Source organism: Cryptomeria japonica, chromosome 11, assembly GCF_030272615.1.
Source record: "Cryptomeria japonica chromosome 11, Sugi_1.0, whole genome shotgun sequence".
Classification (NCBI taxonomy): Eukaryota; Viridiplantae; Streptophyta; class Pinopsida; order Cupressales; family Cupressaceae; genus Cryptomeria; species Cryptomeria japonica.
The window spans coordinates 493,519,127-493,591,215 of record NC_081415.1 but is presented as its reverse complement, the minus strand read 5'-3'; the positions used below and the strand labels follow the sequence as shown (position 1 = coordinate 493,591,215).

Sequence of the window (72,089 nt, the reverse complement as noted above, 5' to 3'; positions counted from 1 at the left end):
AACATAAAATCCCACACACTCAAGTAAATCATAAAATAATATCGATATCAAAACAAGACTTATCACTGGCAACATGGTGATAAGATATTTGTCTATATGACAAACCTGATGGGATAAAAATAAAGACTAGATAATTGTCCCTAGGTTAGGACAATGGATAGGGCTAGTTACATTCTCAGCCTTGTACTATCTCCTCTACCACCATTGAGATTTAAAGGCAAGCTCAGACTTGTGGGACCAAGTGGAGTCGATGCTTGAAACCTACAACCTACGCAAAACATTTTGCATACAAACATCTCCCTCTCTCTCTCTCTCTCTATATATATATATATATATATATATATATATATATATATATATATATATAGAGAGAGAGAGAGAGAGAGAGAGAGAGAGAGAGAGAGAGAGAGAGAGAGTCCCATCTAATGAAAGGAAATCATGATGTTGTATGAAGCTCACATATGAGTAATACGAAATCATTCCTTTCATCCTAATCCCTAAGCAAACAATACAATAAAGATCTATTCTACACGTAAAATCCATAAGCATCAATAGTCAATCATCAAATACAAATAATAACATCCGATCATAGACTAACATCTCATAAAGCATCATAATAAATCACTAATATATAATTCAAGTCATAAGTATATCATCAATAACATCAATATGTCCATCTCAAATAAAGTATAAAAGTAATCATGCCCCGAAACATATAAATATCATAAAATAGTCTAATGACATGGATCACATGAATGTATCCACACACACACACACACCCCAACGAAATAAACCACACATAATGAGTCAAACATGGTCTAAAAATAATAAGCATCTAAAGAAAAGCATGGAGGGATACTACATTATTCCTACCATCATAAATGGCCTCCCTGTCAAATTGCCATGATCTTCCCAACAACACATGATAAGCACTCATAGGTATTACATCACATGACACTTCATCCTTATAGGAGCCAATCTGAAAATTAATCATACATTGCTAATTCACTATTATCTCACGTTCTTTTTCTAGCCAAGAAAATTTGTATGGACTAAGGTGTTTACACCTTTTCAAACCTAGGTTTTCTATCACCTCATTCGAAAATAGGTTATTAGTACTACCACTATCTACTATAACCTTGCAACACTTACCTCTAACCTTGCACATAGATAAAAAAAAACTCCTTTGAGATGATTCCTCCTCGACCACCTTTGGATTCAACAACACTCTCCCCATCATGAGAGATTTAGCTTCTTTGGCGTCTTCACCTTTTGGTGATGCATCACCCCGCTCATCCTCTTGTGCCAAGTGGTTTATTGTTGCCTTCTTGCATTTGAGGATACTCTTAAGAATGATGGCCAAATGCTCCACACTAGAAACACTTATCAAGGAACCCTCTATTGCTGCTAACTTGTCCTCTTTTTGAAAAATCTTTTTATTTTGTACTTTGGCCCACTTCCTTACTCGATTTGGGCTTGTATTCTTCTTAAATCTTTTTTCCCTTGTTGTTGCTTGCTTGCCCTTTCTTTGTTGTAAGTCTTCTACAAATTTTGGAATTATTTATTTGTCTCCTCATCAATTTCTCCTTATCTTTCAATGTGTATTGATATGCCTCTTCCATCGAGGTAATCTTCAACATGTTCATATGATTTGGAATATTATATAGTAAAGCATTTACATACCTAGTTGTCTTTTCCCTATTAATTTCATGCCTCCCAGATCAAATGACCATTTTTTAGAACTCCTTCATGTAATCTTTTACATTCATGTGTTTCTATTTTAGATTTTGAAACCTCTTGAATGATTCCATTTCATAATATTTGGGAATGAATTTGTTCTTCAACTTGGTCATCATTTGATTCCACCTCATAATTCTAGGGTCTCCGTTCACTACTTGCTCTCTTTGCAATTATTTTAACCATAACACAATATGCCCTTTCAATTTTGTCTGGGATAACTTTACCCTCTGTGGGTCTTTGATTTCTTCCATTTCAAAATACTCTTCCATCTCTCCTATCCAATCAGTCAACTCTTCCAGATTGAACATTCCAAAAAAATTTGGTACATTGATCTTGCTGCTCTCTGTGATTATCAAGAAAGCCCTAAAAATATATTCTTCTCTAATATCCTTTGGCTATTCATCTTCTCTTTCTTTCTCTTCTTTATCACTTTCCTCATCACTCATGAGATCTTCAACAATTAAAATATTTCTTCTCAACCCAACAACTAAATTCCTCATTTTATTTCTCCTCTCCACTCTAAATTGACCAAACCTTTCTTTCAATATGGGGTTTCTTCTCCTTGGAGCAATCTTAAAAGAAATTCTAAGTGATACTAATGAAGTTTTTTAGCAATTGGCTTGTACAATCCTCTTGTTCCTCTTTGCTCTCTGCACCTATAAGACTCCTCCACACCTACAACAATCTCACAAATCTCTAGAATGTTGTGAATCTTGCTCAACAATCCAATCACACTTCTCAATAAATCTCCTAGTAATTTTCCTTACTCTGATACCAGTTAGGGCAAGTCAATTTTTCCAAGTCTTATTAGCAACGAGCTTGTATAATCCTCTTGTTCCTCTTCACTCTTTGTACCTATAGGAAGCTTTACACTTGCAATAGTCCCATGAACCTTTGGAATGTTATGACTCTTGCTCAACAATCCAATCACACTTCTCAATCACTCTCCTAGTAATTTTCCTTGCTTTGATACCAATTATTGCAGGCCAATTTTACCAAGTCTTATTAGATTGGGAAAAAATGCAACAAAATGAGAATCTAAGTTCAATTCAATCTTAGTCACATAAACACAATTTTATATTGAACAATTTTACAAGTGCTCAGTTAAATTTTTTGTAACAAATAAAAATACACATACTCTATCAATAATATAAAATATCAATTCTTTCGACATGGTCATACTTATGTATTCATCTTCTTACAAATTAAACGCCCCTCATTCACTTCTAGTCTTCCTCCGATCATTTCCTATGCAATACATTTATTGCTCTCTATCCTCAAATTCCCTTTACTTCACTATGGCACAACTGCACATAATTAAAAATTATCTTTTTCTTGAGATACACCCTATTCCAATGCCTACACAATGCTCTTCTAGTCTCATGCAGTCACAAATGTTGTTCTTTATCTTGGGCATACTATTTTGTTTTAATTTCCACACCTCATTCTCCTCTTTTTCCTACACTTCCAACTTATCTTCCCTTTTTCAATCTCTACATTATTGTTCTCTCATTTTTGGCATTGATTTTGTTTGACATACCCTTCCAATTCTATGCCCCATCACTTTCCCTAAAAACTATGCATCTCCACAAGGTTTTTGCGCTCTTTTCCACTCATACATAGTAAATAAACTTAGAAATTTATTAATTTTATTTATAATCTTCCAATTGCTCCTCATATTTTCCTCATAGCCTTTGCAAACCTAATTTTGAAATAAATTAAATAATATTCCATTTGTGTGATTATGTCAATTGATAGAGTTTTGCGTTCAACAGGTGAAAATTTTAAAGTTGTCCATTTCACACAAAAATTGGTGCTTTGCCCTTAATCCTAGAAAATACATATGGTTATGAGTAGTTGGCTTGTTGCTACCCTAACCCCTAATTAAGTCATATTATCATTGTTACATTTATATTTAGTTGGTTAGGTCAGCCTCAGGTCTATAAAGTCATATTTAGGTCGTTCAAGGTGATATACTAGGCATAAATAGGGTATATATAGGAGGTAGTGAGTCTTATTTTATCATCATATTGTGAAGTGTGTTCTCATTAGAGATATTTGGATGCTTGCCCCCTTGATGTGGCTTATTATTTTTTGATATTATATATCATTATTAGCATAATTCCTATTTTATTCCTCATTTTTGCAAGTTATTTCATTACAAGTAGTATTAGAGCATGATCTTGACACCATGAAGGCAATGCACTCTTCTTCAAAATTGGAGGTCATGTTGGAAATCAAATATCTTTAAAATTTGTGTGAATTATTTTATGATTTTTAAGGGTTTTTGAAGAATGTATTGAAGCATATTCAATCCAAATTTTAGACAAATTGAAGTATAATTAAGCGAGTTATTGCCAAATTAGGGTTTTTGCCTAATATTTTGTAAACACCATATCTCATAGATTAGAGAAAATTCATTCCTAAATTTTAAAGTGTTTTTGAGGAGGTTATTGAAGATTATACACTCCAAGTTTCAGAGACATTGGGGTAGAAATAAGGGGTTTATTATAAAATTAGTGTTTCTAATAATTTTACTCTCAAGGCTACAAATCTAGATATTTTTATAAAGATTTTTCTTATTAAGTGTTACTGTGACCCTTGGAAGGTTACAATAAAAGTTTCAAATAATTTAAATTTCATTTGTGTGATTTATTGTAAAATTATTATTTTCTACCATGATAGGGCCTTCTATAAGGGGCAAAAAGATTTTTTCCACTTCAGGAAAAACTTCTAATAAGGATGAGGGAACAACTAAGGATATCATCCCTAATGAATAAATAATAAAGGTTAAGGATTAAATATCATCAATGAAGGTGAATATATATCGACTACAAGGAGATATGTAGAATTTGGGAGCACATTTATCTAGCATAAAGAGCATGTTAACTTCCTATATGAATGGGTCAAGAAAGAATGCCTCAAACAACCAATGTGAATCATGCAAGTCAGTGAATTTGATTCAAATTCTAATACTTATTTGAGAACTAGGAACTAGATACCAAAAGTAGATATGCACAAGTTATAGGAGTTGAGTAAATACAACACCATAGGAGCCTGAAGATCTTCTGGAAGCCGAATAACCTATTACAAGGAGAAGCAATGAAGCAAAATTTGAAGAACATACAAAACATAGAGATTATGCTCAAAAAGAGAGAGCTCAATATTCACAAAAATATGTAATGTGATTCTTACAATGAAAAGAAAGAACTCAACCTTTAATAGGTCAAGAAAACCTAAAAAGGGAAAACCTAGGTTTGCACACAATAATTAATTAAAACAATTAATTATATGCACGTAAAGTTAGCTTAAGTGTAAAAGAGATAAAGGGAACTTAAATAATTAAACAAAGAATGTTTAATTAATCAAGTAAATACCCGAATACTCTAACACCCCCCCTTAAGCTAGACTTAGGGAGAAGCTAAAACCTAGAACAACTACTGAAAGCAATAAAGATGGGTCCCGGCAACAAGGCCTGATCAGGTACCCAAATACAATGAAATCTCTATGAACTGGAGAAATAGAGAAAACCACGTGGGAACAAAACTCTACTCCAAAAAGAGATGGAAAAAGAATATCACTGAAGCATGAAGAACATGCAAACTCTGTCGAAGAATAACTGCTGATCTGAAGAACATCCACTGAACTAGAACATGACCAGGTAGAGAAGACTGTAATCTGCATGAGTGCCCTCAAATGACACTACTCGAATCAAGAGGCAAACAAGGCAAAACAACTGAAATCAAAGATACAGATGGCATAAAAAACCAAAGCCTGAAGAGTTGATCAATCGAACCATGGAAGCATTAGAACCAACAGGATAAACCTCCCCATAATGCGGAAGTGGGAGAGGGACAGGAACACTGAAAAGGACAGCCAAAAACAACTGCATGACGAAGAACCAAGAACATCAAAGGTGCTGAGACACATCATCATGAGGCGAATGTCATGGAAGGAACACTCACTTGACAAAGGAAGATGGCAAACAAAGGCAAACATCAACCCCCTCATGGCACTTGATCAACAGTGCATGTACAACAAGACACAAAATATGCAGGATTCCAAGTAAACAATGCATGATGGCACTTTATCTCAGTGCGTTTGCATAATTACAAGCCACAATGATAAGAAGACTGGAAATAGAAACGAGAATCAACACAGAGATACCCTACTCAGAAAAGAGATCCCAGGACCTGAAACAACCACGATATCCACCAGAGTGCTGAAAACCAAAAAACTGAATAAAATATGCATGGAGCAGAAGCTAGAAAAAAAACTCATATTTCTGGAAAGTACACAGAACACGCTTTCCGAAAATATAAATTTTTCGAAAAACGGAGGTCGGATGCTCATTCTACGTCTCCCGGAGTGCAAAAAAGAGACCTCACTTTGACTGTAAAAAAACATAGTCAAACAGAAAAATTGAATAAATTACCAACACCATGAGGTCGGCGTTGGAACCAGCTTTTTGACGCCTATTCGTTCGCCAAAATCCGACTCCGTATGCCCAAGATAGGGCCAAAAAACCAAACCCCCCCTTAAAAGGCCCAAAAAAGGGGTCTGGTGGCACTGTTGGTGGTCCGGTGGCTAGGGAGCGGAGCTCCGGTGGCCTACCGGTGGCGGTCGGCGGCGGGCGCAGGGTTGAGCGCGGGCGGGGAGACCGGCGGCGGTGACCAAAAGGGAAGCGGAGCTCCGGTGGCCTACCGGTGGCGGCCGGTGGCGGGCGCACAGGGAGGCGGCGGCCGGAAGGAAAGCGACGGCCAGTGGGCGCAGGGTTGAGCGCGGGCAGGGAGACTGGCGGCGGCGACCAGAAGGGAAGCGGCGGCCGGCAGCAGGCGCACAGAGAGTTGGCGACTGGAAGGGAAGCGACGACCGAGCAGCGCGGCCGGGACGATTCCAGCGGCGGGAAGACCAACGGCAGTGGGAGTGGAAGCTGAGGCCGGCAGGGGCTGGGGTCCGGTGACTGGCAGGCGCGGGGCCCAAGGAGTCGTACTGACACCTGCAGGGGTCCCACGGTACCCTGCGTATCGTAGGAACCCCCAAAATTGTATTTTTTTTTTTGCCAAATTTTTTTTTTTCTTAAAAAGAAACAAACGCCCCCCCTTTTTTTTCACTTTTTTTTTTTGAAATTTGTTTTCTCGATCTGTGTGCCAGGGCCGTACGCCCTGGATCAGAGAAAAAAATTGCTCCCAGAGACTCAGGAACCAAAATAGGTCAAATTTTATATGACCATAGGGGTTTTCGGGCCTTCTGAGCACGATGGTGAGGTCCGTTTAGGCCCAAAGTGCTCAGAAAAAGGCTCAAACCTTAGGTATATAAAAAATTCCTGAAACCCCAGATCTGCTTCCAAAGCCAAAAATCTCAAAACAAGAACAGGTAGCTGCAGATCTGATGCTATGATACCATATAGGAGTTGAGTAAATACAACAGCACAGGAGCCTGAAGATATTCTGCAAGCCGAATAACCTGTTACAAGGAGAAGCAATGAAGCAAAATCTGAAGAACATACAAAACACAGAGAATATGCTCAAAAAGAGAGAGCTCAATATTCACAAAAATATGTAATGTGATTCTTACAATGAAAAGAAAGAACTCAACCTTTAATAGGTCAAGAAACCCTAAAAAGGGAAAACCTAGGTTTGCACATAATAATTAATTAAAACAATTAATTATATGCACCTAAAGTTAGCTTAAGTGTAAAAGAGATAAAGGGAACTTAAATAATTAAACAAAGAATGTTTAATTAATCAAGTAAATACCCGAATACTCTAACACAAGTTTGATGTCAATGATCTACTAACATGGATAAATCAAATTGAGATTTTTTTGGATGTGCATGAAATATCAAGTTGACAAAAGGTGACTATGGCATCCTTATGTCTAGGTCTAGATAAATTCATTTGGTATCAATGGCTATGTACTCAATGATAGAAAAAAGGTATCATAGTCTCATGGTCAATTTTTACATAGGAGCTACAAGCATAGTATAGCAATAGTATGACCAACAAATTCTTCAACCAACTAGCTAGCCTTCAACAATTGGGATAGAAATGATTACATTAAAAAAATTTAGAATCTATCTAGGAGAGCGAATACAATTATAGAGAACTTGAATGACTTATTTTTGGGAGGTTTTAAAGACCACATTCAACATGAGGTACACATGTTTAATCCTACCTCTACAAATGAGTCTTTTGTCTTTGCACACGGGTTGGAATAAAATATTTAATTTATAGAAAGAAAAGGGTTAGTGGGATAAGAGATAAAGGGCTATCGACTCCTCATCATCATTCCACTAGATTAACACCACAAAAAAATGAGGAGAAGAGAGAAAAAGGTTTATGTTTTAATTATGGTAGAAAATACAGTTGAGGACATAAATGCAATGAAAAGAAGTTGTTCTACATTGAAGGTCCAAGTAAGGAAGAAGAGGAAGAACCAATGTTAGAAAGTGACAAGGAATTAGATGAATAATCACATGATTTTCAAGTAATCATTTCTTGTCATGCAATGACTATTTTTTCTACCCCACAAACACTCAAAATAATGGGTTTCTTAAAGAAGTAGAAAGTAATAGTGTTGATAGATTCCGGTAGTACTCATAATTTTATTAACAAAAAGTTGGACACGTGTAAGAATCGTTATATATATCTAGTTTTAGAGTTTCAAGTTTTGATTGTAGATGGTGGTATAGTTGTTCTAGAAAATTCTACAATGTTAAGTTATCCATGGGAGATTACCATCTTGATTGCCTAATGTATGCTATCTCCATGGGTGTAACATATATTATTTTGGTCCAGTACAATGTTTTATTACCTTGGGAATAATTGAGATGAAATTTCAAGAACTATTCATGAGATTTCAATCAAAAGGAAAGAAAGTGGACCTGAGAGGGTTGCATGCAAAATCTGCACAAATGGTGAGCTCTCATCAAATGTAAAAGTTTCTTAAGAAAGGAGCTAATGGATTGGTGGTCCAATTATGTTCATTGGAAGCCTATCAACTAAATTCCCCCATCATTCTAGATTTACAAGAAATTATTGATTGTCACTTAGGAGTTTTTGGAGAGATGACTAAAGGACTTCCCCCTAAGAGGAATCATGATCATGTCATACAACTAGTGCTAGGAATCTAACTACCCAACATCAAGTCCTATCAATATCCATATATACGAAAAAGTGAAATTGAAAAGATTGTTCGAGAGATGTTAGAAGAAATAATTATAAAGCATAGCCAAAGTGTTTACTCCCCCTAGTTGTAATGGTACATAAGTGTAGTGTTGTAAATTGTAATCGATACAATTTACACCTCATATTTATGCTCCCACTTTAGTGTGTCTTATCTTCATTCCCCCTAGGCCCATTTTGGCTCTTTTTACTTTGAATTTAATGCCACTAGTTTGCATCATTGAGTGGGCCCCATCTTAGAGCTGTCTTTGCCCATTTGCTAATTTGTTGGTGCTATTTTTGGAGGTCTATGGCGCGGTGGTGCCGTGGTTTGGTCTAGGACACCCCACTGCCTCAGTCCCCCTTAAACACGACCCAATTGTACGCTCTCCCCCTCACTGATGCATTTTGGTCCCTATGCCTCAATTTGATCATTCGAGGTAAGCCTAATTAGTAATTTACCAAGGGAACCCTATATAAGGACATCCTATAAATTTATTTTAGATATAAGACTTTAAGACTCCATCCATAACATTCACACATTCATAATCATACATTCTCAATCCTTCAAGAGAACATTTCATCCCACCATATCCTTCAAGCATCATGGAGAAAAATCATATCTTTATGAAAGCATGTGTGTTTGATTAGGTCATTCATGTTGATGTGTTTTTCATGCTATTGCATTTAACAGCCATGATCACATCTAAATAACATTGCATCATCAATATTATATCTACCATTTCAGATCTAAGGTATATCTTACAACATTTACTTCAGTATTTACATTTCATACTTCAATTCAATTCAAGGTTAATTCCTAAAGTGGGGTTTGACCTAAGGAAAACCCCTATTCTCAAACCTTTTTTATGTCCTTTTATGTGTGGGAGCAGATTCATGAGCTTTAGTTAAATATTTCAACAAAGTGGATGCTAATGAACATGTTTAGATTTTGGAGGAGTGAAAAAGTGGAGGACTAGGATGACCTACCAGCATGGCCCCATGCATTTTTCTTGAGCTTTCAATAGTGAATCTTCTGCATCTCCCTAATCCAGAAAAGATCCCATTTTCCTATCCAAGAGTTATAGACTAGGACAACCTATCACCATGGTCCCAACAATTCATTCCGAATTTCCAATAATAGGTTTTGATCCTCTTCTTTTGCTCAGATCCTTGCATATGGCTTTTCCTAATGTTTGTAACTCTCCATTGCTTCTGATTTTCTTCATTGATCCATTGTTTCACCATAAACCTTACAAGTCACATCCAATTTAAACTCAAAAAGGGGAGACAACCTATAGGTAAATTTAATTGACATCTCAACCCTTTTCCTATTTGAATTGTGGCTATATCTATTGAATTTCCTCCCCCTTTCAATGTATAGTTGATTTGATGAGATTAATGGTTTTATTATCTTAATTGGTGAAACCCCAAATTTTAAATCACACCATATACATTTTGGTGAACCTAATGTATCTTATACTTCCATCTTCTGTAGTTATGATTTGGAGTGTTTCGTAATGGAATTCACTAAATCTGATTGGTTTTCTATTTCACATCTGATTACATTGTTTCTTAGTTACATTTATCAAAATCACGTGTTAGATAATGGTTTCTTTCCCTTTACATTACTTCTTTTCATTCATAGTACTCTTGCATATGACATTTTTAGAATTTCAAAGATATTTCCTATATGTAAATCATCTCTTAAATATTTTATCCATGTTGTATGTTATTTCATGATGATATTTTTAAGGAAATGCATTGAATATGTAGGTCACATAAAAGCTTTTGTAGAAACGATAATCCTAGAGATGACATTGAAAAGCCTAACACTTGTACCTCTCCTAGGGTATCTCATGAGAATGAGGAAAGAGTCAATACTCCTATGAATGTTCTCTCTAAAGGAGCAAGTATTGAAGATAAACATGACACCATATTCCTCTCATATACATACTCTAGTGCAGGGGGACAAGATAAAATGCTGGTGTGCCAATCTCTTTAGATCCTCTTTATTCTCCTAGAGCTTATCTCAACCATCAACATATTTGTAGGAAAGATGATGATATACATTTTATTCATGATATATCTCCTCACATAACATTAATAAGGATCCTTCTTCTCAACCTACCAAAGAGGACATGAATAATGATGATAGAAAGGAGATTCTCCCTACAAGGGATACTCCTTCTTCATATTATCATCCCTTTGACCCCTCTATGTGTTCTTACACTATTGTTTTTGAATAAATTCATAATGAAAGTCTTTATCCTTCATAATTGAGAAAATATTACATAAATTTGAATAGGATATGATTTCAAAACAAGGCTATAGAGGACAAGGATTCGGAAAACATGAACAAGGAATGAAGACCCCTATAGACCCACCCACACAATTTACTAAAGAATTCGTAGGATATCTCAATTTTCAAACATCTATGGAGGATTCTCATAAGTTTCAAATTCTTAAAATGTATTTTCCAAGAAATAGAAACTACCACCCACCAAAATATGCTTCTACATCAAGTAATCCTCCTCCTTCTTTACCAATTCTTTTGCCTCAAGAAAACAATCCTTCTTCTTCCACTAGCACACCTTGTCCTACATCTCAAGAGACAAGACCTATCCATATTGACAATCAAGAAAAAATAGCTACAAGAATCTTTTGGAGATTGAAGTATGATAAGCATGTGATATTTCTTTTCATAAAATATAATAATAGGAAAAAAGAAGGTGACAAGTATTGTGTTTTTTACCATTATTATTCTCATTCTCTTGGAAATTGTAAATATTTCAGAGAGTTTGTCCAAGACCAATATGATCAAGCTCGCATAGCTCTTACACTTGATCTTGCAATTTTTCTTGGTGAAGAGATAGTGCCTTAGCACCCCATTCACCTTATTATGTTGCTTCTCACCTTATGACATTAGTAGTTAACTTTATTAAGAGATCTTTGTCATGCATGGTGATGCATCTTCAATTCCAATCATACTTGGATAGCAACATAATTATTCCTTGTCTCCTTGCTTGGGGGGAAAGGACAATATATTCAATTCTCTCTCTTTCGCAAAAATGATCTCTTCTTTTGATTTGTATATTTTATTACTTGATGTATTTTTTGGCATTAATTTGTCCTTCATGCGAGTACATATGTGTTCCTTGATTATGACGTATTATTTTCTTGAAGCGGTACACCTTTTACGTATAATATCTCTTTAGAAGAAATGTAATCTTTCACTTTGTCCCTATGATTGGTGGGAATTGATTCTATCTTCTATTTCCTATCCTTTCTAAGGATACACTTTTCCTAGGATGAGCGGTGTTTTCTATGATACAATGTTATTCCTTGTGTGAAGTTTTTTTTTCTCAAGGATTCTATCTTATGCAAGAGGTGTGTATCCTTGAGTACAACCTCTTCTTCACTTGAAAATTTATGGCTTATTATAAATAAACCCATCACTTAGGGTCAAAGGTGTGTAATCCTTCATGAAGGATCCATTTACCTAGCAATAGGAGGAAGGTATGAAGTCTTGTCCTCCTTCCTTCCTTTTAGTCAATGATGTTATTTTTGTTCACAATATCCTCTTGGAGGTAGATGTCTTTGAGAAAAGGTCTCTTCCTCCTTCTTGTCCGATGGATTCTCTTTACACTTGTTGCAAGATATCTCTTTTACAACTATATTTTCCTTTCCTATAAAGAGTCATGCCTCTTTGACTTGAATTTCTGTACATTGTTGCCTAGAGGATATCTCCTTTGTGATGAAGGTGTGTATACTTGTTCCTAGCTTCCTTAGGATATCAACATATCACTATGTTGACATCTTAAGGGGGGGGGGGGAATACATCACACCCTCCTTGTACCATATTTTATTTTGATTTTGTATTTCTTATTCGGATTGTTCAATGCTTGAAACCAGACCTAACTCTTAGACAAGATGTTTCATTCTCGAATCCAAATGCAGTCCTTTTATATGTCTTATATGAGGTGTAAAAGCTTAAAAATAGACTTAACTCTTAGACGAGATGTTTCTAAAACTAGAAATATTATTTTTCAATTGGAGGTCTTATACATGTTGTTGCATGCTTGAAAACAAACCTAAAGTCTTATAGGAGATGTTTAACTCCTGAAACTAGATGTCAACATGTGCAGTTGGGTGAGTTGACTAGCATAACAAAACTTGCTAGAACTTTCAACTCTTCCTTTTTTAACTTCTTTAAGGTAGGTTGACTAGAATAACACATCTTGATAGACCTATTCAACTTTCCTTGTGCAATATTTTTGAGATGAGTGGAACTAGCAATAACACAACTTGCTAGACTATTCCAACTCTCTTTCTCTACATGAATCACACAGCATAACACAATTTGTTGTCCAATGAATATTCATGTTCTCATGGATCACCTAACATAACATAGCTTTCTATCATGTGGGTTCCATGGTCTCTCTTGATTTTCTTCTCATGTATCATCTAGCATAGCACAACTTGCTAGTTTCTGACATCAATGTTCTCTTCATTATCCATCCCATGAGCTCATCAATTTTCTATTTGTTGGATCATGGTTCATAACTTGATGCATGCTCTTGCTCTTTTCATGTGACCACTTGTGTTATTGTAATAGAATTACAAGAATGGGATTAGTCATTGATAAGTTTTGACTATCAAGGTCTCTTAAACTAGTTTACTTGGAGCTTTTTATTTTTAGTACTAATCCCTTGTGTTGTGTGTATTTTGTCTTTGTTTGTCTTTGTCTTATTTTTGTGTCCTTGCATGTGAGTGTGTGAGTTAAGATCCTAAGATTGGGGGCTTGGTTCCTTGAAATTAGAGATGTCTTATCTCCTTGTGATATCGCTCTTAATTTCTCCTTCGATCCCCCCATCTCTCTCTCTTCCTCATCTTTCTACTTTACCACAAGTATTTTCATAGGCTCATACTCGCTTTAAAGTGGGGTCTAAATGTAGCATCACAAATTGTAAGTGGTACAATTTACACTTACTTCATATTTGTGCTCCCGTTTTAGCATGTCCTATCCTCATTCCTCATAGGACCGATTTGGCCCTTTATACTCTGAATTTGATGTCACTTACAATTTTTACCATTGTGTGGGCCTCATTGTGGTGCTGTCTTCTCCCAATTGTTGATTTATTGCTCCTATTTTTGGAGGGTCTTCCTTAAATGAGAACCAATTCAAATTTTGGTGGGGTCTCCCCCTCATTGATGGATCTTGGTCCTTGTGCCTCAATGTGACCATTAGAGGTCAGCCTAATCGGTAATTTACCTAGGGAAACCTATATAAGGACATCCTATCAATTCAATTTAGATCTAAGACTCTAAGAATCCATCCATAGAATTAATGAATTTATCATCAATAATTCTCAAGCATTTAAATCAACATTTCATCCCACCATATCCTTCAAGCATCATGAAGACAAGTCATATCTTCATGCAGGCATGTGTGTTTGATTAGGTCATTCATGTTCATGTGTTTGTCTTATTATTGTATTCAACATTTGTGATCACATGTAAAGAGAATTGGATCTTCAATCTTCTATCTACCATTGTAGATTCGAGGTATATTTTTTTTTGTATTAAGTATCATAGAATCACAAAGCTCATGTTTTGCTCATTCGAGCATCCACGTAACAAACTTATTACAAATAACGACTCCTTTCGAGAAGACTTATTACAAATACTAGCTCCTTTCGAGCACCAAACTAGAAACAACAATTGGAAGACCAAGGGTCACAACTTAGAAATCCACTTTAAACAATGAGACAAATACAACCAATGGAAGACCAAGAGTCACAACTTAGAATCCTACACAAAGGTGTCCCTCATGGGAGTTGAACTTGGGTCTCCATATTGAGAACTCAATGCTTTAACCAACTAAGCTCAACCCCTTGGACATTAGAGGTATATATTACAATATTTACTTCAGTATTTATATTTCATACTTCAATTCAATTGAAGGTTAATTCCTAAACTGAGGTTTGAACTAAGGAAAACCCCTATCCACAACCATTTTCCTTTTATTTCTATGTGTTGGGAGTTGATTCAGGAGTTGTGGTTAAAGATTTCAAAAGAGCTGACAACAACAAATAGGTTTAGATTTTGGAGTGAAAAGCGGAGGACTAGGGTGACCTACCACCATGGTCCTGAGAATTTTTCTTGAGCTTTTGATAGTGGATCTTGTACATCTCCCTGATCTAGAAAAGATCCTATTTTACTATCCAAGAGTTACATAACAAGGCAATGTACCACCACGGTGTCGACAATTCAACCCAAATTTCCAACAATAGGTTTTGATCTTCTTCTTCTGCTTAAATCCCTGCTTGTGGCTTTGCCTGATGTTTGAAACTTTTTTTTTCTTCCAATTTGCTTCTATGATCCATTGTTTCACCCTAAATCTTACAATTTACATCCAATTTGAACTCAAAAAGGGGAGATAGCCTATAGGGAAATTTAATTGACAACTTGATCCTTTTCCTAATTGAATTATGCATAGATCTATTGAATTTCCTCCCCCTTTTAATGTATGGTTGATTTGATGAGATAAGTAGTTTTATTATTTTAATTGGTGAAACCTTAATTTTCAAATTAGACAAGTATAGTAAGAAGGATGAAACACAATTCATGTGCCCCAACTATAGAGTTCTCAACATGTACACCATCAAAGATAAGTTTCCTATGCTAGTCATTGATGATATAGTAGATGAATTGAATGGAGCTATGTTTTTTACAAAGATAGATCTTATATTAGGTTATCACCAAATTTGAATTAAAGAAGAAGACATTCCCAAGATAACATTTAGGACTCATGAGGATCATTATGAGTTTTTGGTGATGCCTTTTGGTCTTACTAATGTACCATCTACATTTCAAAATTTGACGAACTCCATCTTTTTAATTTTTTTAAGGAAGTTTGTAGTAGTGTTTTTTGGTGATGTATTAATTCATAGCAGGACCTTAGATGAATATTCACACGATTGTGTTGATATAGTACTACAAGTTCTTCAAGATCACTAGATATATGCTAAGCTTTCCAAGTGTGATTTTAGTATCAAGGAGGTGGAGTCACATGAAAGATAAAGGTGGATCTTAACAACATCAAGGATATTATGGAATGGCTTGTTCCAAAAACCATCAAGAAACTAAGTTTTTTTTTGGGTTGACTAGATACTATAGAAGATTTGTGAAGTACTATAGTCGTATAGCAGCACCACTCAAAACTCTATTGAAGTAGGATTCACTTCAATGGAATGAAGTCCATATCTAATGGGAAGACACTTCAATGTTAGGTTATATCATGATAACATAAAATATTTTTTGGAACATAGATTATCTTCTGAAGAGAAATAAAAATGGGCAATTAAGATGTTGGGGTATAACTTTGAGATCAAACACAAGAAACTAAAGAAAAACATTATGGTAAATGCATTATCTAGGAAGGATGAAAAATATGAAGCTCTATTGTGTGTTATTTCATTATTACAAGCAAATTGGGTAGAAGAAGATAAAGAAGAGTGAAAAAATGATATTTCTACAAGTAATATCATTCAACAATTACATAGTGATCCAAGTAGTTTAGATAAGTTTTGTTGGAAGGGAGATGATTTGTAGTATAAAAATTGATTATAACTATGCATGAATTGCACTCTCAAATCAAAGATTCTCACAAAACTTGTTGAGTCTCCAATGCGTGGTCATTCAATATTTTTAAAGACGTATCATCAAGTCAAGAAATAATTCTTTTGGGAAGGACTAAAAGGAGATGTTCAAAAATTTATGGTTGAATATTTGGTTTGTCAAAGAAATAAAGAGGATACACTTAATACACTAGGTCTTTTGTAGCCTTTATTTATTTCTAACCAATTTTGGGAAGAGGTCTCCATGGATTTCATTATGTCTCCCAAGATCTAAAGGTAAAAATGTCATAATGATCATGGTGGATTGCTTCACTAAATATGCACACTCTATTACATTATTACATCCTTTGACAATGAGTACAATGGAAAAAACATTTTTGGAGAATATAAAAAAGCTACATAGTACACCTAAATTTATTTTTAGTGATAACTATTCTATCTTTTTTAGTAACTTTTGGATGAATTTATTCTCATGTTTTAGAGCTCAATTGGCTCATAGTTATTTATATCATCCTCAACTTGATGAATAAATTGAGGTTGTTAACAATTTTTTATGTTATTTCACTCAAGAACAGATAAGAAATCACAATGGGTAGACTGGGCATCACTAGCAAAATGGCGGTACAACACTTCCTTCCATAGTTGATAAAAAATTTCTCCTTTTATAGAACTATATAGATATCGAGCTCCTTCCATCACATCATCATTGAAGGTGTCACCAAAATTTCAAGCTATGGAGGACCACATGTTTCATCAACAACAAGTACTTTTAGGACTTAAAGAGAATTTGTCCATGACACAAAATTGAATAAAGCAACAATAAGATCAACATTGCAGTGAAAGAAGATTTGAAGTGGGGGATTGGGTGTTCTTAAGGTTGAAACCTTATAAGAAATTATTATTGTTGAAGAACAAGAAAATAATAATAAGTTGTTACCAAAATATTATGGCCTATACCAAATCATGTAAAAGATAGGTAGTGTTGCCTACAAGCTTGAGTTGCTACCAAAAACCAAGATACACCCAGTTTTTCATGTTTCTTATTTGAAGAAAGTAATAGGGAATATAATACCTATATATACAATATTACTATATCTTGATGAAGAAGGAAGAATCATATTAGAACCATAGTTTATTCTCCAAACACGTACAAAGAAGCTGAGGACTGGAACACTCAATGGATATCTCATTCAATGGAAGAATCTACTAGTTGAAGATTCCATATGGGAAGATGAACAATTCATTTAGAAGAATCTACACTTAATTAACATTAAGGATAATGCTTCTTGGAAGAGGGGGGAATTCTACACCCTTAATCCTAGAGTATACATATGGTTATGAGTAGTCAGCTTGTGGCTACCCTAACCTCTAATTACGTCATATTATCATTATTACATTTTTATTTAGTTTGTCAAGTCAAAATTAGGCCTATATAGTCATATTTAGGTTGGCCAAGGTGATATAGTAGGCATAATGATTCTTATTTTATCATCATATTGTGAAGTGTGTTCTCATTAGAGATATTTGGAGGTTTTCTCCCTCAAAGTGGCTTATTATTTTTTGATATTGTATATCATTCTCAACATATTCCATATTTTATTCCCCATTTGTGCAAGTTATTTCATTACAATTGGTGATTTTTCCTATAATGACATGGCAAGATCCCCTACAAAAGGATTTCAATTTAAAATTGTAGTATTTTGAAATACAAAACTTTTCATAAACTGTCATCATTTTTCAATAAACTTCTGTTATTAAAATATGCCAAACTAGAAAAGACATGATTTTGATTATTTTTGCATGTTATACATAGTACCTCCAATAATTCCCATGTGAAAGGAGATTACTCGAGTCCCTATAGGTTTTTTAGAAATAATTTTTGAAAACTGCTTGTGGAGTGTTGAAATGATGATTTGGAAAAAAACATCAAGTTGGCAAATTTGACTGCACAATTAAGTTTCTTATGTTGAGAGATGCCCATGATTGCCAAGCAAACACCAAAAAAGAGTACAAAACTTGAAAATATTATTTTGGTTGATGTTGATTGCCAATTTGCCCAGATGCTCTTGCATCATAAACAAATTATGACCCAAAATTTAAAACCATTTATTGACAACTATAAAATGAAAGAGTTAGGATTGAATTATATTAGTCTTAGTGTGACATTATCTTAAATACACAACTATTTTTTAGGTTATTATTCATCTTTCATGGTGTTGAAATATAGTTGAAGATATCATTTATGTATTATGCTTGATAAGAAACCATTTGGTCATTTTAACATTAATTTTTAATTTTTATGAAATTCACTATTAATTTGAGGAATTCTGCACTATTATCACCCATTATGGAATGATATTTTTACTTTTAAAATGGGTGATTATAAGATAGACAGGGAAAGTTTGACTATCACTATAAAAAAATTAACTACAAAAGTGGACATCTTTAAATATGGAGTAGTTGCCAATATATTTTTCAAATATTTTTCTCTTTGATACTTGTACCTTAATGTCTAGTGTTCTTTCCCATTTTATTGGATTAGGATGTTTACATTTTCTTTTTCTAGTATTCATGATAAAATCAAGGTGTTCTTGTGCTCTTGAGCATGCTCGGTTAGTCTCTAATGAGACCTAAGTAAAATTTCATGTCTCCCTTGTGAATAATCACTCATGAATTTTTTAATAAGATGTTTTGAATCCATTCCTTGAGGTTTTCTTGGCGTATTAGATATGAGAAATGTGTATTATATGTTTGATGCTTGAAATCATCATGCTGAATAGGAAATAAGGACAATCACAAAATTCTTAACTATTAAAGCATTCCTAAACATAAATCAATAAAAAGAGTGCATAAACGAAATGAAGTAAATAAAAACTCCCTCATTATGCATTTTAGCTTCCATTGTTCTTCTCATTTCTGGGGTATGGTGGCTCTCAGATATGTTGATAACCTGCAAGTGACACACAGATTTTGAAGTTCGTGATTCCATTGACATGAATAAATGAGGTTGAATTTATAGATTTTCGAGTGAGATTGATTGGGTGAGAAATAGAACTGAAGTGCTCATTGAGAGTTGAACTACTTTGATTGACTAGTCAACTCATTTTGATTGATTTGTTAACTTATTTGATTGATTTGTTAAATGGATTGATTGAAGAGATAACTCAATTGATTGACTAGATGACTCAATTGATTAGCCAATTGACTGAATAGATTGGGAAGAAGACTGAATAGATGAGCTAGTCAGAAAAGGTGATTTGGAGTGAAAAGGAGAGATTGAAGAGTTAACTGATTTGATTAATCAGTCCTAATTTTCAACATGTGCTGTTTTTGAATTGAAATTCAATTTCATTCTTATTTGGATTTGAATTTTGATTTTTGAATGTTGAAATGCACATGAAATTTATTGAAATGGGATGAAATTCGAATGTGGGGAATTGGAGGAATAAGTTAATTAATTAAATAATTTAAATGAATCATTAGAAATGAGAGTAATTAAATAGTAAAGATTATTTAATTAAGAAAATTAATCATAATTAATTAAATAATTAATATTTAATTAATATTTGAGGAAGCGTTAAATGATGAATTGATAAAGAGATGGAAATTGAATAATTAGTAAGATAGATAATGATGATTAAATTAGTTCAGAAGAATACGAATAATTAGATTAATTAAATAAGTAAATAATTATTTAACTAATAGGATGAATAATTAGTACACGATGAATGAGACATTTTTAGGTGTCTACATTTGCCCCTCTTTGAGACAATGTCAAAATGATGTTGTTTCAAAGAAAACAAAAAATTTCTGCCCCAGTATGCCCTGGTGAAGCTTAGGGTATAATGGCCCCTTGAGAGATTGTTTGTGCATTAAAGACATGAATGATCTCTCGGAATAAGAAGAATGTTATATGAAAGATGAAAGAATGGTTAACTTGATGACACAAATGAGTTTGATTGGATAGAAGAGATGATTGGAGAGATTTGTAGATTGATTGATCAATAAGATTGATAGGATAAAGATCAACTTTGGTTTCAGAAAGGACATCCTATATAAGACAAAGATGATCAACATGTCTAGTTTCAGGAAGGATACATCATGTATAAGACAAAGATAGATGATCACATCTGGTTTCAGGAAGGACACATCCTGTATAAGATAAATGATTAAATATGATGACAACTGGATGAAAGTGAAGAATAATTGATTGATAGATAGAATAGTTGATGTGAGGAAATGAAAGAATTATAGATGAAAATATTGAAATTAAGTGATGAGAGACCATGTTAGATGAATGAAATGATCGGAAAGAATAATTAGGTTGATCCACGAAAAGATACTTGATAAAAGAATGATCTTGATTGATACAATCAGTATGATGAGATTAATGATTGATACACGAACTTTTGTGCCTTTATTCATAGCACAATATATATTCATCACCGAGCCTTATTATGTAACAATCAAGCTGCATACATCAGGGTATAAGGAACCAAGATGTAAAGATATCTCATTGCAGAAACAAACACACAGTAGACAAGAATTGAAACCTCCATTCTGGGAATAGTGCCAGGGGTCGAGGTATGTACGGTAGTCACAAGCAAAGATATCCTTGACTTTTATTTTTGCATAGGATACTTGCCGAATGAACGCACCAATCACAAACACCTACTAGAACTATTTCCCTAGAGCTTCATTGGTTCACACCACACATAAAAAATAAAGGGAAAAAAAGATCATGCTCGTCATGGCTCCTTTAGTCACTTGTGGACATCCTTGAGTAGCATAATAACATGATTGATCACCAATTGATAAAAAAATAAAGACCAACTAGGACAAACATCCGATAGCCTTGTTGAGCCGTGTCTTTGTTTTGATTGCTTGATGTGATGGTTGATAATGTCTAGTTTCAGAAATCTTGGACCCTGTTTAAGAATGACTAGTCAGGTTTGGAGTGTATCTATCTCTGTTTAAGACAAGATAATGATCACTTGATATGGATAGTTGATATGATTGATAAGATAGTTTGATCATTTTGGTTGCAGATTTTGGTTAGATAGTTTTATCCTTTACGAACTTCGTGCAAAGTGTTTGTTGGATATCTACTAGGGTGTTTGATTCTTGCGAGACATTTTATTGCAAGTTTTTGATACTTTTTGATTTTTAGTTCTTTTTCAAGAGCTTTTTCGATGTTTTTGGTTGATTTTTGGATGTTTTTCAAATGTTTTTGATATTTTTTTCTTTCTCAATGTTTTTGAATTTTTTTTCAAGATTGTTTTACGAATGTCTTAGGATTTTTTTCAGGACTTTTTCTGATTTTTCTGATTTTTTCAGGACTTTTTCTAATATTTAAGGTTTTCTTCTGCTATGCCCTAGTATGCAGACCTATTATGACATGATGATCTACAAAATGCACATGGAGACAATGAAATTTTGGCATGACGTATGCATGATGAAGATGCATTTCCTATTCAAACAAGGATGATTGTATGTGTCTTTCATTCTAAAATGCACTAATTGAATTAAAGGTGTGAAACGTTTTAGAGATAGGAGTTCAATCCATTCTCAGAAGACCTAAGACCATCCAACTTAACACACTATGCAACCAAGATTTATGAATGGAGGTGCGAAAAAATTCTCCATCAATTCTTGAAACTTTGATCTTCTTTTGCCCATGTGTGTGCAATTGAATTTATTCTCTCTTATAACCATTAGAGACCCTTAGGATCCTATGTGACTAGCTATGTGACTAGTTATTTCCCTCCTTATTCTTTTTTATGTCAATGATGAGAGCACTTTATTGTTAGTCATGAGGTGACCTTATCGATCTTTTATCTTTCAGTGTGTTGATGTTATCCCATCATGGTTGTGTAAGCTTTCTTCTCATGCAATTCTAAATAATTTTGTTAACCTTTTGCTACCATTCTCTTGGTAGTGTCACCATCTTCTTTATTTAGAATGTTGTTTAGATTCAACATCATACGTGTGAGCATGAGTTATGACATGTGTATATCATGATTGTATTTCAAAAAAAATGGTGGCCTATTTTTTGTTCTTTAATATCCTAATGTAAACATTGAGGTATTACAAAATCACTTGGAAAATTTCACACAGGAAGGTTTTAATAAAGAATTTGCACATTATAACTACTTTGGGAAGACATTTAGAGAAATTCTATCAAAAGTAAATATATAAAATGAAGAAATCTTTCATCTTCAAGATGATTTGCTATATAAAGTAGGAAAATTGAGGGTGCCAAGGGTATCTAAGTTTCTACTAATGATGGAGGCACATGAATTAAAAGTGACATGTCACTTTAGAACATATAAAATTGTAGCACATTATTAAGCAGTATTTGTTCAAATTTTTAAACTAATTCATGTAAGTTAGCAAATCTAAAACAAGGAATGAAGGAATGTAAATACATTTTCCTATCTCCACAAAACCATGAGAAAGTGTGCTTTGTGAATTTCATAAGATATTTTAAGTGTTGGCATTTGGCATTATAATAGACAATGGGAGATTTTTGGCATTTCAATAAGAATATTGAGAAGGCTGTTGATGATTATGGATATAATTGATTAAGGATGATTTACTGTCTTAATATTATTATTTTGTCATTGATGTCAAGAAATCAATTTCCTAATTCAGTATGATGTTGCCATATCTTGAGAAGTATGATTTGATGAGTATAAAGATGTCGGTAAAAGACACAAAAAGAATATGATGAATAAGGGGATGAATAAGGTATTCAATGGGCAACTATTATCGAGCCAAACAATGATGAGATCATGATGTTTAGATTGTTTTAACATCATACATATGTTGTAAATTGTAAGGTTAATACTATACTATGTTACCGAGCAAAGAACCTAGTCTGTAAACCCTAAGGAACCTAGTCGGTAAACCCTAAGGTTATCGCTATTGGTTAATGAAGGCAGAATGTCTATCGAGTGAAGTTTAGTATTTACCGAGTTGTTACCGAGTTGTAACTGAGTTGTAATAGAATACATTAAATGGTTACATGCGTTATTTAATGAAGGAAGCTGATGAGCTGGAACTGATTAAATGATTGGTATGCTGTGCATGAAGTTTGTTAAAGAATCTATGGCAAAGGAAAATCAATAGGAAGATCTACAGCTTAGATTGAACCGCATTACCCTAGCACAAGTTCCAAGAAATGTATGCAAGTTCCTAGGTGGGGTAAAACATTTTCAGATCGAAGGATACATTGAACCTGGTCAAAGTTTGAAGATCTAATGGCTATGATTGATCATGGGAAATGTGATCAAAGAGATTAAGCAGTTAGCTAATTGTTTATAAATAGGGAACTATTGATAAACAATGTATGCGGGCAAATGTATGCACAGGGATGCTACATAGTGATTACCGAGCACATAAGCTTGAAGACCTGTTTGAATAACAGAGTATAGAAGCCTAGCAGATGGACTAGATTAGTTCTATGTCTAGATTGTATTGAGAAAATAAGAATCTTCTTTAGCATTTTAGATGTGAAGTTGCAGATAGATTTTTATTACTGTTATTTTGTGAAAGTGACAGAAAATCTCTTAACCGAGTGGACTTAACAGTCTTATTTGTAAAACCCTCTAGCAAGGTGACATTCTGATTGAGTGTTTGAAATCCTTTAAAAAGGTCACTTCTAACAAGGTGAAGATCCTAACAGATCTGAGGGAAATCCCTTAACCGAGTCACATCTAGAAATGTGTTTTGTAATGCCCCGCCAGGAAACCCCGAAGGGATAAGCTAAAATAACAAGAATAGAGTGCAATTTTTTTTTTTTTTAAAGTTACAACACATATGATGCAACAAGATATTAAAGATTCAGATTACAAAGCGGAAGACTTCAACTAACACCTAAAGAGTTTCCCAACGAGATTACTTAAATTTCACAATTCATTTTACTCACACAATTAATCCAATAAGCTAATTACCTTAACAACGAGATAATTCTTAATCAGGATAATTTCTTTCAAAGGACGGAAATATAAATCACAACAAAGATCCATCCATTAAGATCCATTCATAATTCTCATTCAAGCTTTTAATTTAAAATTACCAACCATACATCTAACATTCTAATACACTAGGATTTCATCATAACAAAAGAGATCTTTCCAAGCATATTTAAATTCCTTAACAACAACTGAGTATAATTCACTACTCTAAGTTACATTCATTCATATTCCAACTTATTGCATTTAAAGGACGATTACACACATGCATTTGCGATAAATCGCATCTCAACTAATTATGCATTCAATCAATATGGCATTCAAGGAAGAACTGAATATAAGCATTTATAGTTAATTCCAATTATCCACTTAACCATTCTAACATAAGTTAGACATACATGATAAAGCTGAATAAAGGAAACATAAGAGAATACATCACATAACACCATAATGATCTCGGAGTTCACCCCTAATGGGCTACATCTCCGGGTCTGCTCAACTGCAAGACCCCCTCTGATAAATAATAAAGTTAAGAGTACAAGAGGTTACACCAAGTACTATCCAGCCATCAAGGCGATACATAAGCAATATACAATGACCACAACGGTCAATAATACATAAACGATCCTTACAAAGAACAGGATCCAGCTGAACATAATCAAGCTAATACAAAGGTCCAGAAGAGCATCCATAAGACTGAGCCATCACCACCCAGGGTTAAACACGAAACCGATACTCACAAGGGCAGAGACAAAAGGACGACCCACAAAAGTACTCAAACAGGACAAACAACAATACACTAGCGAACGTAGGGACAAGTGTCATCACACGACCTGGTATGGATACCATGGCAAGTCTTCATAGGTCCCGGTCCATACACTGGTAACCCTGGCAACCTAATTCGAACTTCCGGCCCATCCAAGCCTCGTGTGGACCCACGCATCCTCTCGTGAAAACAAGGATGGTAGTTTGCCATTTCAGGCCTTCTCACAGCATGTCGAATCTATGATAGCACTCGTCTCATGTGTGAGGCACATTATCTTATTTAGAGATTGTTTTCTAATCCACTTAGGTTATCACTTATTAGACTCACTTTCGACGGGTTACCCAGCAGCCATTTTGGGCGCGGCCCCCAATCGAAAGCCACTTTCCCATATGACACTAGACTAAACTCATACGAACTCAAAACCAAGGAATACACATGGTCAGACGAACGGAGTTCAAGAAGAGAGAACAATCATCTGGTCAAACACGACTCAAGGGTAATCGCTTGCTGACGGTACTCTAACTAGAGACCTGACAACTAAGGTTAACCACGAATCATCATTCGACTCACACAAAGAGGATAATGATCGAAACGACACTACCACCATACAATTGTCAACTCGGTACAGAGGACTAAATCAGGAACACCAAATCATCCATACGACAGGGTCCTACGAGACAAAGCAAAACATGCCATTTCATAATTAAAGGCGAATACAGAAATTAAACTCGCAAGGGCGATAATCAGAAAAGACTATATTTTCTCAAATTGATTTAAACATTAAAATCGATCAAGTTTTCTACATGATCTAAAAACAGGTTACAGTTATCTACCTCATCAAGGGATAAGTGGTTCTTGGTTTTCTAACTCCTAAGTTTCAAGCATTGAACAGGCAAAATAAGCCATAATGAGTTTTAACCAATTCATATTAATAAAATTCAGACAACCATTAATCGACTAAAATAAGATATTTAATCTCCAATCCAAAACGTCATTAACATACTGGTCTAAGATCAAACTCTACAGATTCATAATTTCAATTCCAGATGCAATATACGGATTACGGAAATAAAAATATAAAAAGAGAATCTAAATAATCTAATCATTTCCAAAAGCACATCGTTTCAATTCAAACACCCAACGATAAATACTTCACTACTTCTCAATTAGCCGAATGCTCTAATCAGCTAGAGGGTGAGATCTAGATTCACTAATCCCAGATCAATCAGAATATAAACAACAATATTCAATTGCAAAAGTTCACAGTTTCAGAACTTAATCAGGAAGAGAGCAAAAATCATGAAATGAAATTGAATAGCTAATTCACCTATAAACTTCGTTATAGCACTAATCAATATCCAAATATCATTTTCCAAGATTAATGCCACCATATTCCTAATTTAAGAAACTAACTAAAACTTAACATTAAGATAACTTACATTAAAAAGATACTAATATCCTATGCATTTTCTTTCCTTCCCTTTTTTTTTTAAATGATAAAAAAAATACATTAAAAATAAACCATGAATCAACAACTATGATTTCATTTAACAAATAAACGCATTTTTAAAAAGGTTAGGGTGAAGCGAGCTGGGAAGGGCCGTGCCCTAACCCTAGCCACAGGGGAAGCATGCGGCGGCGCTCACGGTGGTGCCCGCAGGCCCGCGGCGCCCTGCGGCCACCGCGGCCCCTGCGGCCACCGCCGTGAGCCGTAGGCGGCGTTGGACGCAGACCACCACGGACGGGAGCAGGGGAGAAGGGGGAGGAACGCGCGGGGGAGAGGGGAGGGGGAGCGGGTGGAGCTCCGCTCCCCGCCTCCAAACCCCAACCCGCGGCTTAAACAACAAACAAATTACGCCCAGTCCGAAATAAGTTAAAATGCCCAGTTCGGTGATGACGCGTTTAACACAGCGCTAAGCAAAATAAAACACAGCTTGGTCTATTTAATAAATTTGCTATAAAAAAATGCACAGTTCGATTTCAATAAACCCAAACGCCCATCACAAAGATTTATAATGAAATTTTGATTTACTATACATTCGGTTTAAACAAATTGAGATTGATATCACGATTTCATGTTGGGTTTTCTCATTCTATACAACACCCAAGGGTTTCAAACGTCCAAAAACATGAGGAATTAACAGCACCTCTAAATCACTTCCAGCCAAGCTGGTAATTTACCAAATCGATCCATAAACATGGCATTCGAAGGAGAATTTAAAACCAAGATAAAACCCCCATTTTCATTTCAAACAAAAACCAAAATTGAGAGAGTTGGATCCTACCTTAACACGCAATCCTGGCAAGATCGGCTGAAGAATCCCAATCTCCAGCTGCCCAAATCCTTCCTTCTCCATCCAAAAATCCTCCAATTTCATCTCCCAAAATCTTTTTCAACCAAAATCCTCCAAAAAATCCATTCCCCCTCTTTTCCCCAAATTTGGGTTATATGGAAGAGTTGACCCAAAAATTCCATTTTTGGAATAAAAATCTTTATTTTCAAATAATACTCAAAATTTAATCCTTTTCAACAATATCAACAATATAACTTGCTTTGCAAACCAAAAATCGATTTTCTCATTTAAACAAATTTAACCTTTCTAATATAATAATCCAACAGATTTCAATTAAATTCTATTGCGATAAAATACATAACTTTCCTTTCAACAGCATATTCAAAATGCATTAAATATTCAAGATCTGGCATTTGATCGAATTTACTTTCAAATTTAACATAGGCAATTCATTAACAACGAAAATCGCATAAATAATTAAAATAATTACTAAAGACTAGTTAATCAAAGTAACCATGCACACCAAGCACGCAAACCGAGAAGGTCAACCAAACAGACGACTCGCAAACCCAAGCAAGAAGGGATTACCGACGACGACTGGCGATGCTCACTAGAGCACGACTAAGGTCAACTAGGGTCTTACGACCACCTAATCCGACTCTAAGGATTAAAAAGGGTACACTCAAACCTGCACATCCAGGTGAAGACGAACCTCGCACTCATGCGGCATTGTACCTGAAAAATCCCGCAACCAAGAGTCATACATGCATACATATATAAAATTTACTGAAAGCGTTAGCTCGATGTTAATACCACGAAATAGGTACACTAACAACTTGCATACAACTAGTGAGAAACCACATCAATAGCTATGCGTTAATTCAAACATCTGACTGTAACATAATATTACGATAAACTAATCAAGATTAAACCAAAGTTAGAAATAGATTAGGGTAGGGGTACTACATGTTTGTAATCTTTAACAGGATTTTCTTTTAACCGAGCATACTCTAGAAGAGTATATTTCTTAGTGGGTCCGAAATCCCACAGTGGTTTTTCCCTATTTGGGTTTCCACGTTAAATCTGGTGTTATGAAGTTTATAATGTTTATATGCTTTTGAGTTTGCATGTTTAGCAGTTTTGGTTATATTACTGAAGTATATGTTACCGAGGTTGAATCTGATGTTTTTATGGAAGATTAAGTTTGTATGATTCACCCCCCCCCTCTCATCTTATTGGCTATTGGATCTGTACTTACATTACGTATCAGAACTATCAATTGGTATCAGAGCTTTGGACTCCGGAAGAAAAAGTTTAAAGGTACTTGAGGCAAAGATCCAAAGATGTATAAGAGGGATGCACTGAAGCTGAACAAGTCAAGTTTCTCTACATGGCAGAAAAGGATGAAGCTGCACCTATCAGGAATTGGAGAATATGCTGTATATTATTTGGAGAATGATTTCATCACACCGAGCACCTATCCATTGACTATGGAAGAAATAAAGGCAAAGCAAGAACATATCCAAGCAATGATTGAAATAACATCTGCATTGACCGACTCAGAGTTTAATGATCTAGAAGGCTACAATGATGCAAAGGCAATGTGGGACAAGCTCATATCTGTATATGGCGGTGATGAACATGTTCAAAGAGCAAAAACAAATAGTCTAAGAGGACAACTTGAATCTACAAGGATGAATGAAGGTGAGAACATAACCCAGTGCAATAGAAGACTAAAGGAGATCGTCAATCAAATCAAAGGAGCAGGTGGAACTATTGAAGAAAAGGATATAACAAGTAAGTTGTTAAGAACCCTTCTATCGGCTTATGCAATCCAAGTCTCTGCAATCAATGAATTGAGGTCTGTACCTAATATGCCAGTTTCTTTAGATGCTACTATTGGTAAGCTACATGCATTTGAGTTAAGTAACTTTGATAACAGTGGATATTCAGTAAATAAAGTTGAATCTGCATTTAGTTCTTTTCATCTTGATGAATCTAATGATTACAATGAAAGAAAGTATAAGTACTCTAAAGGAGATCACAATGGAGCAAGTGAAAGATTTCATAAGAACATGGAAGAAGTACACAAACTGTATGAGGAAATCAGAAAGCAGGAAGAGTTTGAAGCACTATTAGCTAGAAGGTTACCGAGAGGCAAAGGTAAGTATAAAGGAAAACTACCTTTGAAATGTTTCAATTGTGATAAGATAGGACATATGGCTTCTAACTGTCCTGAAAAAGATTCTACTGAAAAGAGAGATTACCGAGATGACAGACAGAAAGATAATCATTACAGAGGACACCGAGACTTCAGAAGAAGAGATAGAAAGACATGCTTAATAGCTGATGAGGAATCCAATGATGATAAATCAGATGAAACTGATTCAGAGGAAGTAGTTAACATGGCTATCAAAGATGGATCAGATGAAGAAAGGTATGAAGAAAAAGCCCTAATATCTCACATAAATACTAATGATTCTTGGATTATAGATAGTGGATGCTCACATCAAATGACAAGTGATAAACACAAGTTTGTTATGTTAGAAGATTATGATGGAGGCTATGTAAGATTTGGTAATGATGCATCATGTCCAATAAGAGGTAAAGGATCTATAACACTTCTTGACAATGCAAGATGCAATGATATTTATTGGGTTGAAGGTTTGAAATGCAATTTGTTGAGTGTAGCACAACTAAACAATACAGGTTACTGAATAGAATTTCAGAAAGGAATTGTCAAAGTTCATGACAAGCATGGAAAGTTAGCTGCTACCGGGACACAAACAAAAGGTAATACATTTCACCTTGACTCAACTCGGAACAAGTGTCTGTATGCAAAGATAGATGATACCTGGTTATGGCATAAAAGGTTTTGTCATGTAAATTTTGATAATCTGATCAAAATAAGCAAGAAACACTGAGTAAGAGGTCTACCGAGTCTTGAAAAACTTGAGAATGCTATGTGCCGAGGATGCCAGATGGGTAAAATGACAAGATCAAGCTTTACAAGTAAGTCTTACACCTCTAAGGGAATTTTAGATCTTGTGCACACTGATCTTTGTGGTCCTATGAAAGTTCAAAGTTATTATGGTGACAAATATTTCATATTATTTGTGGATGATTACTCAAGGATGATGTCAATAATGTTTTTAAAAGAAAAATCAGAAGCTTTTCAAATGTTTAAATGGTACAAGGCAATAGTTGAAAATGAAACAAGAAGACAACTGAAATGTCTTAGATCAGATAGAGGAGGAGAGTTCACATCTGATGAGTTCAACTTATTCTGCAATGATCATGGTATTAAAAGACAAGTCTCTGCATCAAGAACTCCACAGCAAAATGGAATAGCTGAGAGAAGAAACAGATCTATTGTGGATTGTGCCAGAACCCTGATGATTGAAAAGAAAGTGCCACAAACATTTTGGAGGGAAGCAATAAGCACAATAGTTTACACCCTGAACCGAGTACAACTGAAGAAAGGTACTTTGAAGACACCATATGAAATCTGGTATGACAAGAAACCTAATGTAAGTTATTTTAAAATCTTTGGAAGTAGATGCTATGTACACAAAGATGATAGAAATGGCAAGTTTGATCAGAAAAGTGGAGAAGGAACATTTCTAGGTTATTCTTCTAGAATCAAAGAATTTAAATGTCTGATCAAATCATCTAACAAAATAGTAGAAAGTGCAAATGTGAAAATTGATGAATTTGAAGAAAGAAATGATGAAGGAAATTCCAAAGAACCAGAAGATTATGATGAATTTGTCTATGTTCAACCGACAAGTTCTACCGAGAAAACCGTTGAAGAAAATGAAGAGAATATCGAGTTACCGAGTGATGAAGAAGATCATACAGAGCCTACCGAGCCTGTATTAGCCAAGTATGTCAGAAGACATCATGTACCAAGTCCGATTATAGGAGATAAGGATAATTTAGTGATGACAAGGAACAAACTGAGACAGAACACATGTCTGATATCTGAATTTGAACCGAGAATAGTGAAAGAGGCATTTAACAATGAAGATTGGATAAATGCTATGACAGAAGAGATTGATCAAATCAAGAAGAATGACACATGGACACTAATCCCAAGACCGAAGGACAAAAATGTAATCGGTACAAAGTGGATTTTCAGAAACAAGTTGAATGAAAAAGGAGAGGTCATTCGAAATAAATCAAGACTAGTATGCAAAGGTTATGCTCAAGAAGAAGGAATTGATTATGGTGAAACTTTTGCACCTGTGGCTAGACTTGAAGGAGTAAGAACATTGTTGGCATATGCTGCTTACAAAAACTTCAAGGTATATCAAATGGATGTCAAATCTACATTTCTGAATGGAATATTAGAAGAAGAAGTTTTTATTGAACAACCTGAAGGATTTGTTGAAGACAAGAGTAAAGATCAGGTATGTAAATTGAACAAAGCATTATATGGTCTGAAACAAGCACCTAGAGCATGGTATGAAAGATTGCACTCTTATTTGATTAAGATTGGTTTTATAAGGACAAGTGAGAACAACAATATGTACATGAAGAATGATGAAAATGGAATACTGATCTCAACCATATTTGTTGATGATATTATATTTTGTGGAAATGACTCTTTATGCAAGAACTTTGGAAATGAAATGAGCAAAGAATTTGAGATGTCATTAATCGGTGAGATAAAGTATTTTATAGGTTTACAGATACTGCAAATGAAAAATGAGATTTTCATTACTCAATCCAAGTACATAAAGGAAATCTTGAAGAAATTTGGAATGGAGGATTCAAAACCAGTAAGTACTCCTATGACTACCAACTATAAACTATCAAAGAAAGATGAATCTACATCTATTGATGAGACACTTTACCGATCCATGATTGGAAAGCTACAATATTTTGTTCACAGTAGACCAGACATAGCACATGCAGTAGGTATAGTTGCAAGATTCTCTGCAAATCCTAAGGAAACACACATGACAACAATCAAAAGAATTTTTAGATACTTGAAAGGCACCGAGGATTATGGCTTAGTATATCAGAAAGGAAATGATTTTGATTTAAAAGTTTATACTGATGCTGATTGGGCAGGCAACATTGATGACAGAAAAAGCACAATTGGAGGAGCTTTCTTTTTAGGAGAAAGACTAGTGAGTTGGCTTAGTAAGAAACAAGGATATGTTTCACAGTCAACAACAAAGGCTGAATACGTTGCTGCAGTATTGAATTGTACCAACATAGCATGGATCAAACAATTGTTAGAAGGTATAAATGAGAAAGTCATCGAGCTAGTAACTATATTCTGTGACAATACTAGTGCCATTAACATTTCAAAGAATCCTATTATGCACTCTAAAACAAAGCACATCTCTATCAAATATCATTATCTTAGAGAAGAAGCTCAAGAGAAGAAAGTGATGTTGGAGTATGTTAGCACAAAGGAACAAATAGCATATATCTTCACCAAGCCACTATCAAGGGACACTTTTGAGTATCTCAGAAGTAAGTTAGGGGTCCTACCCCTATCTTCTACTCACCGACTAAGTTCGGTGAAAGCATCAATTCGATGACTCTATCGAATATCTTTTAAGAGTTGATGCTGATTTACACACTTTAGGATGTTTTCTAAAGGTGTGTAGGAAACAGTGCAGGAAACAATACAGGAAACAGGAATTGAAGACAAAATGCTCTGACCGAGACTAAGTTGACACATTACAACAGGAATTCACTTCATATAGGAAGAAATTATGTTTTAGTTCTTTACTTTTTGGCATTGTTGTCAAAGGGGGAGAAGACTGGAGAAGAAGACTGAAAAGACTAAGAAGACTGAAAAAAAAGTAGAAAAGAAAGACTGAGAAAAGAGGAGAAGTCTAATGTATGGGGGAGGATTCTAATGACAGGAAGAGAGCATTTCAGAATCTCACAAACAACTCACAGCAATCCGAATCAATTAGGTCAAATCAATTGGTTTTGCCATCAATGCCAAAGGGGGAGATTGTTGGCATTTGGCATTATAACAGACAATGGGAGATTGTTGGCATTTCAATAAGAATATTGAGAAGGTTGTTGATGATTATGGATATAACTGATTAAGGATGATTTACTGTCTTAATATTATTATTTTGTCATTGATGTCAAAAAATTGATTTTCTAATTCAGTATGATGTTGCCATATCTTGAGAAGTATGATTTTATGAGTATAAAGATGTTGGTAAAAGACACAGAAAGAATATGATGAATAAAGGGATGAATAAGGTATTCAATGAGCAACTATTACCGAGTCAGACAATGATGAGATCATGATGTTTAGATTGTTTTAACATCATACATATGTTGTAAATTGTAAGGTTAATATTATACTATGTTACCAAGCAAAGAACCTAGTCGGTAAACCCTAAGGTTATCGCTATCGGTTAATGAAGGCGGAATGTCTACCGAGTGAAGTTTAGTATTTACCGAGTTGTTACCGAGTTGTAACCGAGCTGTAACAGAATACATTAAATGGTTACATGCATTATTTAATGAAGGAAGCTGATGAGCTGGAGCTGATTAAATGATTGGTATGTCGTGCATAACGTTTGTTAAAGAATCTATGGCAAAGGAAAATCGATAGGAAGATCTATAGCTTAGATTGAACTGCATTACCCTAGCACAAGTTCCAAGAAATGTATGCAAGTTCCTAGGTGGGGTAAAATGTTTTTAGATTGAAGGATACATTGAGCTTGGTCAAAGTTTGAAGATCTGATGGCTATGATTGATCATGGGAAATGTGATCAAAGAGATTAAGCAGTTAGCTAATTATTTATAAATAGGGAACTATTGATAAACAATGTATGCGGGCAAATGTATGCATAGGGATGCTACATAGTGATTACCGAGCACAGAAGCTTGAAGACCTGTTTGAATAACAGAGTATAGAAGCCCAACAGATGGACTAGATTAGTTCTATGTATAGATTGTATTGAGCAAATAAGAATATGCTTTAGCATTTTAGATGTGAAGTTGCAGATAGATTTTTATTACCGTTATTTTGTGAAAGTGATGGAAAATCTCTTAACTGAGTGGACTTAACAGTCTTATTTGTAAAACCCTCTAGCAAGGTGACATTCTGATTGAGTGTTTGAAATCCTTTAAAAAGGTCACTTCTAACAAGGTGAAGATCCTAACAGATCTGAGGGAAATCCCTTAACCGGGTCACATCTAGCAATGTGTTTGTAATCTTTAACAGGATTTTCTTTTAACCGAGCATACTCTAGAAGAGTATATTTCTTAGTGGGTCCGAAATCCCACAGTGGTTTTTCCCTATTTGGGTTTCCATGTTAAATCTGGTGTTATGAGGTTTATGATGTTTATATGCTTTTGAGTTTGCATGTTTAGCAGTTTTGGTTATATTACTGAAGTATATGTTACTGAGGTTGAATCTGATATTTTTATGGAAGATTAAGTTTGTATGATTCACCCCCCCCTCTCATCTTGTTGGCTATTGGATCTATACTTACATTAAGTATTAGAACTATCATTAAGTAGACATGAGCATGACTACATATTTATAGTAGTTGACAAGTTTATAAAATTGTGTATTCAAAATTACTTGTAAAAGTACTACATAGGGAAATAAGCATTTATAATTTTTTAAAATAATATACTAGTGTACTTTGGCCTTCCTAAAGTATTTGTAAATTTAGTTAGAAACATGAACTTGTTTCTTTTTACATTATGGATCATGATGGACATTGAGATAGAGAAAATAATAATCTTTCACCCATAAATAGATGATCAAATAAATTTTTTCAATAAGACCTCAACGTACATATTACCATTAGGGTATAATATAAGTGGGCCAAGCAATGAAATGAATCACCTCCCTACATTCAACAACTTTTGTATTCTTATACTAATAAGTCACCATTTGAGGCATACATGGTATCTACCTTATAGTCCACTTGATGTGTAGCTTTTGATAAGAAAGATGAACAAGCAATAAAATATAATGAGGTGATTAAAGCATCACACTTTGCATAATTTTTTATTAAATTCAACTTAAGGTTAAGAAACAAATGGAAAGAACATGCAACAATCAAGTATAAAGAAAGGCATGTTAAATATAGGAAGGAGCATGAACTTAAGATAAGGAAAAAATATTGGATTTACTTGGGCAAGGAAAAGAAATAAGGACAAACAAAGTGATCCTTATAGAGTTTAGAAGCATTTGAATGACATTTGCATGGTATAGTTTGGGAGATTTAAAAATATTAAGCTTTAGCATTTTTCACATGTTTATAATTTTTTTTTTTTTAGGCCTTCAAATAATTTCTATCCCTTGGTTTGTTAAAAGAAGAATGTCATATTCACCCGAAATTCTTTATGACTTTGCATAGTTCTTTTGGAGATCTTTCCAATGCATCCAACATGCTAAATTTTCACCTAACAAGCTATGAATTATGGACCCACCAAGTTGGGGTACAAAAATAAATGTTTTTCTAGATCTTATTTAATTTTGTAGTTAATTGGCTATTTGTTTCAACGTTCAAGGAGGAATTAGGTGTAGTGAATATTTATTTTTTAAGGGAAACCATAGTTTAGTAGTCCTACTATGTATAAGGTATTCATATGTGATTGTGACCAAGTTCACATACATAGATAACCATCATTGTATTTATATCTATTAATAATGAATAATTCAAAATTTGGAATGTGAATAATATAATCATTGTTTTAACTTCTTATTTCCACAAAACTTCTTCTAAGGCCTATGAGACCTATATTGTGATGAAAAATCTCTATAAAGTGTATTGCATATGGTTGCAAAGCATGTTTTGATTTTTGAGAGAATATAAGAAATATTGTAGACTTTAGTTGCTCATTATAATATTGAGATAACAATAATTAGAAGATAAAAGTAGAATTTCATTGAATGTAACCCAAATAACAAATGTTAAGGTCGCAAAGCCATTGCCACTACCACAACACTGGCTTTTCCACCACATTAGAGGTTTTTAGGATAAAATATGAGTTGTGTGAATTTTTGTAAGTGCACTTTATGTTTTATTTAAAATTTAGTTTTCTCTCTAAAATAAACTTTATTTGCATTTCAAGTAGCTCAGTCACTTTGTAATTCTTGGATTGAAACTCAAAGAGTTTACAAATCACAAATAATATAAGAAATATGGTTAAAACATTTGTAGATTTGGTCCATTTCAAATAAAACTTTTAATTTCATGGAATATAAAAATTGAATGTCAATTTTATTATTATAACTATATTAAATAATACCAATGGATACTCAATATAGTATTTTGATTTTATATATTTATACATTTTTGTGTCACACGATATACAAACGCGCAAATTTAATATTATAGTCAATTAAAAAAAATCATATGATAATTATATATTTATATACTTTTCAAAATAGATTTTCTATGGTAAGAAAAATAATGAATAATGAGTATCTATATATTGTTAATTGTTAGTGTGATATGGTACGTCTTTTCATTTATTTATGTAATAATGCTAATGTATATTCAAGTAATCTATCAAATAGTTTTCAAAAACATATCGATATAAGTAATATATTTTTTTATAGAGATTTTTGAAACATAATTTACACAAATTTTTCATAAAATAAATATACAAATGAAGAGAGTCATTTCCACTCATAAAAAAAATAGTAAAACAAATTAATGAGCTTTACAATAAGAACCTCATCCCTTAGAGTTACTCCAAGACTCTAACCCTAAATTTAGAATAATTTATTAACACTCTATTTTACTAATGCTTCACTTGCTTCAACTTATCTATAGAGAACTCACTCATGTATAAATAATTAAATAAACAAAATTGTTGAGTTTTCCTAATGTGTATATCAAAATAGTGGACCATGAGTCCACTATTGACTTAAGTTGCTTGACTTCATTAGTCATATTTGAAAGTCTATCAATTGGTTTTGATCTTCATCAAATTGACATTGGATTTGATCTTGGAATTTATCAAGATCTTGGTGGAAACATTTGTTGGTCCTCTAGAGAGCTCAACTCATGCATTTAATAAATTTCAATAAATAAAACAATTGATTCTCCCAATATATCCCACCATAAATAGTGGACCATGAGTCCACTATTGACTTCTCATTCCTCAACTCTGTAAGCCATATTTGAAAGTATATTAATTGAGTTTTGATCTTACATTAGATCAATATTAGGTTTGATCTTGAATTTTTAGAAGAACCTCATCCTCATCCCTTAATGTTACTCCACAACTCTAACCCTTCATTTAGAATCATTTATAAAGACTTTATCCTATCAATGTTTGGCTTGCTTCAATTCACCTATAGAAAATTTACTCATATATAAAGAACTATATAAATAAATAAAATCATTTAGTTCTCCCAATGTATCCCACCATGAATCTGCTATCCACTTGCAATTCCTTTTAATATTATTAGCAATATTTGAAAGTATATCGATTGAGTTTGATCTTACATCGATTTGATCTTGAATTTTGAAGAGAATTGAAAAGAAAAAAGAAAAGAAAACATAACTTATTGTAAAGATTAGAATGAGTAGAGAAAATGATAACAGAAACAGAATAAAGCAATAAGAAGAGACAACACATGATTTATCATGGTTCGGCAAATTTGCCTACATCCACATTCAAAGCAGGGAATAACTTCTATTAATCAGTCTCTCATACATGAGCTGCACACAACCATTCATATAAAGATATTCAGTCATGAAACAAAGATTTTGGGAAGATGAACAGTCATACGACCGTTGGGCTTCATATACCCAATACTTATTACCCAGTATATCAATTGAATTTGATGTTACATCGATTTGGTCTTTTTGAAGAGAAACGAGAAGAAAAAGTAAAGAAACATATCCCACAACGGTAATCTTTGCTGTAGTTAAGTGAAAATATAATGCATTGTCTGGAAACCTCTGTTCTAGAAACCTTTGTTGGTCCTCTAATAGGGTGTTCTCGTACAGCCAACTTCTATCTATAGGCAGCGAGAAAGAAGTCCAAAGTGAAGAGATCTTGTCTGTAGGCATTGCATTCACACAAGCCCACCCATTTGCAGGAGGAGAAGAGGGAATGGATAGGGGCAAAGGGGAGGAGGGTTCCAAAAATTACATTGAGGGAGGATACCACCCTGTGGATTGTGGCGATCTCTTCAATAAAGACTGCTGTGTGGTTCAATCCAAACTGGGCTGGGGCGCTTTCTCCACTGTTTGGCTTGCCTGGGACACCCAACTCAACAAATATGTGGCCCTCAAGATATCAAGGAGCAAAGATTACTTTAGAGAAACAACCCTTTGTGAGATTAGAACCCTGAAAGTAATATCAGAGGCGGATCCAGAGGACAAAGAACGTGTTGTTAAATTGCTTGATTATTTCATGCACAGTGGACCAAATGGGAATCATGTCTGCTTGGTTCTTGAGGTTTTAGGAGATGATTTAAGGACTCTTCTCACACATTATAGTGGTAAGGGCATTCCATTGCACATGGTAAAGGAAATTTGTTTTCAAATATTGAGAGGACTTGACTTCTTGCATAGGAAACTTTCAATTATTCACACAGATCTCAAACCGGAAAACATTCTTTTGCCATCCACCATTGACCCAGAAAAAGATCCAAAGAAGCTTGGTGTCCCACTTATGCCTCCTCCTAACAAAGGTGAATCCACCATTGCTACAAGCTCTTCCTCTGCATCAAATATTTGCAAGATAGGAAATCAGCAGATGAGATCTGAACATAAGGACAATTTAGTAGCTCAAGATTGTGGGAGTGCAGCAAATGATGAAGAGGAGAAGTTGGGTGTAGAAGCCCAAGGTGTGCAAACAAGGACACGGAGCAGTAAAAGGATCTTGTATGATGCCTTGAAGGGAAACCCATTACAAAGAATTAGAGAACTCAGGATTAACAACCCTTGTGAGAAGCAGAATTCAATGGCGTCCCTTGATCTTAAGTGCAAGATAGCTGATCTGGGTAATGCCCTCCCCCTCCCGAATCAATTAAAGGTTCGTATTCAGACATTTCGTTACAAGTGTCCAGAGAGTCTTCTGCTATCTTCATTCTCTACTCCAGCAGATATGTGGTCTGTTGGATGCATTGCCTTTGAACTTGCCACAGGTGATTTCTTGTTTAATCCTCAGGGGGAGAACAGGGATGATAGGGCTGTAAGTCACCTGGGCTTAATGATTGAACTCCTTGGTGTGATGCCCCAGAGTGTTTCTCTTGGTGACAAGCTTTCTAAACGTTTTTTCGACGAGAATGGTAATCTAAAAGGGTACAGGAGGTTAAGATTTTGACCATTGATCAGTGTGCTCCAAAAGAATTCTGGGTTTTCCAAAAAGGACGCAGCTGATTTCAGCGAATTTCTTGTTCCTCTCTTAGATTTTGTACCGGACAGGCGATCCACTGCAATGCAAGCCATTCATCACCCTGGCTTACTGGCGGGCCTCGCTTTCTTCAACCCTCATTATCATCATCATCATCATCCGCAGCCCAAACCCACCAAAGTGATGAGGTTATTCCAGAAGAGAAGAGAACAATTTAGTCAGAAAGAATGGGAAATGTTGTAGGAATTTGTGAAGCAAGATGTGACGTGCAGTTATGTGAATCTGGATAAATCATGAAATGTTGTATTAAATTGTGAAGCAGGAAGCCATGATTAATATTTGTGCCCCGTTTTCTGTAAAATTTCTGTAATACAAGAGAAACTAGAGTTATAAACAAAGATTCTTGGGTTAGTGTAGCAATGCATGAGAATATGTGGATGAAAGTATGAATTTAAATGTAGAAGCATTTCCCCACGTTGTAAACTGCAATCATGCGCAGGGATTTTTTTCAATTCTGATTATTTTACGATCTCCTGTTTTAGTTGGTTGATTCCACAATTGTCATGTAAAATCCTTAGATTTTCTTCTCTCTGGTTACTTTAGTTAAGATTGTAATATTTTCATTCCAATATAAGCATTTGGTAATATTTGGTACCAGCTCTAAGAGCACTGATTTGAATTTAATTTAATTTTGTTGAATTTGTCATTGCAATATATTCATTCCAATATCTCTGTTTTTGACAAACATCCCATATGTAAGAAAGATTCATCAACCATTGGAAAGACTCTTTATGATGGCATATTGGATGAACGTTTTGACTGTAAACTTTAATTAATAGAATTTGAAAAAAAAATTCTTTAATAAGATCTAAGAGAAATTTCATGTCTCCCCTGTGAATAATCATTCATATGTGGCTTGTTTATTAATATGTTTTGAATCTGTTTGTTGAGGTTTTCTTCTAGTATTAGATATGAGAAAGGTGTATGGTATATCATTATTTAGTTATTTTTTTCTTTGTACTTTTTATGTTGATTGTGAGAGTTGAGGTCTCTATTGTTAGTCACGAAGAGACCATATCTCTTTCATCCTTCATTGTGTTGGTGTTATTCCATAATGGTTGTGTAAACCTTCTTCTCATGTGATTCTATATGATGATTTTGTTGATCGTGTGCCACCATTCCCTTGCTGGTTTCATCATGTGCTTTATTTAGTACGTTGTTTAGATTCAATATCATATTTGTGAGCATAAGTTATAGCATGTGTATATCATGATTGTATTGCAAAAAAATGGTGTCCTAGTTTATGTTCTTTAACATCCTAATGTAAATATTGAGGTATTACACAATCACTTGGAAAATTTAACAAAGGAGGGTTTTAGTAAAGAATATGCACATTGTAGCTACTTGGGAAGATAAATGGAGAAATTCTATCGCAAGTAAATAAATAAAACTTTCCTCTTCAAGATGATTTAGTCTACAAAGTAGGAAAATTGAGTGTGCCAAGGGTGTAGAGGCTTCTACTAATTGAGGGAGGCACACAAATTCAAAGTGACATGTCACATTAGCACATATAAAAATGTGGCACATTGTTACAAAGCAATGTGTTTTGGCCTAAAATGCAACAAGTAGCAATAGTTGTTAAAATTTGTAATTAATTCAAGTAATTTAGAAAAACTAAAACAAGGAAAGGAGGAATGCAAATACATTTCCCTATCCCCACAAAACCATGATAAAGTGTCTTTGTGAATTTTGTACCTAGGTTTTATGTAGACATGAGCATGTTCACACATTTATAGTAGTTGAGAAGTTTATTAAATTGTGTATTCAAACTACTTGTAAAAGTAGTGCATAGGGAAATAAGCATTTATAATGTTTTAAAATAATGTATTGGTGCACTTTAAGCTTCCCAAGTCTATATTTTTAGATTGAGACATGAACTTTTTTTGTTTTTACATTATTGATGATGGTCATTGAGATAAGAAACTTGAACACTCTTTTACCAACAAAGAGATAACCAAATAGAATTTTCCAATAAGACCTCAAGGTACATATTACCATTAGGGTATAATATAAGTGCCCTAGAAATAATGGGATGAATCACTTCCCTACATTCAACATTATTATACTAAGGTTATGCATTCTTATCCTAATAAGTTACCATTTGTGGCATGTGGAGCATCTACCTTATAATACACTTTATGCATATCTTTTGATAAGAAAGATGAAAAAGTAAGAAAACATAATGAGGTGATTATAGCATGAAATTTTGTAGAATTTTTAATAAACTCAACTTAAGGTTAAGAAACAAATGGAAAGAATGAACAACACTCAAATATAAAGAAAGGCATGATCTACATAGGAAGGAGCAAAAGTTTGAGATAGGGAAAAAAATATTAGAAATATTCTTGAATAAGGAATTGATACAAGGACAAACAAAGTGATCTCATAGAGTGTAGAAGTATTGAGATGATATTTGCATGTATTTTGAGAGATTTACAAATATTTATAATGGGATGAATCACTTCCTTACATTCAACATTATTATAATAATCTTTGGTATTCTTATACTAATAAGCCACCATTTGAGGCATGTAGGGTATCTACCTTATAGTCCACTTGATTTGCAGATTTCGATAAGAAAGATGGATAAGTAATAAAATATAACGACGTAATTAAAGCATCAAAATTTGTAGATTTTTTTAATAAATTCAACTTAAGGTTAACAAACAAATGGAAAGAACGTGCAACACTTAATTATAAAGAAAGGAATGATCAAAATAGGAAGGGGCACAAACTTAAGATTAGATTTACTTGGGCAAGGAAAGGATATAAGGACAAACAAAGTGATCGGGCATAGAGTTCAGAAACATTCGAATGAAATTTGCATCGTATATTTTGGGAGATTTAAAAATATAAATCTTTAGCATTTTTCACATCTTTATAATTTAATTATTTTGAGGCCTTCAAAGAATTTTTGGTTTGTTAAAATAAGAATGTCATATTCACCTAAGATTCTTCATGACCTTGCATATTTATTTTAGAGATTTTTCCAATGCACCTAACAAATTTTCACCTAATGAGCTAAGAGTTATGAACCCACAAAGTTGGAATATAAAAATAAATGTTTTTTTAGATTTAATTTAATTTTGTAGTTAATATGTCCCCATTTGGCTACCCATTTCAACTTTCGAGGAGGAATTTGGTTTAGTGATTCTATTTTTTTGAGAGAAACCATAGTTTAGTAGTCTTACTATGTATACAATATTAAGATGGGATTGTGACAAAGTTCACATGTAGAGATGATCATGATTGTATTTATATCTATTAATAGTGAATAATTCAAAATTTAGAATGTGAATAATATAATAATTAGTTTAACTTCTTATTTCTGTAAAAAACTTCTTCTAAGGCATTTGAGACCTATGTTATGATAAATCTCTATAAAGGGTATTACATGTGGTTGTAAAGCATATTTAGATTTTTGAGAGAATATGAGAAATATTGTGGAGTTTAGTTGTTCATTATACTATTGAGATAACCATAATTAAAGGATAAAAATAAAGTTGAACATTCAATGTAACCCAAAATAATAAATGTTAAAGGTGGCAAATCCATTTCCACTACCACAAAACTAGTTTTTCCACCACATTAGAGGTTTTTAGCATAGAAATAAGAGTTGTGCTAATTGTTATAAATACCATTAATTTTTTAGAGGCATTAGTTTTCTCTTAAAAATAAACTTCATTTGCATTTCAAGTAGTTCAATCACTTTATGATTCTTGGATTCAAACATAAGAGTTTACAAGTAACAAATTGTATAAGAAATATTTGGAATATTGTTAAAACATTTGTAGATTTTGTCCATTTCAAATAAAACTTTATATTTTCATGGAATATAACAAGTGAATGTTAATTTTATTATTATAACTATATAAAATAATACCTATGGATATTCAATATAGCATTTTATTTTTATATATATTTATCATTTTTTGTGTCATAAGGTATACAAACATGTAAATTTAATATTATGTTCGATTAAAAATATTCATATGATAATTATACATTTATATACTTTTCAAAATAGATTTTCTATGGTAAGAAAAAATAATGAATAATGAGTAATTGCATATTGTTGTTTGTTAGTTTAAAATGGTATGCCTTTTCATTTATTTAATGTAATAATGCTAATGCATATTCAAGTAATCTATCAAATAGTATTCAGAAACATATAGATATACTTGTAATATAATTTTTACAGCTCGATTCAAGATTTTTGAAAGATAATTTAGACAATTTTGCATAAAACAAATATAAAAGTGAAGAGAGTCATTTCCACTCAAAAAAATAGTAAAACAAATCAATAAGCTTTACAATAAGGACCTAATCCCTTAGAGTTACCCGACAACTCTAACCCTTTGTTTAAAATCATTTATGAAAATTCATCCTTCTAATGCTTGGCTTGCTTCATCTCATCTATAGAGAACTCACTCATGAATAAGAAATTAAATAGATAACATGGTTGAGTTTCCCTAATGTGTACATTTGACTTAAGTTACTCGAATTCATTAGCCATAGTTGAAAGTGTACCAATTGGGTTTGATCTTCATCAAATGATATTGGGTTTGATCTTCAAATTTATCAAGAACTTGGTGGAAACATTTGTTTGTCCTCTAGAGAACTCAACTCATGCATAACGAACTGTTATAAATAAAAATCGTTGAGTTTAGTGGACCATGAGTCCACCATTGACTTCAAATTCCTTGACTTCATAAGCCATATTTGAAAGTATACCAATTGAAATTTGATATTACGTCAAATTGATATTAGATTTGATCTTGAATTTTGAAGAGAACCTCATCCTTATCTCCATCCCTTAAAGTTACTCCACAACTCTAACCCTTCATTTAGAAACATTTATGAAGACTCTATCTTATTAGTGTTTGGCTTGGTTCAACTCACCTATAGAGAACTCACTTATGCATAAAGAAGTACAATGAATAAAACCATTAAGTTCACCCAATATATCCCACCGTAAATAATGGACATGAATCCACTATTCCTTTTGAATTCCTTTTAATTTCATTAGCCATATCTAAAAGTATATCAATTGAGTTTGATCTTAAATCGATTTGATCTGGACTTTCGAAGAGAAACGGGAGGGAAAAAGAAAAGAAAACATGACTATTGTAACCCCACAACGGTAAAAATTGCTACAGTTAACTGAAAATATAATGGGTTGGCTGGAAACCTTACTTGGTCCTCTAATAGGGTGTTCTTGTATAGTCAACTCCTATCTATAGGCAACGAGAAAGAATTCCAAAGTGAAGAGATCTTGTTTGTAGGCATTGCATTCACACAAGCCCACCCATTTGCAGGAGGAGAAGAGGGAATGGACAGGGGCAAAGGAGAGGAGGGCTCCAAAAATTACGTTCAGGGAGGATACCACCCTGTGGATTGTGGCGATCTCTTCAATAAAGACCGCTATGTGGTTCAATCCAAGCTGGGCTGGGGCACTTTCTCCACTGTTTGGCTTGCCTGGGACACCCAACTCAACAAATATGTGGCCCTCAAGATAACAAAGGGTGCAGCTCGTTTTAGTGAAAATGCCAATCGTGAGATTAGATACCTCAAAGCAATAGCACAAGGTGATCCAGAGGACAATGAATGTGTGGTCAAATTGCTTGATAATTTCATACACACTGGACCAAATGGGCATCATGTTTGCTTGGTTCTTGAGCTTTTAGGAGACGATTTAAGGACTCTTCTTGATCATTATAGTGGCAAGGGCATTCCATTGCACAAAGTAAAATAAATTTGTTTTCACATCTTGCGAGGACTCGATTTCTTGCATAGGAAACTTTCAATTATTCACACAGTTCTCAAACCGGAAAACAATCTTTTGCCATCCACCATTGACCCCGAAAAAGATCCAAAGAAGCTTGGTGTCCCACTTATGCCTTCTTCTAACAAAGTTAAATCCGCCATTGCTACAAGCTTTTCTTCTGCGTCATATATTTGCAAGACAGGAAATCAGCATATGAGATCTGAATAGAAGGACAATTTAATAGGTCAAGATTGTGGGAACGCAGCAAATGATGAAGAGGAGAAGTTGGGCACAGAAGCCCAAGCTGTGCAAACAAGGACATTGAGCAGTAAAAGGATCTTGTATGATGCCTTGAAGGGAAACCCATCTCAGAGAATTAGAGAACTCAAGATAAACAACCCTTGTGAGAAGCAGAATTCAATGGCGCCCCTTGATCTTAAGTGCAAGATAGCTGATCTGGGTAATGCCGTCCGGATCCGAAATCCATTAATAGCTCCTATTCAAACATTTCGTTACAAGTGTCTAGAGAGTCTTCTGCTATCTCCATTGTCTTATCCAGCAGATATATGGTCTGTTGCATGCATTGCCTTTGAACTTGCCACAGGTGATTTCTTGTTTAATCCTCAGGGGAAGAATAGTGAAGACATTGTTGTAGATCACTTGGTATTGATGATGGAGCTCGTTGGTGTGACGCCCAAGGAAATTGCTCTGGGTGGCAAGCTCTCTGCCAATTTTTTCGACGAAAGTGGTAATCTAAAAGGGTACAGGAGGTTAAGGTTTCGCCCATTGATCAATGTGCTGCAAAAGAATTTTGGGTTTGCCAAAAAGGATGCAGCTGATTTCAGCAAATTTCTTGTTACCCTCTTACATTTTGTACCGGAAAGGCGACCCACTGCAATACAAGCCATTCATCACCCCTGGCTTACTGGCGGGCCGCGCTTTCTTCAACCCTCATTATCATCAATTCCAGAAGAGGAGACATGTTGTAAGAATATGTGAAGCAATATGTGAGGTGCAGTTATGGGAATCTAGATAAACCATGAAATGTTGTATTAAGTTATGAGGCAAGAAGCCATGATTACTATTTGTGCCCCGTTTTCTGTGAAATTTCTATCATACAAGAGAAAGTAGAGTTATGAACATAGATTCTTGGATTAGTGTAGCAATGCATGAGAAGCATTTTCCCACGTTGTAAACTTCAATCATGCGCAGAGATTTTCAATGTTAAATATTTTTTTCAATGTTATATGTAGTAAGTTCTAATTATTTTACTATCACCTGTTTGAGTTGGTTGATTCCACAATTGTTATGTTTTATCCTTAGATTTTCTTCTCTCGTTACTTTAGTTAATATTGCAGTATATTCGTTCCAATATGAACATTTGTTAACATTTGGAATCAACTCTAATTTAATTTTGTTGAATTTGTCATTGCAATATATTCACTCCAATATCTTTATTTTTGGCAAACATTCATTCCATATGTAAGAAAGGTTCATCAGCCATTTCAGGAAAGACTCTTTATGATGGCATACTGGATGAACGTTTGACTGCAAACAATAATTAGAATTTTAAAATTTATATTCAATTCCAATTAAGTGCATATTTAAGTTTTAAGTTTTAATTAATATTTATGTTTAAATATGTGCTTAATATGTTGGATAGATAATATATTTTATAATTATATATTATGTTTATTATAATTATAAATGGGAGTGAGTTAAGAATTCATATAGCAAAATGTCATTTTAGGATGTTAAATGTAAATATATAAGACATTTATCTTAGGGAGCATAAATGAAAAATAGCATTGAAGTAACATAAAATTTGATTAGAATAATCTATAAATTGATATACTTTCAAACTATACATAGATCTAGGATTTTCTAGTGTTCCTTCCCATATTATTGGATAAAGATGTTTATTTTATTTTTTCTGTATAATTGATGGAATCAAGGTGTTCTTGTGCTCTTCGGTGTGTTTGGTTAGTCTCTAATGAGACCTTAGAGAAATTTCATGTCTCCCTTATGAATAATCAGTCACATGTGGCTTGTTTATTAAGATGTTTTGAATCCATTCATTGAGGTTTTCTTCTAGTATTAGATGTGAGAAAGGTGTACTATATATTGTTATTTAATTACTTTCCTCATCCTTTTTATGTCGATTGTGAGAGTTGAGGTCTCTATTGCTAGTCATGTGAGGAGACCCTATCTCTTTTATCCTTCATTGTGTTGGTGTTATCTCATATTAGTTGTGTAAGCCTTCTTCTCATGTGATTCTATATGATGTTGTTGACCTTGTGCCACCATTCCCTTGCTAGTGTCATCATGTGTTTTATTTAGTATGTTTTTTAGATTTAATGCCATATGTGTGAGCATTAGTTATCCCATGTGTATATCATGATTGTATTGTAAAAAAATGGTGGCCTGCTTTTTGTTGTAATGTAATGTAAATATCGAGGTATCACAAAATCACTTGGAAAATTTCACAAAGGAGGGTTTTAGTAAAAAATATGCACATTATAGCTACTTGGAAAGATATATGGATAAATTCTATCACAAGTAAATAAATAAAATGAATAAATTTTTCATCTTCAAGATGATTTACTTTGTAAAGTAGGAAAATTGAGTGTGCAAGGGTATAGAGGCTCTTACTAATGAGGGAGGCATGCAAATTCGAAGTGACATTTCACTTTAGCACATATAAAATTGTGGCACATTGCTAGAAAGGAATGTGTTTAGGCCTAAAATGCAACAAGAAGTAACGATTTTTTTTATAATTTGTAAATTAATTTCAAGTAATTTAGAAAATCTAAAACAAGGAAAGAAGGAATGCAAATGCATTTCCCTATCCCCATACAACCATGATAAAGTGTCTTTGTGAATTTTGTAGCTAAGCGTTTATGTAGACATGAACATGGTTATATATTTATAGTAGTTTCAACAAGTTTATTAAATTGTGTATTCAAACTACTTGTAAAAGAACTACATAGGGAGATAAGCATTTATAATGTTTTAAAATAATGTATTGGCACAATTTAAGCTTCCCAAGTCTATAATTTTAGATAAGGACATAAAATTTGTTTGTTCTTATATTATGGATGATGGATGTAATGCCTTGTTAAGAAACCCTAGAGGACGCCAACAATGAACCAACTAATCAACACAATAATAATAATAAGAAAATCCTTTGCATTAATATACTAGCAATTAAAATGTTGCTTATCATTTAATTCATTATTACAGATACACATGTGGAAGATGTCATGTTCTAAGACTCGGTCCTCATGTCGGTTCCCTAATGTCGTCACTTATACAACAAAACCTAACATGGTTCTAAACTGTAAGGAATATCATTACCATTGCATAACAAGAAATAATAGCAACTAATACTAGGTTCATTTTAAAACACCAAACTAAGTGTTCCTATGATAAACTTTCAATTAGATATGAGATCAACCATACATTAACATGTTATCATTTTTTTAACCATTAACATCATCATGTTAAAATCATCAATTACATTGAACTAATACATCAACCTCCACAAGGAGTGTTCCAAATTTCAGTACCACTGCATATTACATTTTCAAAGGCAACCATAGCTATAGTTACAATTACAGGGCCTCCGATAAATTTACATATCATGATATAGCACAATTATGAACTATCCTAAAACTAAGATATGAAAGTGTTGAAAGAAAGATGATGATGAATCCATCTAGCCGCACATGAGCAAGTTCTCCAATTTACCAATGGGTGAAAAAGTAACACCACCCAACCACGTGGTACCCTCAGGTCCGCCCTCGTGCTCGAAGATAAACACAAGGCCCCACTCCACAAGCAAAAAGGCAAGGGATAACAAGGGAACTCACAAGAATTGAAACCACAACCAATAAAATACTCCACAACAAAAGCAAGAAACCAAATAAGGGTGAGTACCACAACACTCTATAATCCACCAAAGGCTCTAAGTCATAAGCTATCAAGATAGGATAGTACTAGAACACAAGAAGGGAAGAGTGTCATTGCATAGCCTCAACATGTATTACCCTAGTAGTATCTCTTGATCTCGACCCCCATTTGAGAACTCATGTAGAATTAAACATTCATTTCATGAAGACAAGAAAGAAAATTATGCTAGATCAACACCACTTTGGGTGGCTAGGACTTCCCAATCCCATCCTTTGTCTATAAAAGCACACAAGGCCATGGGTGGGAAACATAAGTTATATTGTTAATGTGTTTTCCCTAATTTATTAGTTAACTTATCACTTGTTAAGGAAACTCTCCAATGAGTTACCTTGGCAGTCACTTTAGGACCTTGACCCCCATTGAGAGCCACTTTCCCTAAATGCATCTAGTTATCCTGACCCATAAGGTTCATTTCAAGATAATATAGGTATAAAAAATAAAAACTTCTCAAATTAATCATACATGAATTAGGGTTTGAAAATGAAATTAGATTTTCACATCAAGAGCTTTCTTATCCTTATCCAACATAATACATCAATGAGGGGATTCCAAATCCAGAACCAACATGCACATACAACCAATCAAGGAGAAAATACAAGTTGACATGAAAAACTCAAATCAAGCCTAACAGGCCCCTAGACACATCAGCTAACTAACCCACCCGAACACCCCAATAGACAAATTGGGCCAAAACATAGTCAAAACTTACTATTACGTAGTTGGCTTGAGAAAACATGTAGTTGAGACCTTAAGCTATGTAGTTGGAGCTTAATACTGTGTAGTTGAGGTATTTTGCTATGTAGTTGAAGCCCAGGTCTGCGTAGTGAGAAGAGGTCAAAAGAAGAGCAAAATTGACACATTTCTAGGACTTGAAACTGAAAATAGGAGAAGACTCATTTGAGAAGGGCTTGTTTTCATTCCTAGAAAACTATAAAAAATAACTCCTTCTAAATAACATCAAATGATCTCAAATCTATACTATATTAGCTTTGATATTATCCTAATAACCTTTGACATTATAGAAAAACATTCAGCAACATGAAAGAGATAGTTTTCATATCCATAAAAAATGATTTATTCTTACCTTCTTAATTCCAAGATAATGATTTGATACTATAAAAACCTAATAATAATAAGTTACTATGAGGGGCTACTTTTGATAGTCTTTAAAAAGAAACAATACATAATAGCATAATAAAATAGTCACTATATCATATATATATATCATTTGTAGGATAACAAGCTTTGGAATAACACATTCTCTTCACCAAAAGAGTGGAAATTTTAGCTATAATCTATTAGGATCTATACTTGTTTACCAAGTGCACTAATCATGGGATAGATATTGAAGCATATTATATATTTCTAGAAATACATATCAATCGCACATGTGATATCCCCTAAAGCCAAGATATGGGTAGGAGTGGGTGCATTTTGTTTGAGACACTAAGCATGATAGATGCTAGTTCATGATTGATGAAACCTTTATTTGTGTAAACTATCTCTAGACTAGTGATAATACTATATAATATTTTTGTTAGGAAATTGATATTACTGTAGATTAGAGAGTGGTAGAATCATACCATGGATTAGGATATACATTATTTTGAATATCCCACCTATATATTTTCTCCTAATAGAGCCGATTTATATCCCAATCTATGGTAGAGGGAGGCAAAAACAATAGGGTTTAATAGGTAGCAAAACATTATAATTTCCACTAGAAAGGAGACTAAAGATACCAACTTTGACAACAAGACTACATAGAGGGTAGAGGGAGGCAAAAATAATAGGGTTTAAGAGGAGGCAAAACATTAAAATTCCCTCTAGAAAACATGATAAGAAATAAAAGAGACCTAATGATTAAAATAGTACTAGCTACAATTCCAAATTATATAATGTCTGTCCTCCCTATGCCAAAGCATGTTAAGTCAAACTTGGAATCAAACTTGAATAATTTTATTTGGAAGGGTAACAAAGACCCTAAGAATAAAATTCATTTATTCGCCTAGAATAGTGTTTGTTCATCCGAAAATTGTGTGTGTGGGGGGGGGGGGGGTTGGTATTCATAATTTTCTTGATAGAAATTTAGTCTTGGGTACCAAGCTTGTATGAAAATTATATGCAAATGATAAGTTTGTTTGGGCATCCATTATTAGAGCAAGGTATCTTCACTCAGAGGTTCTGGAAAGAATCTTCACCATTCTTAACCTCCCCTCCATGTCTTTGTGTAATTTTTTGCTGAAATGCAGGGAACTTTTTCTACCTAATCTAACATGGCTAGTACATGATGTCAATTCAATTGAATTTTGGGAAGACTCCTGGAACATGGTTTTCCTCCTTTAGATCATCTATAGGGTTTAGAGGATATCAAGATGATTTTGAAATCTTCTTGGGGCTACAAAGTTTAGGATTTTTTTCAGACTTCTTGCATAAATGGTATTTGTTTAGTTAAGTGGAAAGATTTGTCTTTTGTAATTGCACCTCTTAATCAAAATCAATCTCTTTCTCAAGAACTCAGGAATAGAGTAATCTATTTCAAATACTCAAAAGATAAACTCATTTGATTACCATCAAAATTTGGTTCTTACATAGTCAAACGGGGTTATAATGTTCTCACAAGTTCAGTGGTCGATCATCATTCTAGGGGTTTTTCTTTTTGCTAGATAGGGGCAGGTCTCCAAAAAGTTAGTACATTTGCATGGTTGGCTTTGAAGGGTAGAATTTTGACTAGTGACAGATTATCTACTCTAGGTATAGCCCAACCCTTTAATTGCATAAAAATGTGAAGGAAGTGATGAGACAATGCATCATTTGCTTCTTAGTTGTTGCATTGCTCAGGATTGCTAGAAGTACCTCCTAATGAAACTTCATTGGGAATATCCCCTCTATTTAAAATTGAGAGATGTTTTTGATTCATGGCCTAGATTGTTTGGAGAGTCTTTTTTTCAGTTATTTGAGATGTTGCACCAGCTATCATAGTTTGGAATATTTGGTGGGAAACAAATAGGCACATCTTCAAGGAGAAGAATAGTTTAGAGGCAGTTACCACTAGAATTGATATTGTAATCTTTGAGGCTATGAATTCATATACAACTAGACATAAGAGGCTCGAATCTCAATTCACTTCTTGGGATAATGTTATTCTTAAGGAATGGAAGTTTGTGAAGCTTCCTTTCAAAGGTAGTCTCATGCATAACATAGTTAAGAGGGTGAATAAAAAGGAGATTAGATGGAGAACACCTCATATGAACTTTTATAAGTTTAATTTTGATGGAATTTCCAAGGGGAATCCAAAGGTTTCAGGTATTAGATGTGTTATCAGAGATCATATGGAAAATTTCATTAAAGCTGGTATCACAAGGATCCTAGATGGACCGAACAATATTGCTGAAGCTCGAGCTCTTTTGTTTGGTATCAAGCTTGCAATTTCTGAATAGATTGATAATATAGTCATCGAAGGAGATTCTACGATTTTAATTTTGGCTTTCAAAGGTTTAAAAGCACCAAACTAAAAAATAAATTACATCATCCAAGAAGTCAAAGCAAGCATTCATAAACTTCAAAACTTCAATGTGATGCATTACTACAAGGAGGCTAACAAAGTAGTTGATTATCTAGCAAATCAAGGTTGCCTTATGAAGGAGGGGGAAGTAATTCTTTTTGAAAATTATCTTCTTCAGAGTGAAGACCTTATGAAGAGAGTAAAGGATGATCTCATAAATTGATAACCAATGTTTTTTCCTAACTATTGTGTAACTTTTTCAAAAATGGGTGGTTTGTGGCACATGTTTTATTCTGTTCTTTCTTGGACATTCTCGTGTTGTTTGCTAATGTTGTGCTTATGTTGTTTTGGTGACATTACATTAATTATTGTATGATGGGACTCCTTTTGCACTTGGCCTATGATTGTGAGTGCAATTACTCCGAGATCATCCTACATACCTCTCCTGCATGTGTTTCTGCATTCCTATGCATTGCAAAGTTATTCTCTATCCTTCACTTGCATTTCTTGTTTTGAACTTGGGACAATTGGCATTCTCCGTTCTATTCCCATGTTAGATTCATATGCAGTGGCTTATGCTTCCTTGGTTTTTATTCCTTCATAATTGCATTGCTTTCAATGCATTTCGTATGTGTGGAAGTTTGATAAATAAGCATTTCACTTAGTTTGTTGCTATGAAGCGGTTTCTAGACATCTTTGTCTTGCCATGGCATTTAGAGTCTTGCTCGGAGGAAAGTTTTTGGATATGTAATTTATGGGGAATATCCCCCATTTTTCCATGTCGTCGACTTTTGCAGTGTTTTGTTTTAGTATCCACAGAGCTATTTCTACTATATTAGGGGAGAATTGGTTGCAAGTTAATCCACATCTCCTTCATTCAGATGCTGTTTCTTGGTTCACGACAGTTGTTATGGATCTCACCTACTCTACCGACATCACTGAGCTGCTTATAGGGGCTTTTGTTCATCCTGCCCCGTATAGTTGGGAGGAGATGTCTATGACATTGGAGAAATATGACATTTTCCAAGGAATTGGGTGGATTGGTTGCTTCATTAATAAAGATGAGGTATTTGTAGATTCAGCTTCATGCTCAGTATAAATGGTTTTAAGTTTCAATCACCTGCCTCTTTCCATTCTTGGATGTTTTCATACAGGTCTCTTATTGGTGAGCCCTTGTTTTCATCAGCATTACTGAAGTTTGATGCAATTTGGGTGCTCATGAATCATGCAGTAGGCAGTCCTCATGGCTTTGCAACTTCATTTCCTTCTCTAGCTGATCTTGCTTCTTCAGAGGAAAGTTCGAATGAAAAATAATGTCTTTGGGGTTGTCAATATGTTTTGTTTTTTGTTTTTTTTTAATAGCTCTTCTGGTAATATGGGGTTCAATTGATGGTTTTGGTTGAATTTCTTAGTCGAATTTTGGTTTGGAAATGTCTTTTCCGTGTTTGAGGGCGGTTCTTTCCTTTTTTTTTTCACTTCGTTATTGTATCTATTCTTTGTTTTATATAATATAATAATATATTATAGGTTTTGGTCTTTCATCCAAAAAATAAAATAAAATAAAAGAGACCACCACAATGGACACCATTTCATAGTTCTAGCTAGTACGCTAAGAGGACATGTTTTTTCATGTTTTAATTCATTTTCTCTTAAGCCTATTTAGATACACAATAATAACACTATCTATTCAATTATCCATATGACATACACAATTTTTTTTGTTGGTATATTTTTTTCACAAATGCATTTTTTATGGGTGCTTAAGTCCAAGTTAAAATTCAAGAAATGAACTTCCTTATGTAACAAGTGATTATGTAATGAGTGATAAGGCACTTGCTAATATATGGGCATCAAAATATATTTTTATTATTTTTCTATTCAATGATTTGTACTTGATTTTTTAATATAGACACAAATATTATTGTTCAAATACTATAATTCATAAAATGAAAATAAATTCATGATTATAGTACATATATTTACTAGATAAATATTTTTAAATTACTTGCATACATAGATTTGACACACCCACATAAACATGTGATAAAATGTTAATAGAAATAAGATGACTACCTTGACAACCATTACAACCTACATTTAATAGAAATAGAATGACTACATTTAAGATCCCACACTACAACCTTTCAACTTGAAACCAAATTAATAAAAAAATAAAACTATCTTGAGATGTCATAGAAGTCTCCACCTATATCTTGTCAAATGAAATTTGTAAATTTCCTTTTTAATATTATTGAACCATACTTTAATATGCCCTTACTTTAATATTATTGAACCATACTTTAATAGTTTTTTAGCAAAGGCCATGGACGCGCGAGGAAGGAGCATCTGCCATCTGAAGCCCACAAGGAAAGTGCAAGCTAGGTCCCCTTTAGCTACCTTAAGCTTTCTATTATGTCTCTCGAGTGGGTTTTTTGCTTTCATCAGTATAATCTCTGTTAATAGGGCAGTAAGCTTCTGCCATTTAGACTTTAAATTTTTGTTTTAAAAAGGTTTTCTCATACATACATATGTTTTTAAGGAGGACTCCTTATGCCTTCTATAGAATGCCTGGTAGCATTCCTTCTTCTCTACTAGAAGGAATTTTGATGCTTCTTTTTTGGATTCTGCTAAAAAACTATTGCTCTGTAAATTCTATATAATCAATATAATTTGGCTCTGCCTTTACCGATCAAAAAAAAAATGCCCTTACCTTTATAAATTACTTTTGTTTGCATGAAAGAACTTCAAGAATTCAATATTGATGGGAATTCAATAGAATCCATCAACAAAAGAACATGAACATTCTATTTTTGTAACATTCCACCATCAAAGCTTAGGTTATAGATCCAGTAGATCATGTTCGAAAGTATATGTATAACTAACCGAATCTTACATTAAATCGCCATTGGGTTTGATCTTGAATCTTGAAAAACAAGAAACTATGGTAACTCCACAACGGTAAACTTTGCTATAACTAGCTGAAAATATAATGTGTTGGACGGAAAGCTTTGGCGGTCCTCTAATAGGATGGATTCTTGTTTATGGGCAGCGAGAAAGAAGTCCAAAGTGAAGAGATCTTGTCTGTATCATTTACACAAGCACGCCCATTTGCAGAAGAAAAACAGGGAATAGAGGCGATCTCTTCAATCCAAGCTGAGTTGGAACACCCAACTCAAGAAATATGTAGCCCTCAAGATAACAAGGAACAAAGATAGTTATAGATTAGAATCTATAGTCCTTAAAGTAATAGCACAGGCTGATCCAGAGGACAAAGAATGTGTGGTTAAATTGCTCGATGATTTCACAAACAGTTTGGTTTGGGTAATACTGTTCGAGTCCCAATAAAGATTGAAGACGAAGATGGATGGAGAATTGGATTCAGTTGGTAGCAATAAAAATAATTCACGTAAGGGGAGACGTTTGCCTAAAAAATTTACTTGTAGATTTTGTAACAGGTTATTTTCTACATCACATGCTCGTAATGGTCATCTGCAAATCCATCGGCGAGGTAAGCAATGGAATTTTCTGTGTATTTGCAGATTACGTTAAATTGGCTTTTCTTGTCAATGATTGCATTTTATGGTCAATATATCTTGTAACAACAGAGAGAGATAATGAGAACAAGGCAAATGATCTTCTGGAACAGAAAGGTGGAAGCGGTTCTTGGATGATGAAGTAAGTAATAGGAAGTTGCTAGTAGCACCTATTTCATAATTTTTTTTAAATTTAAAATTCTGCTAAAGTTTCTCTTCACTTTGTAGCAGTGGAGATGTAGCAGCTCAAAATAATGCATCCATCCCGGAAGGAGTGCAGACACATGTTGAGCTATCTAGTCCACCACAAGTCCAGACATGGCCTCAAGCTGGCAGTCCATCTTCACTCTCAGCATAATCAAACCAGAATGTAGGAGGAGGAATTTCAGGAGTTGAACCATCTTCAGAATCTGAGCAACAGAAACAGTTTCAGAGTGTGGATCCTCCTCATCAACCAAGGCAAGGTAACAACCCACCTCAGTAAACATTGAAACAAAGAGGCTCTTTCTGACTCATTTGGTATTTATGGCAGTATCCTAAATGCTAAAAACCATGGATATTGTATGACTGTAAGCTATTATTAGATTTCCTTATAGTTATTATGTTTAGTCTTCAGGAAATGATACTGATTATGAATCCTAGCATCCCTCGGGTCATATTATGTAAAAGGATTTATGGTAGCCCGCTGATGACAATCTTATTAGCTGGGGAAAAATATATCAATATATGACTGTAAGCTATTATGGCATTGCAATAAGTTTGCCTATACTGTTTGGTCGTACCCAAACCATGTGGGAATCATGTCTGTTTGGTTCTTGAGCTTTTAAGAGACAATTTAAGGACTCTTCTCAAACATTATAGTGGGAAGGGCATTCCATTGCACATGGTAAAGGAAATTTGTTTTCACATGGGAAACTTGACTTCTTGCATGGGAAACTTTCAAATATTCACACAGATCTCAAACCGCAGAACATTCTTTTCCCATCCACCATATACCTTCTTCTAACAAATCTAAATCCAGTGTTTTCCCCCTGTTTTGCAGAGATGGTGAAGACTACGAATGGGCAGAAGGAAAAGAAATTTTCAGAGACTTTAGAGCCATGGCGGCAAATGAAAAGAAGAAGAAAACTTCGCAAGGGTTATAGAAGAGGGTGGATGGGAGGGCCTGAAAATGGGCAGTACAATTACAGAGGTGTTAGGCAGAGGACGTGGGGTAAATGGGTGGCTGAAATCAAGGAGCCCAATGGAGGAAAGCGCCTGTGGCTTGGCACCTATGAAACGCCCCAGGAGGCCGCTCTTGCATATGACCGTGCGGCTCTAAACATTTATGGGTCTTCTGCCTACCTTAATTATCCTCCTTCTTCTCCTTCTCCTCCTCCTCAGCTACAAAGTATCAATACATGTACTGATATGAATCCTGTTAGAGAGCAGTGTTCCAGCTCTCGTGAGCTGCATGACAGTGATATAAAACTAGAAGGGTTTTATGAGGATATTCTGCGACACCCTCTAGCAGATATATAGTCTTCTGGATGCATTGCCACAGGTGATTTCTTGTTTAATCCTCAGGGGGAGAACAATCAAGACAGGGCTGTAAATCACTTGGGCTTAATGATTGAACTCCTTGGTGTGACGCCCAAGAGAGTTGCTCTGGGTTGCAGGCATTCTAAGATTTCTTCGACAATAAAGGTCATCTAAAAGGATATAGGAAGGTACAATTTCGGTCATTGATCTATGTGCATAGAGATAAATTTGGGTTTGCCTGAAAAGGATGCAGATGATTTGAGGGTTTTCTTGTTCCTCTCTTAAGATCATCCGTTTGAGTTGGTTGATTCCACAATTGTCATCTTTTATCCTTAAGAATTTCTACTGTTTGCTTATTTTAGTTAAGATATAAAACAATCATCAATAGTGGTTAATATTTGGTAGAATCCCTAAGAGCACTGATTTGAATCTAGTTTTTCTCTTTTAATTCTTCATTGTCCACTCATAGAATGAACATATTAGAAGCTTAGATATCCTAATTTCTTTATTTTTGACAAACATTGTATGTGTAAGAAAGATTCATCAGCCATTCAGGAAAGACTCTTGGCATGCTGGATGTACATTTGACTCTAAACATGTTAATTAATAGAAATTTAAAATTTATATTGAATTTTAATTAATTAAAGTTTATGGTCAACATAATTTTAAGTTTTTAATTTTTAATTAATATTTATGTTTAAATATGTATTTGATTTGTTGGATATATATATATATATTATAAATGGGAGAGAGTTAAACATTGATAAATTGAAATGCTATTTTAGGATGGTAAATGTAAATATATAAGACACTTTCTTAGGAAACAACAATGAAAAATAGTGTTCCCTTTTTGTTCGGTTGGGATCTGTTTTAGTTTTTGAAGTGATCAGGCACGGTGTTTTCTACATCTTTCTATATATCTTGCTTTGTAAAAGGTTCGGATTCCTTTCAAAAGCCTGCTTTTACTTAATCAAAACAATGAAATAGTGTTGAAAAAACATAACTTTTAGTTAGTAAAAGTTTGTAAATTAATATATCTAGTGTGCTCGCTATCTCAAACTATACATAGACCCAAGATCTTCTCTAAATCAAATATGACCCCTTCATAATTAAGTTCTAGTTGTATAAAAATAAAATAATGCATGGATTTTTCTTGTAACTCATTGAATTGATTTGACATAATGGTGTTCAAAACTTGTTTGCCTCCTTAATCAACTCCTTAGTGGCCTTGGGTGTGTTCATAGACAGTATTCTCAAGCACACAAATTGACTATATGAGAGTTTTGATGCAATGGGTTTCTTTTGGTGTTCCAAATTGACATGTTCTTAGAATATTTTTTCTTATACTTTTTTTACCCCTATAGGTATTGGATGTTCTTATATGCACAAATAAATTTGTTTACATATCAAGATAAAAAAATATCATGCAAATATGTACTAAAGTGGATCATAATGGCTAGAGGAAAAGTGTGTAACAATTTCAATTTTAAAATTTTAAATTTTGAGTCAATTATGCCCATCTTTACTAATATCATATTTGAACCAACAACACCAAGATCATAATTATTATCAAATGAGGTAGAAATGCCCATCTCACCCTAATCATCAAATGAGAGACATATCTATCTCTTCCTTACCAAACGAACAACAGTCTACAAAGAGGAGGAGGAACATTGCTTGTTAACAACTCAAGAATATGTGGACCTTCTCTTCCCTTGAACAACCATTTACAAATAAGAGGGCCCTCTTTTCCATCTTTATAAGGAGGCAATCCAAATCTTTTTGTGAGTGTATATGCAAAAACATTAACACCTGGGCAATAAGAATAATTTTTCAACATATAAGCCTTCTAATAATTGCAAAAAATGAAGGTATCATTGAACTTAAATAATAATTCTTTCTAGCTCTTTCAATTATATTTGGGGATAATGATGGTATACTTTGTGCTTATCTCAATCCATGTGAGCCAAACATTCTTAACCTTGGAAAATTTCCTTTATAAGCCAACAAATATACTAGATGTGAGGTCATATAGAATTTAAAAATTTCTAGCTCATCAATCAATTGGTCATGTAAACTATCACTAAGGATGGTTCCCAAGTCAATTCTCTTTTTATCCACTATATTTATATAATGATGCAGCACAACCATAGGTGGAATTTTTTAACATGGGGTGAACCCTACTAGGGAATTCAATGAGATCCTTCACATCTTCTGTAAATTCACTCCTATATTGTACCATTTTCATCTTATGTGAAACTTTCATGGATACAAAGAGGAGGTGATTATTGATGAAAATAATGGATATTCTATTTTGGTTTTCATAAAAGGTAATGGATTTCTTCATGTCTATAAGATCATATTATGCATGGACATGAAGACCAAACATTCTTCCTATCATCTCTTGACTAATTTCCAATACAAAATCACCTAATGGGATGTATATATTTATTTCACCCTAATCATAGTATTAGAAACAAGTCAATACAAACTCAAGAGATTGTACTAAGATTGGAATAGTAAATCCTTCAACGTATAAGAGATTGCTAGATATTGTGCCGTGTTATTTCTATCTCATTCTCTATGCAGCCTTTGTAGGAAATATACAACATCCACATATCAAAAGTATGTATCACCAATCTAATTGTAAAGTGAGAACATTTTGGAAAGGGGAGTGTACCCCTTGGATTCATATTTAATCTTGCCTAGCTCTCCTTGCATAGTTATAGACAAATCACATGGACATTATAATCAAATAGAATCATACAATTTCTAAGAGAAGATAATGTTTGTAATAATTATGTAACATTAATAATTAGCCAAATTTTCAATAGTACTTCATTCATTGGCTTTGAAGAATCACTCATATCTTATACCAAGTATCAAAGACCATCATAAAAGCTAATTTATAGGTTTCAAGAATTGAAATGATTACCTTGCACTTATTTAGAGGTAGAACAACTTAAAATAGATTGATGGCCCAACATTGGCATGTTGTTGGCTTTTTGCTATTGATTGGACTGGGCTTCTTTCTTTATGCTTCCTGCTTGTTCTTAGTCCTATAGTTATTTTGGTTTGATCTATTTTGTTGTGTCTATTTGATATATCTTTTGTAATCTTTATGTAAAGGGTTTTGGGTCACTTCAAAACTTGTTTTTGCCTTAATAAAAAACATTGTGTAAGGTGAATAGTATTTATGCTAGAAATCAAGTGTTCGTAATGCTACATTATTTACATTAATTAGAAATACTATCATAAAAATCTTCAATATCTTGATACTCCATATAGGTTAAATACTCCATATAGGTTATAGTGTAAAGTATCAAGGATATGATAGAGAGATTGTTAGGAAAATGGTGTCTCAACCTTGCATTTACATAAGTTTACTATTTATAGTAAGTTTACATTTTAACATAGTTTGATCCAAAATTTTCCCCAAAGCATGATGATATTGTTTTTTTGCAAGAGCATGTCTAGATTTGAAGATATTAAAGTTTTCATTTTTATAAGTTTTGTTTAAAAGTTTAAAAGACAAATTTTAAGGCCTTAGAGGCATTTTTGGGCCCAAAAATGGTTGTAATTGGCGTATCAATTTATAGCTTCATAGAGCACTTCACAAGATTTCCAACACTTCAAACCATTTATCAATCGAATTATCAGATCAAAATTTATGGCCTCAAAAGTTGGCTCTCCTTAAAAGGGAAATATAAAAATATTTTGGACACATAATGAGATATAAAAGGGAGTTAACATGTTGGCGTGTTCTTTGACACATCATAGGGAATCTTCAATTAGCGGTAAGTTGGTTACCACTTTTTTGGGTGGTTTTAGCTCATGGTTTTGTAGTGCTATTTGATGATTTCACGCATTGTATCTCCTATGTATTTGGTGTGTGAGATGAAGGTTGTATGCAAGATTCTTATAGCTATTGAGTTACATTTGGATCTCTAGATGGTGGTATTGAGCTTTGAGAAGCTTTCTTTGCAAGTATATTATATTATGCAATTGATTTATGAATAATATAGCTATTGAGTTACAGTTGGATCTCTAGATGGTGATACTGGACTATGAGAATCTTTCTCTGCAAGTATATTGTATTATGTAGTTGATTTATGAATAATATATTGGGCAACTTTTAGAGTGGGTTTTTTCTCCCAAAAGGGATTTCCCCATGTAAATCACTATGTTGTGCCATTCATACTATTTATTTATATTTTATTAAGTTTCTATAATTGTTATAAATATTTGAAACCTTTTTGCATTGCCCTCCTCTCATTATTAGTGCAAGAAGTTGTTCTACTACTATAACTTCACTATAGGGATCACCACGTGATCAATACCAAAATTAATAAACTATTGAAGCGAACCTTAATCACTCAAACAAGTCATAGAAACTAGAACCCAAGGAGTACGAATAATATAGTTTTCCATCATCTAAAAAGCAATATGGTAAAAGGGAACCTCAATGTTCAATGCCTAAAAGAAATAAACAAATTAAAAAAAACAAAAAAACTCAAGAATCAGGATTCAAATCAATCATCTATCCTATCTCAAAAGATTGGTTATAAAAAAATATTTGATGGTGCAATCTTGTTGATATGCCTAAGTATAAGCTCTTACACCATTAAGAACTAGACATTAGATATACCATCTATTGCATACCAAAATGGTAACTACCAATGAAAGTCTCAAAAGACCAAAAGAATAAAAATTTAAAGCTAAGGGTTCTTGGGGTTTGAGAATTAGTTATACCATCTATTAATGTTGAATTTGAACCTATTTGTAAACCCTAAAGGTGTTAGCAACAACCAAGAGGGAAGACTGAGAGGGTGGGGGGGGGGGGTGAATCAGTCTTCACCGGAATAACACACAACACCAAGATTTTGATGTAGAAAACCCGGTTAAGGAAAAAAATCGGTGGGAACCTACCCATAGTAAGATGATACTCTGAAGTAGTATGTGAAAATATTACAACGAGGAATGCACATGCATTCAGATACACTGCCTAGAGCTCACTGCTCAAATATAATGGCCTAGAAGGCTACAACCTTCAGGAAAGTCTCATTGACTTACAATAAGATTTAGACTACAATCTAGAAGAAATGAAATGAAAGAATAACATCACCAAATGCCTGATTATAGTTCCGGTTAAGCATAGATGTCTGCCTTGCAACACCAATCTCACAAAAAACTCAACACTGAATGATAAATCACTTGTTCGCACACAAACCTCTCTCTGATAATGTAGACACAACATCGACACCCAAACTACATGACTATATCACCTATATATACAATTCATCAACCTTCACTAGTACATTTGGGCCTAATTTCCAATGGCTAATTGTCGGATTTGCGATGACCAAATGTCGGACTTCGGACCAACTTTACCGTCGAAAACTCCTCATCGGGCTTCCCAATGATGCCATTTGCATCGGTCGTCCGACGATGTTATGAACTCCTCCAACGACGGCTATATTTGCACCCCTGACCACAAATATCGACGGATTTCTGTTGGAAATCTGATGGATGCTATGATTGGTCCTCGACGACCGTCTGACATGGAAGTGATGTTGGATATACAACATCCTTGTTAGACATTTCATTAGTTGTCATCGAAATTTCGACGGCGAGAGATGGTGTGGGTCAAATGGCTTTGCCGTCAGTGAATGAAAGCATTGAACGAGTTCTATTTTTAAAAATTGTATTAAACATTTATTATTTATTTGATTCAGTGTTATTTGCAAAAAATGATTATCATTGATGTTTCCTTTCTCCAAGAAAGGTCTAGGATCTTTCCATCAAATAATATGTAACATCGAATGACTAAATCTTTTCTTTACAAATGCTTATTTTATTTAATTATTATCTGAGCGTGAATTAAAATTTATATATGTACGGAAGTAGAACATACAAGCTGAAGAGTCATGTGCAATAAAATTTCGTAAAAGAAAGCAAGCAGGCATTATCTTGAATGACATGGAAAAAATCTCATCAGCTTCCTAGAAGAGAGAAATTGGAGAAAAGCAAAGGAAAGTGTTTAAGGGTGATAAATAGATAGAGAGTATGCAATACAAACAAACAACCTCTTCTCCACCAATACCAGATAGAAGAGAAAGTACTTTAATTTAATGCCAGTAGGATAAAAGGCTTTAATCAAGACAGATAAATGGTATTTAACTGTATCTATTTGGAATGCATTACCCAAACACCGCAATCATTCACTCGCACACGAAGTTCCACGAGTGTGATATTTTCAAATCCTAATATGATTTCTATCTTGTCAACCTCTAGAGGAGCCACCTGACTTGGCCCCACCCAAACCAAGATCCATTCTTCCCACTTTTCAAGATTATATTTCTCTTCACTATCTTGCAGTTTCCCTCGTGAATTTTCAATTATAGTGCAGAGTTCTTCACGAAGGACACCACCACATCGTCTAGAGTCTATGCTTCAATTTTTTTCTTTGATCCCATGGAGGCCAATAGTCCTTTGTCTGAGGAAGTTCTTCATGAATAGTCATGGGGGGGAGAGGTAATGCTTGAAATCGCCCTTCTATTGGGAGATTGTGTACATAACCTCTTGGTCTTCTGAAAGTTGAAAATTACTTTGAGTTCAGCAACTCTGGTTCCACACTATAGAAATTTTTGGATATTGACTTCCAAATATCCTTCGGTGCAAAAGTATCATTCTCATAATAGAAAAAAGGTGCTCCTTGCATGAACACATTGATTTCCTCCAAGCGTTGCCCAATAGGTTTCGCAGGAACTCCAAAACCAGTTAGTCCCTCCGGACATAAATTAGAGAGGTCACATCACACACTCCAGACATTGTTTGTTTGTATTGCATACTCTCTATCTATTTATCACCCTTAAACACTTTCCTCTGCTTTTCTCCAATTGCTCTCTTCTAGGCAGCTGATGAGCTTTTTTCCATGTCATTCGAGATAATGCCTTCTTGCTTTCTTTTACAAAATTTGCTTGCACATGACTCTTCAGCTTGTATGTTATGCTTCCATACATATATAAATTTTAATTCACGCTTGGATAATAATTAAATAAAATAAGCATTTGTAATGAAAAGATTTAGTCATTCGATGTTACATATTATCTGACAGAAAGATCCTAGACAATTCTTGGAGAAAGGAAACATCATTGATAATCATTTTTTCCAAATACTACTTAATCAAATAAATTAAAAATGTCTAATGTAATTTTTAAAAGTAGAACTCATTCAATGCTTTCATTCACCGATGGCAAAGCCATGTGACCCACACCATTATCCATAATAGAACAAATCAATATAATAGGCTATTATAAAGAATATATACAAAAATATGAAAGAACATTAAATTACCATTACAAATCCATCATTTCAAATGAAAGGTGAATCCATCATCATTTGGATGGTATAGTGTTTGGAAGAAGGGTATATGAGAAACCCTACTTTTAAGGGTTTGTGAGAGGCTAAATAAGGGATTTTGCATCTAAGAAGGTTAAAAATTGTAAATAATTGCATTTCCTTAGTTTTGAATCATATACTTTCCAAAGCAACCTTTTGATAGTAGATTATGTGTGCCATCCTAATCCAAAAAGCATTCATTTTGTCTACATCTGATAGTTATTGCTAAAATCAGTTTAAAATGGATTCATTTAGGGACCTTTCATAAAATATTCTCAACTTACACATCATAAAAGGATCTTAAAATATTCATCGTTTATAATGATAAGAATTCAGTTGTTCCATACACCTTCCTTTACTATTTTAAAAATATCATCAACCAAAATATTGTGCAGTAGTAGTATGGAGTGCATTTCATCTATTTTATGCCCAAATATTTCATCATACCACTTTCTTTTCAAAGGCAACTGATCGATTGCGGTGTTTGGGTAATGCATTCCAAATAGATACAGTTGCATACCATTTATCTGTCTTGATTAAAGACTTTTATCCTGATGGCATTAAATTAAAGTTCTTTCTCTATTTTCTGGTGATCTCTGGAGCAGAGGTTGCTTTGCATCGACCTGGGATACATTTAACTTGTGTTTTATTTGTGGAAATATGTATCATAGGACAATGCAATGCAACCTCTACTCCTCCAATACCAAATAGAAGAGAAAGTACTTTAATTTAAAGCCATCGGGATAAAATGCTTTCAAGACATATATTAGGTATAAAAGGAAACCTACCCTGTCATTTGAAGGGGTCTACCTACAATTCAAGTGATCTCCTAATTATAAAATCAATTCAATTCCAAGTGAATAGGCAATCAAGCATTGAAGGAGAATTCAAGTTGGTGTAGGTGCATTTGGAAGGCCAAAGGACTCAATGAAGCCATTAAAGACTTTGGAAGGTCTTAGGAGTGAAGAGCCAATCAATTATGATGTCTTAAGAGGCCATCCTTAAAAAACACACACTAAGCTTTGACTGCTTAGGTGTGCTGTGTGCCCATTCCTTCCCTTGACGTCCCTTCCCGTTCATTTCCGTTAAAAAGACAATCGCCATTAGAATTTGAATTCAAACAGTGTTCCCGCAGTTGACTACATAGAACAAAGCAAATGGCATAAGAAACTCTCATCTACCTCGCATCTGTCATAGAATACCTCCCCAAGGAGATATTCTCATGTCCTTTCCTTCTTTATGCTATCAATGAAAGACATAAGCATCCTCATAATGCAGTCAATGCAACAAATAGATTTCCATTTCGATCAGTTTTATTTGCCAACGTACTCTCTACCTGTGCCAAAATGGGAGCTTTGGAACATAGTATGGGCTTCCATCAAAGCAGAAGGTAAGTGCAATTAATATCATATGCTTACGGTTGGAAATGCTCTATTTGACATGTTTGGAAAATGTGAAAGTATAGACATGAAAGCGCATGAACTATTTGGTCAAATGCATCAAAGAAACATGATCTAATGGAATGCTATTATTGCAGGATATGCACAAAATGTGTTTGAAATGGATTTAGAAACTTCCATTCAAATGTGATTAGTGAGTATAGATGTTGTAGTGCAACTGCCCAGGTACACATGCATGCAAAATGTGTAAGCTTAGATAAGGCACATGAATTGTTTGACATAATGCCTCAAAGATCACCCAATATCCAATGACGGTTGGGAGAAAGAAAACATCAAATTTTTTAGAATCTTAAATATTTCTTTACTCATCACTATAAATCTATTATGAATTTAGTCTCAATATTGCAAAAATGTATTCTATTATGAATGCAATATTTAGGGATGTAATCTTTATATATATTTTTTAATTAGGAAAAGGTCCTAATAGAATCCCCAACTAATTAATCTAAAGAAAGATACCACTAAATAAAGAAATTCAATCTTCACCACTATGGTCTTGAAGGATTTTAAGACACTTGGATTCCTATTTTGGCGCGCTTTTCCTTGACCCTATGTTAAGATAGTAAACTAGTTTGAGAGAATCTATTGGGTGGGAAATTGTGTATGGTTGCAATTATTTTCATGCATGGAAAGTGATTTAAAGTTTGGACCAATAAAGGATAAGTATTTCTTGAACCTTCGAGGACATGTGTAGAGCACCGCATGGATGTTTCTCCATTATTGAACTCTTTTAATATGTAAGTAAATTATTTTTGGTTGATGACAAAGTAAGTGTGATATTTGTCTTTTCGATATGTTGTGGATAATATTAATCAAATATGGAATTTTTTTGATGTTATATACACTATATTTTGGATTGAATTTAGGTAAGCAAAGAAGTAATGGAAGAATAAAAGAGGTACACAAAGGAAGAAGAGTGAAATAGGTGGTTTGGGATGGAGGTTACAAGTATATGATAATTCATATGGATAATTTGTTGTCTATAAAGAGGCAAATAAGCTATCACAACTTCAACATGAATGAATGCCTCATCTACAGAAGCAAAAGGTACCTTTAATGGTTTCAAAAATTTGTCAAAATAGTTATGATATACCAAATAATCAAGTGGAATATCCTTTAGATAACTAATATTATCTTCAAACTATTTATTTTGATTTTCATCATATATGGACCTAATTGCCCCACCTTTAGGAGATAACTATAGGAGATAATTTATTACATTTAAAAGTCCATCATAAATAAATAAATTATACATGCTATGTGAATGTTTACTATCAAAAATTGATTTTAATTAATTTATCTACATGAATACACTCTTTATTTATTAGCTCTAGGAATGGAGCACTCACATGGGCAAACAAAATGCTAGGTTTGAGAAAAATAGTTAAGAGATTGGATATATTTTTTTATATTTTCCAAATGGCTTGAGTATAATGATAATATAATTTTTAAAATAGGTTTATATCACTTTCCTTTGACTTGGTCATGGAAGATCATCTAAACCTCGAATGCACCTTCATCTTTAAAAACATGTAGTTTAAGGTCAATCATTCATATCTATCTTATCAAACATTAGAGGAGTGAGCTTCTAAAAGTAAGAAGTACCAAGATGCGTGCTCTAGTAAAAATTTTGTAGTCCTAAATATCCACAAAATTTGGAACAATAATACAATTTTTTAATAATATTTAATTGTAAAAGAAAGGATTAAAATGGAACTAAACACTCTAAATAAATTAATCAGGGTTAAAGGGATAAACTAGGATCAATTCATGAAGGTAAGATCTGTTATCTCAAAATTAATAGATACATGCAAGAAAAGAAATATTAAATCTAGAGACAAAATTCTTGAAAAATTTAGCTAGCTAAAAGTGAAAAGAACATAAAACATTTTCACAACTTAACCAAGAAAATAAGAAGCTAAAATAATTCTATCAAATGCCATAGAGGAGAATCTCTCACTAATTCTAAACTCATTAAGATTGAATCAATGTTCTTTTAAGAGGATTGAAACATGTAGGAACAAATATACTTCTTATAGTTCATTCCCTTATTAAGTGAAGATAGTCGAATCTTAATGGAGATTGAAAAATGCATTCTGGGAGAACGATTATCTTTGAGGCATTATGTCAAACAGTTCATGTGCCTTGTCTAAGTTTACACATTTTGCATACATGTCTACCTGGGAAGTTGCGCTACAACATCTTTGTGATGGATGTACGTACCCTTCTCCAAAGCTCTCATTTTCACACAGACTAGAAGAATGCTGGCAAAGGTTGTAGAGGGTAAAGGCTGCTGGCCGTTGTAGGGTCCGACTTTATACCCACCGATCATATTTCGTTGGAATTTTGTAAATCCATTTCAACAAACATTGTTTGTGCATATCCTGCAATCATAGCATTTCGTTAGACCACATTTCTTGGAGACATATGACCAAACAGTTCATGCCCTTTGTCTATACTTCCACATTTTCCAAACATGTCAAACAAAGCATTTCCAACATGTCAAATAAAGCATTTCCAACTATAAAGGTTTAAGAAGGTACACTATCATCATAATTAATGTTAGAGAGTGTTGTGTGAACAAGAATGGCCATGAAAGGAGTGACTATCCTAAGTGCTTGAGACTGTCACAAAAAGTGAGTGTTGCAGCAGTGAATCTTCCTTTGATCTTTGTGTGTTTGGGAGGGTAAAGACCCATGGTGGTATATGTTGAGTGGCTAGGAGGGTAAAGACCCACATATCAACTATCTACTTTGACATCCTAGGATGGTGTCCACCTACTCTAAAACCTTGCGGGAACTCTTTGTCTGATACTAACATATACATAACACGTGCCTCTCATATAACCCTATGTTGGCTAGGCCCCAACATAATTAGAAGATCCTAATTACTAAAAACACTAGATTCTCCCCTAAAAGGTTGTTGAGTCATAGAAGGCCTAGCTTGATAGCCCTATAGTCTCTCATACCTAAAATGAGAGACTTTGCCATAGCTGGTTACAAAATTCTCTCATGCCTCTTGTGTCCTCCCATGTACCTCCTTTTCCATAAGAGACTTTGCCATAGCAACCCTAAAGTCATTTGGATTGGCCATGTGTAGGAAAACTGAAATTTTGGGCTTTCCACCCCTAATGAAATAATTGACAAGTAACTTGTCTTGAATGTAATCTACAAACTACAAGAACTCCAAAAACTAACTCTCACGTTGAGCCACTATGAAACCTTATTATGTAAATTGTGAAACTCATCTATGCATTTCTATCGAAAATATTTTGAAATAGAACACACTTTGAAGCACTCCAAAATGGTGTTTGGAGAGGGTTTCCAATGTGAGTTGATGAATTTCATCCTCCTAGTACCACAAGGTGGAATCAAGTCCTCTCAAAAATTGCATTGAAAATCATGCCTTTAAGTTGCTCACATATAGATGCAACCCAAAGCATAAGTCCAAGCTAAGTAACCAAGACTTATCCTCAACCCCATTTGTGGATCTTAAAAATGTAGAGGATTGGAGATGAAGCAACTCTCGAATATGATCCTTTGGCTCATGATATGTGCTTGCTATATTCTATACCTCTTGTATTTATGCATGATGAGGCTAGGTAATGTGTATTGATCAATATTCTATCTCCTCTATGTGTATTTCCAAAATTCAAGGCGAACTCCTAATAAGCTCCCAAGATGCAAGTATATGCTCCTCTACTACAAGTGGATCCTCATGGCTTGTAAGATTTGAGGTCCATACTCGGACTACTCATCTTGGTGAAAACTCTCAAAGTGATATGACCCTTCCTTCCATTTCCTACACCCTATTTTCTAACCCACACCTCATAACCTTTACCTCACTTCCTATCATTATTACCTTCCATCTACCTTTCATATCCCCTATCTTAACCTCCTCCACTTTCCTACATCCTATCCTAAACCTTAACCTCATACACACTTACTTTTACTTCACCTACCTAACCCCATTCCATCCTTCACATCCTTTTATCTCCCCCCATTCACTTTCCTACCTTCCAAACCCCTAACATATCCTAACTTACTCTTTCACCATTACATCCTTCATCACTTACCTCCCTATCTTATCCTAACCCACGCCTCATAACCTTATACCTCTCAACTTCCATTTTATACCACCTTCCTAATGGTACACTTATGCTCCCTTCCAAAACACCAATAGAAAATAGCACTCAATCACCACACAGTGCTCTCACGGTTCTGCAACAGGGATTTTATGTCACAACCATATATACAAGCATCCATAATTAGGATATATTTTACATAATGGTACTCGATCACGTAGGTTTAGGTCATCCCTCTCCTTAATTAGGATATATTTTAAATATGGAAAGTAGTGTTAATATGTTTCATTTTAACTATATTGTTCATTATTTAAAATGCAGTGTTTAATTAATACATGATTGTAGGATTGTTCAAAGGTTTAGGTCTTGTAAGAAATTCTTCCTTTAAATTGATCATATCATATGCAATTAATCTGATAAATCTATAATAAACTTTGAATCTAAATATTTGAACATGTATAACAATGAATTTGCTGATTATACCCTACCTTTTTTCTGTAGTGATTAAAACATTCCTACATCCTACAGCGATTAAACCCACAGGGAACCTATGTCTGCCTCCCTCCTTCATGTTCATCGGGGGATGGCCCAACAATAACTTCTCAACTTACTAGACCACCACCCGCGACTTCTTGAGCACATAATTGATCTAGATTCTTTCACTGGAATCGGCATGGGAGGAACCACTTGATGGGGAGGCCTCAAGAGGACTGAAACACACAATGAGATGTGAGGGAAAATGAACAGGGGAACCTACTGGGATGGCATGGTGTTGTTAGCAGAAAATTCAGACTGGCACAACAACTTTGCAATCTATCAAACTTCAATCTCCAATCCAGAACTCATTCCCACACAACTCCAGTTCATACGC

General features: G+C 34.1%; 2 protein-coding genes and 2 pseudogenes across 4 annotated transcripts; all 4 read left to right on the top strand.

Moving 5' to 3' along the window:
• Positions 1 to 38,226: 38,226 nt before the first annotated feature.
• Positions 38,227 to 40,562, top strand: LOC131068303 (uncharacterized; annotated as a pseudogene).
• A 4,745-nt stretch (positions 40,563 to 45,307) lies between these two features.
• On the top strand, positions 45,308 to 45,970 carry LOC131859724 (uncharacterized; annotated as a pseudogene).
• A 176-nt stretch (positions 45,971 to 46,146) lies between these two features.
• LOC131068302 (uncharacterized) lies at positions 46,147 to 46,949 on the top strand. The gene has a single exon (XM_059213731.1). The coding sequence runs from the start codon at positions 46,163 to 46,165 to the stop codon at positions 46,739 to 46,741; it is 579 nt and encodes a 192-aa protein (XP_059069714.1). The 5' UTR covers positions 46,147 to 46,162; the 3' UTR covers positions 46,742 to 46,949.
• A 9,149-nt stretch (positions 46,950 to 56,098) lies between these two features.
• LOC131068247 (dehydration-responsive element-binding protein 2D) lies at positions 56,099 to 58,706 on the top strand. 3 transcript variants are annotated; one of them, XM_059214126.1, is made up of 4 exons: positions 56,099 to 56,727; positions 56,825 to 56,894; positions 56,981 to 57,211; positions 57,795 to 58,706. In XM_059214126.1, the coding sequence occupies exons 1-3, from the start codon at positions 56,580 to 56,582 to the stop codon at positions 57,108 to 57,110; spliced, it is 348 nt and encodes a 115-aa protein (XP_059070109.1). In that variant the 5' UTR covers positions 56,099 to 56,579; the 3' UTR covers positions 57,111 to 57,211; positions 57,795 to 58,706. The 3 variants fall into 3 exon arrangements, with proteins under 3 accessions (XP_059070109.1, XP_057859419.2, XP_059070108.1); XM_058003436.2 differs by having other exon boundaries at positions 56,100 to 56,727; positions 56,984 to 57,216; XM_059214125.1 differs by lacking the exon at positions 56,825 to 56,894 and having other exon boundaries at positions 56,101 to 56,727; positions 56,984 to 57,216.
• Positions 58,707 to 72,089: the final 13,383 nt, after the last annotated feature.

Excerpts from the sequence above, each read along its gene's own strand:
- LOC131068302 (XM_059213731.1), top strand. The coding sequence starts at position 46,163 with ATGGCGCCCCTTGATCTTAAGTGCAAGATAGCTGATCTGGGTAATGCC.
- LOC131068247 (XM_059214125.1), top strand. The coding sequence starts at position 57,797 with ATGGTGAAGACTACGAATGGGCAGAAGGAAAAGAAATTTTCAGAGACT.